At 38.3% G+C, this 72089-nt stretch overlaps 4 protein-coding genes across 4 annotated transcripts; 2 read left to right on the top strand and 2 right to left on the bottom strand.

Moving 5' to 3' along the window:
• The first annotated feature begins 4437 nt into the window (after positions 1-4437).
• On the top strand, positions 4438-5412 carry LOC145785305 (uncharacterized). Its single transcript, XM_082596973.1, has one exon. It carries the CDS (start codon positions 4438-4440, stop codon positions 5410-5412), a length of 975 nt encoding a protein of 324 aa, XP_082453099.1.
• A 2774-nt stretch (positions 5413-8186) lies between these two features.
• On the bottom strand, positions 8187-42393 carry LOC145785306 (uncharacterized). Its single transcript, XM_082596974.1, has 4 exons — positions 42216-42393; positions 41934-42033; positions 39685-39751; positions 8187-9037 (listed from the first exon to the last, which is right to left on the bottom strand). Exons 1-4 carry the CDS (start codon positions 42353-42355, stop codon positions 8187-8189), a joined length of 1158 nt encoding a protein of 385 aa, XP_082453100.1. The 5' UTR covers positions 42356-42393.
• On the top strand, positions 23273-33303 carry LOC145785790 (uncharacterized). The gene is made up of 6 exons (XM_082597501.1): positions 23273-23485; positions 27014-27110; positions 27469-27668; positions 27791-28011; positions 28102-28261; positions 32998-33303. The coding sequence occupies exons 1-6, from the start codon at positions 23299-23301 to the stop codon at positions 33153-33155; spliced, it is 1023 nt and encodes a 340-aa protein (XP_082453627.1). The 5' UTR covers positions 23273-23298; the 3' UTR covers positions 33156-33303.
• Positions 42394-64879: 22486 nt separating the features above from the next.
• On the bottom strand, positions 64880-66833 carry LOC145785808 (uncharacterized). The gene is made up of 2 exons (XM_082597519.1): positions 66684-66833; positions 64880-65874 (listed from the first exon to the last, which is right to left on the bottom strand). The coding sequence occupies exons 1-2, from the start codon at positions 66745-66747 to the stop codon at positions 65015-65017; spliced, it is 924 nt and encodes a 307-aa protein (XP_082453645.1). The 5' UTR covers positions 66748-66833; the 3' UTR covers positions 64880-65014.
• Between the last annotated feature and the right edge of the window lie 5256 nt (positions 66834-72089).

Genomic DNA, 72089 nt, shown 5'->3' on the forward strand with positions numbered 1-72089 from the left:
TGTAAAGAAATGCTTTTGGCCATTAGTGAAATTGCTTTCCTTTATAATGGCAAACCATACTGGAATATAAACATTCATAATATAGTCCACACGTTCCACCAATACAGCTGACGCGTTAGATGCAACATATAAAAGTAGAATTTTATTGGCTGTGTTCAACCATCTTAAGTGGTTCATCATACCTGGACTCCTATATGCGAAATGAATTGATATATCTCCACTTTTCACTGCTCTGTGCATGTGTAGAAGATATTTTTGGTCAGTGCTGAGGTCATTTTCATCAATTTCAATCTCTGGTGCCGGAACTGCTTTATATTTTACAACATCTAGTTGTGTGACAGTGGCTAGATGCTTTATAATGGGCCCAGTGAAGCTATCAGGTCTGCTAGTATTGCCATATCTTTTATAAGATGCCTAAGAGGCAATTCATTACTATGGAGTAGGCATATTAACCATTGAAGTGGCTTTTGGAAATGATCTTCCAGGAGCTTTATCACGACGCCTTTTTGACCTGTGTTTATTGCGCTTCCATCGCATCCAATTGCTATTACATTATCGTAGCTAATTTTATTGGATCCAAGATATATTCAAGAATCCCGGTAGCTATTGGCACACTAGATCAGTTGGCTGTAGTAAAATGACCAATGAAATGAGAACTTGGCTCCTCAAGTAAAGTAATGTGCTCTTCAACTGCGATACGTTTTCGAAGTTGCCCACCAGTTTCATCTTGTTTGATGGTTTAATCTTTTCGGCCATCAAAATATATGCTTTGCAAATTTATGCACATGATAGGCCTACTTTCCATTTGAGTTGTAAACCTCATTTCTTTTCTCGCTTTTCTCACTTTGCTTTTATCTATGACTGATTGACAACTCCCGCATCTTGTAGAAATGATGAAGCAATAAGTGCTGCGGACCTTTCTGAAATACCAGTACGGTCGCATGATTCAGCAAATATTACTAAACTGGAAGTAACCTTGCTTTTTCTGGGGTTTTCCGAGGCTAAACTGGGTTGATAATCAAAATCTTCGCAGCGTTCTTCATTGGATGACAAAGTTTCTGAGCTTGAATAAGAACTTCATGGTGTTTTAACCAAAGCGCTACTTGTGCCTGCTCCTGGGTCTTCATGTAAAGAACGGAATTGTTTTGATCTTGCGACTCTCCTCGGAAAACGTTTAAAATGAGATTTTGTGGCCGATTTATCATGTTTATCAATCACCATTATGCGAGTTGTTCTTTGATCAAAAAGGAACTGTTGTTCTGTAACAGGGACACGATTTTCCTGCGGGCAAGTACATTGCAGAAAATTGGAAGACTTAGGCTACAACAACCGATTTCAAATATTTTTACTTTGAAGATTCTTTCATTTGGTCCAAATATTGCTGAAATTTAGGCCCACCTCTAGAATTTGACTTCAAAAGCTTACCGTAGCCTATTCATTTTTTTTTGTAACTCTTTATCATAAATATGTACTGATGTTTGTACCTCATTCGTATCATCCTGCAAAGTTAATGAACAGAACATGAATGAGCGTATAGCGTTAACACCATCTCGCCCTTTTGCGACAAGTTTGTTTATTGAGCCATGACAAAATAGCATTTCAAATTGGTGAAAATTCAGCATTTTGGTCGTCGATGCGGGGCAGTAAACCTTAAGCTTCGAACACGCCTTTACATAGGAAAGTTCTGGGTACATCCCACTTACAATTTATAACTAGCCAGTAGAAAAATTATTAAAAAAATTATGTTAAAACGGAAAGTGACATTTCCCTTTTTTTTCCAAAAAATGAAAGTTTGACACCCCCCTGCGGGGGCAGAAGATGCACCCCCAAACTGATGAAATTTTGCACACGTGATTTTTTCATGCATGTGCCACTTTTTATGACTAGCCGTTTTTGAATTTCGAAAAAAAGTCAAAAACGGCCCACCCTAATGGTAGCGTCGCTGAGAAGTCACTTAGTCTTGACAGTTTTGATGCGCAGGAGATTGAAATCAGTCGTTTAAAACATGTAATAAAGGATTTAACTCAAACAGATGAAACGATAGAACTGTCCCGCAATGATGTCATAGCACAAAAATTTGTTGAGACACAACTGAAAGTTGAAGAAGGGAGATTTGAAATGCCCGTACCGTTAAAAACCGACTTTGAATTACCGGATAATCACTCTTTGGCTCTTGACCGTGTTCTGAGCTTACGACGAAAGGCTTTAAAGCAAGCTGATGTTCGAATATTCTTAGTAGACACGATGACTGAAATGCAGTCCAGTGAGTACGTTGAGCCGGTAAAAGACGACGACTCATCGGCATGTGTGTGGTACTTACCATATTTTGTGACATCCCAAGCAAAAAGCGAGTGGTATATGACGGCAAATCTGAGTTTAAGGGTAGGTGTGTTAATGATGTGATTTTGTCGGGCCCAGACATATTAAACCCTTTAACACAAGTTCTGGCTCGCTTTAGATTGGGAAAGTTTGGCCTAATGGCAGACCTAACCAAGTGCTTCTTCCAGATTCAATTACCAATGGAACAACGCGACTTGTTCCGCTTGCTATGGTTTGAAAATAATGATATCGAAAAGGGCAAAGTAATTCCGTTTAGATTTTGTGTACACCCTTGGGGAATTAAAAGCAGTCCATACATCGCCTGCTTAGCCATTCAAAAAATGATTGAACAAAACCGCACTGGAGCCAGTGACCTGACCCTGAGTACCATTCGAAAAAATATGTATATGGACGATCTGATATTCTCTGGAAATAGCCTTGATGAGGTCAGTGAGATTGCAAAAGAAGCCATTGACTTGTTCGATAGCCGAGGCTTTAGTTTGGTGAAATGGAGTTCCAACAAAGGGGCGTTGGATGTTTTGTCCAACTTCAAAAAGGAGATGTTAGCTTTTTCCTTTCGCGATGTCGACCTGGAAAAAGACGATACAAATTTACCAGTAGCAAAAACTCTAGGTTGTGTGTGGCAAACCGAGTCAGATTCATTCTTCATTAAGTGTTCTCTTCGACCTTTGGAGAAGTACACACGTCGCTCAATGTTAAGCCAACTTGGTCAAAATTTCGATCCACTAGGGTTCGGCGCGCCATTCTTCCTAAAAGCTAGGTTAATTCTGCAGCGTTCTACCTAATGAAGGTCTTGATTGGGACATCGAAGTGCCACCCGACTACATAAAAGAATGGAAGTCGTGGCTTCATTCTTTAGATTTGCTGAAAGAATTTTCTATACCTAGATGGTATTTTGTAAACACCGAGCCGTGTTGCGCAGATGATATCGTATATATCAGTTACATGGATTCAGTGTTGCTTCCAATCACTCCTTTGCTTCCGTGGTGTATATACGTAGGCTGTGTAACGGAGTCCCTTGTGTATCCTTCGTTTTTGGCAAAAGTAGGGTTGTCCTCAAACATCAAAGTGCATGGCCGATTGCCAGAAAGGAGCTTGTAGCCGCGCTTAATACTACGGAGCTGTTAAACCAGGCAGCTAATGCACTACACCTGCCTGATCTTAGAAAACATTTCTGGTGTGACTCGAATACTGTCCTTCAGTGGATCAGAAACCCTGATTTACGATTATGCAAGTTTATTACTCGTAGGTTAAATCGTATTTCACTCTTGTCAGAGGTGAGCGAATGGCATTACTGTCCGACACATCTCAACTCGACAGACGTTGGAACCAGACCTAACGCCATCACCAAAACAGGTTCCAGAGAGATGTGGTTGTGCGGTCCATCTTTTCTCATGCAGGAAGGCGAGGTCCCAACGGTGAATGGAGCAGATGCTGCTATTCGTAAAATGGAACTGTCGCTGGAGATGACGGTAAGAAAAAATGCAACTGGCTCCATTAGCAAGATGATCGAAACCGCACCTACTTTGTACGTGTTGAATAAGAGAGCCACCTATCTTGTAGCTTTCACGGAGTTCATTGTATCCAAATGCAAGAAACATAGGTATGTAAAACCAAAGTTAAATGCATCTTATCTTGAGGACGCTTCAAATAGGGTTGTTTCCTACGTACAGAAAGTGGTGTATAGAGATTTGTTAAGTTGTGACGGTCTGCCAGAGTCGATCGATGTGGTAACAAAACGTCTTGCTTCGAGCGAAGCTGGCGCTGATAAACAGTGCCTGAAGGAGTTGCACTCTCTAAAAAAGTATCGTCCTTGTGTTGACACACGGGGGAGACTTCGTATTGAAGGGCGTTTGAGTAAGTCTCCCGAAATAACTGTCGATGCGAAGCATCCTCTTATTTTGCCTTCGAGGCACGCATTAACACGGCTAAGTTGTCCTTGACGCTCATTGTGATAGCTATCACTGTGGTGTGCAACAGACACTGTTATCTACTCGCCAACGTTTTTGGATTGCAAATGGTAATTCCTCGGTGAAACATTATTTGCATGACTGCGCTCCATGTGCCTTAGAAAAAGCAAAGCCTATCAGGCAGCTTATGTCGGATCTACCATTACCACGAACCACGGCCTATAACAAACCCTTCTTCAACAGTGGCGTAGATTACTTTGGTCCAATGTCGTTCGTGGAAGGAAGAAGCCAAAAGAAAGCATGGGGATTGTTATTTACCTGCCTTGCGAGTAGAGCAATCCATGTGAAACTTGTGACGTCACTATCTTACAGTGAATTTGTTTTAGCATTTACCAGATTTGTAGACTTGCGTGGATCTATACGTAACATGTACTCAGATAACGGGACCACATTTCAAGCGGCAGCTAAAAGACTACCAGAAATTTTGGAGTCTCCTGAAATTCAAACTTCTTTGCGAAAAAAGGGAATTAACTGGGAGTTCATTCCTCCGTATGCCCCGGCCCAGGGAGGGGCCTGGGAAGCAATGGTCAAGCAATTCAAAATTGCCTTTTCCCACGTTATTGGGAACTCATCACGGAAACCCAACTTTGTTGAACTTCTTACATTTACGGGTAGTGCCACAAGAATAGTCAACGAAAGACCTTTAGTCCCTGTCTGTGATGACCCTAAGGATTCTACTGTTATCACCCCAGCCGCACTCCTTAACCCATTCTTGAGCCCATTTTCATCAGTAGGAAATCCTCATGACCGAGATGAGTTGCGGAGAGACTATAGGTACAACCTGGCTCTATCTCACAGTTTCTGGGAGAAATGGATCTCTTTCTATTTACTTTCCCTGCAGGGTAGAAAAAAGTGGGCCAGTTTAGGGAAAAACCTACAGCCTGGCCAACTAGTGGTGGTTGGTTCTCCAGAAGATATAACTAAGAGAGGGAGGTACCGTCTGGGAAGAGTCCATGAGATCATCCCCCAAATTAGGAATGGAAAACCGATTGTCAGGCGCGTCAGGGTGGCAGTCTCAGTGGTGGATGAGACATCGGGTGAGGTCAAAGTGGACCTGATCCTAAGGGATATATCGTGCGTTGCTCCTGTGGGGGGTGCTTGACTGCGTTCTGGACCCGGCCCCGCCCTGGTCTGTTGTTAGCGAGTGTCGTGGAGGCATCTGTACCACCTTTGCCTTTCATTTAAATTTGTAGTGTATTGTAGATATGTACCGCGCAAATCTGTTTTTAACCTGCGTATTTCTGTGTGTCATCCGCAGGGCCCCAATATGCGTAACTCAACAACATGTCCTAGTAACGTATGCTCTACAGCGATCTCGGTGATCGGCCTCATTATAAGTAGCTAGTTAGTTACTGTGTAATGCATTTGATTTGTTTTCTATTGTGTGTTTCATGAAAATGATGTAAATACTAATCGTGTAAGTATTAGCCAGCGATCTCAGTGATTTGCGTCATCATAAGTAGCTAGTTAGTTACTGTTTAGTGCCTTTGATTTGTTTGCTACTGTGTGTGTCTCATGAAACTAACGTAGATATTAATCGTTAATCGTGTAAGTATTCGCCAGGTCATTGTGGCCAGGGTATCCCAGTGCCTTGCACTGCTATAAAAAAATAGTCACCATTTTTTGTGTAGCTTGATGTAGCCTACACAGTGCCTACTTTCTGTGTATTGCATGTCGGGCATCGACCCTTCTACTTCAACTTTATTTTTAATTATGTGCCATAACTAGGGGCCGCAATGTTCCGGCGGGTCAATTGCCCTCTTGATTACAATTGAAATGGTGATGAATTATTGTTGACATTCAATTTGCGTTGTTTTTGTGTTCCGCTTGACGTGGCTTGCCTGGCTGCCAAGAGATTTCACACCTGATTGTCGCTTTTTGCTGCGTGCCGGGAGCCGTTGTTTCTGGACACAATTTTGCCTTTGTGTTGGGTTCAGTATGTAGTAAAGCAAGCTAGAGGAATGTGTGATTTTGGATTTAAGTTAAATCGTTTAGAATTAAGTGTGTACAAAATTTCAGCTTTTATCCCAACTCACTGAATCAAGTCATAGGCCTACGCAATAAATAAAAAGACCAGAAACGATTGCAAACATGGTTAAGGCAGGAAGAGGAGGGATTGTAGGAACGCATTGAGCCCCTACTCTCGTAACCACAAATATTTTTGCAAATCGGACCTTTTTGCTTAAGACGAGTGACGGGCAGTGCAGCCGGCCCCGCCGCTTAAAAAATGGTGTTCCGCAAGGATCATGCTTATCACCCCTACTATTTAACATCTACATTAGTGACATGCCGGAGACTACGTCACGCTAGTACGGCTATGCTGATGATCTGGCACTACCCAATTCTGACAAGTCCTGGCATGTGGTAGAGGAAGCACTGACAGATGACATGGCCCAAATCGCAGACTACCTGAAGCTGTGGATGCTGAAACTGAGCCTGGCAAAGACCACCGTCACACCTTTTCACCATTGCAACATGGAATCTACGCGCCAATTGTCAGTCTCTCTCAACGGAAACCCACTCCCACACAACCCGTGTCCCACCTACCTAGGAGTGAAGCTCGACCGACAATTAACCTACAAACACCATGCTGAAGCCCTCCATGCTGAGCTATCAGCACGCAACAACTTGCTGAGATGCCTAGCTGAAACATCCTGGGGTGCTAGTACATCCACACTCCGTACAAGTGCTCTTGCACTTGTTTACAGCACCTCCGAATATGCTTCCCCCACTTGGTGCCGCAGCGTATACATTTCCAAAATTGACACTGCCCTCAACACCACCATGAGAATAATCACCGGTTGCCTGCTTCCAACTCTCACTAACTTTCTGCCGGTACTATCAAGCATCGCCCCAAGTAGACTTCGTAGGGAAAACCACGTATACGTAGTCTGGTCCTACAAGCTATGTCAAGGGATAACCACCTCCTCAACCAGATTGTCCTAAACTCGCACTCCCAAAAGCCCCAGCGCTTGAAATCTCGACGCCCGTTCTCCCGACATGCTGCAGCTATCTGCAAATCGAACTTCCACATTTCCGAAGTTTGGAACCGTGAATGGAGAGAAGTTGCGAGACCAACCCAATTCACAGTCCTTCCCAATACCAACACCCCACCTGGAGTAGAACTACCCCGGAAGGAATGGGTGAAGCTCAATCGCCTGCGGAGTGGAGTGGGCCGTTTCAGCAGCAACATGTTCCAGTGGGGCCTCGCCGATTCACCATCTTGTACGTGTGGCTCAGATTTTCAAACTGCACACCACATTATCTATCAATGTCCTCTATACCGACCACAAGATAGACACTTGGACCTAACAGCGCTCGATGATTACACAATCCATTGGCTGCTGCGCCTGGATGTAACAACGTGATCTGTGGCGGGCTCAAACGCAAGAAGAAGAAGATCTCGAGTTAACTCAGTGGGTAAGTAATTTTTTACAACTCGAGTTAGTGTGCGCATTTGATTTAGCGACTCCCAGCATGTTTTGTCCCATGATTACTCTGTAGAGTATTGGAGAGTCCCCAGCTCACAGTGCAACAAGCTTTTGTTTTAATTTTCTTTTGTACTTCTTGCTTCATTTTTTCGTTTTGAATATTCCGGAAAAATCAATACTGGACTATTGTTTTCATGCCTAGCTATTAATAAAATTAAGTTAAATTATTTCTGAAATAATTTTATAAACGTGTGTTCTTATAGTCAACTATGGCGCAATCAATGTTATTTGTGAACCATAAACATTAAAAATAGTTTATTACGTCACAAGTCACGATAATCGATTCATCAGCAGCCGATCAAGTCAATGAATTTATTTTAAGACGAAAACTTTTATTGAGAATCATTTTAAACATTTTTTTTCCCAATTGCAATCCCAAAAAAAATTAATTTTGTGAAATTTTTTCTTCAAGTATTTCCAAACTGTTCTTAGATGTAGAAATATTTGACGATTTAAGTTCGTCACTCGGCCAATCACTGGCTGTGTTGTAGATTTCAACTGCTTTTGTGTAGGCGGCTTTAGCTTCAAAATGTTGCTTGGTGTTTTCAAGCGCAACTCCCATATTATGGTGGCACTTTCCTAATACGCAATACCGATTTGCTTCAACATTGAATGCTGTTTTCATCAATGCAATCGCCAATTCGTACTTTGCAATCGATTTCGACCAATCAGCTGCATAGTGGCAGCACAAACCAAAGTTAAACATAAACCAACTAATTTTTTTGCTTTTAATTTTTAGATCAACCTTATTCATATTTTGCATCAAGTTTAAAATTTCTTCCATAAATGAATATTGTTGTTTAATGTGTTCTTGTTTGTTTTGTTTTGACAATTCTTGGGATATTTCTTGCATCAACCAACCAACATCTCGAAGCTTATCTAACTTGCTTTCACCATCGTAGTAATTCTTAACAAATTGAAATCTACAAAGAGCCAATGAGATTGCGCAATCGCATTCTTTTACATTCACAAATTTCAAAACTAATTTCTTGATATTCTCATCATAAACGTCACGTGATTGATCGGTCAAGCGTGACGATTGATTTGCATCAACAATGGATGCAATCGAAACACAAACAACTTCTGCTTCTGGAATCTTTTTCAAACTCAACAAACATTCCGCTAAGTCGATGCTTGGTTGTAACTTGTCCCATCCTTCGACATGGTCGATGATTATTTCCAGGGTTTTCACAGCTTTTTGAAAGTTGTTTTGTTGCTGATAAGTTGCTGCTGAACCTGTCAAATCATGAAATTTTAAAAACGATCAGAGATGAGATTTGTGCACTGAAATTGAAATAAACTTTGTAATAATAATTTTTGAACTTTTAGTTATTTGGATTAATAAATCTTAAATGTGGTTTTAATTGATTAACCACTGCATGGATGTTACGGATTCAACCGAAGTGTATTTGGATCTTGCTGGATTTTCCGCTAGATAGCGGCAAACATTATAATGAAGTCGGTCGACTTTTCTGCGTCTCATTGTGGTCGATGCTTAAGACCGTGTTTGGTGTTTCTCTCCTCCCCCCCTTTTGCTCAGGTGTCTTTAGTGTTTTAAGCTTGGTTGTTTTTTAAAGAATTTATAAAAAAAAAGAATATTATGCCCTTTCGTTTTCTTTGACAATGTCATTTAGCAGTTGATAGATTAGTAAAGGGTGGTCCAAACCCTGGCACCCGGGCCGCATGCGGCCCGCGTGAAGCTTTTGTGCAGCCCGCGAACATTTTTTGCATGCGGAGTTATCAGTGCTAAATCCAAGGTTTAAAATACACCTACATTTTATTAATATTACATTCGCCACAACCCTAAATAAGTCGTGCATAATCGGGTCAATAGGTAACTATGAGAGAACAATGTCGGTTTGTGACGACACAAACGAGCGTTGATATTTTGCTTTTGTTGCTAGCACAGAGCACAGAAATAGAATAGAAGCGTCATTCCCATTCACGCTCCACACACCGCGATGGCACCACTCGAGTGCGCCCGCCGCCATTTTTGTTAGCACAACCAATTGTGAAAGCCTATTCAACCGGTACCTCTAAATACCCATTGTCAGGCATTGTCAGCTTTTTGGGGGGTTGTGGAGCATTTTCAGGGGTTGTCGAGCATTTTCAGGGGTTGTCAGGCATTGTAGAGTGGTAGCCACTTTAACAAGTCGAAATTCTGCCACTGAAATTGACTACAATGCAACCGCCAACCAATCAGAACGTGTTATAAGAGGCTACCGTCCAATTGTGACCCTTATAGCACTCATCCAGAGAGTTAATGCTAGTTTTGAACTTTATTTGGAAATTACAGAAGAAAAAGAGCAATAGCAGAGGTGAGAATCGAACACGCGTCAATGAAATGACTACTTTCTAGCCCTAACCTTAACCCCTAAGCCAACCAGCTGACAAAAAATCCATCACTTAATTTGCTTTCTATGATCTTCTTTTCGCCATTTTTTACGTCACTTAAACCGCAACTTATGATTGGTTGGCGGTTTCATTCTAGTCAATTTCAGTGGCAGAATTTCGACTTGTTAAAGTGGCTACCTTGTAGAGTAGCTACTTTCAGACATTGTTGGGAATTTCCAGGCATTGTCTAGGATTTCCAGGCATTGTCGATCATTATCAGTGGTTGACAGGCTTGTGAGGCATTGTCGAACATTTTCAGGCATTATCAAACATATACAGGGGTTGTCGAGCATTTTGAGGGGTTGTCAGGCATTGTAGAGTACCGTAGCTACTTTAAGGCATTGTTGGGAGTTTCCAGGCATTGTCTAGGATTTCCAGGCATTGTTGCTCAATATCAGTGGTTGGCAGGTTTGGTAGTCATTATGGAACATTTTCAGGCATTGTCGAACATTTTCAGGGATCGTCGAGCATTTTCAGGGGTTGTCAGGCATTGGAGAGTAGCTACTTTCAGGCATTGTTGGGAATTTCCAGGCATTGTCGATCATTATCAGTGGTTGACAAGCTTGTGAGGCATTGTCGAACATTTTCAGGCATTATCAAACATATTCAGGGGTTGTCGAGCATTTTGAGGGGTTGTCAGGCATTGTAGAGTACCGTAGCTACTTTAAGGCATTGTTGGGAGTTTCCAGGCATTGTCTAGGATTTCCAGGCATTGTTGCTCAATATCAGTGGTTGGCAGGTTTGGTAGTCATTATGGAACATTTTCAGGCATTGTCGAACATTTTCAGGGATCGTCGAGCATTTTCAGGGGTTGTCAGGCATTGGAGAGTAGCTACTTTCAGACATTGCTGGGAATTTCCAGGCATTGTCTAGGATTTCCAGGCACTGTCGATCATTATCAGTGGTTGACAGGCTTATTAGGCATTATAGAACATTTTCAGGCATTGTCAATCATTTTCAGGGGTTGTCAGTCATTGTGGAGTAGCTACTTTCAGGCATTGTTGGGAAATTCCATGCATTGTCGATCATTATCAGTGGTTGACAGATTTTTTAGTCATTATCCCAGCCAGCAAGCCCATATGGGCCCCATATACTATTTTAATGGGCTTGTGGGCATGTGGGTTCTATGTGGGTTTTTGTGTTTTTGCCATATGTGCCCCATATGGGCTTTCTTGCAGAATGTGTTGCTAAATGACAATGTGGAATATAAAACTTCCAATCTTCAAATGTGTGATCATATAACCTAAATGCATTTTAATAAATCTAGCCGCATAAAATTATTGACCATGGGCTAAGCATGAAATGTTGATGGGCTTCCCACTTTGTTTATGAGCAGACCATGGGCTGCCCACATTTTTTATGGGCAGACCATGGGCTGCCCACATTTTTTATGGGCAGACCAGGGCTGCCTACATTTTTATGGGCAGACCATGGGCTGCCCACATTTTTTATGGGCAGACCATGGGCTACCCACACAGTGATTCAAAGGTTTGTGGGCAACCCATACTAATATGATATACACCTCGATCAGCATTTGTCTAGAGTTTGAGATTGTTTGTTGCCTCAAACAACTTTTATTGATGTTTTAAACAAACACAAAATGAAATTGAACAAGCAAAAAATTGATTGAAGGCAATTAAGTATAGTTTTGATTGGGTATATATTGTGGCGTTCCCCTTCAAAATACTGCCTGCGTCTGAAGTGTGTACGTCCGCTAGAGGTCGCCAAGGCTGGAACGTGGCTTGGTTGGGAATGATCAATGAACTTAAGCAGTAAGCAGTACACTTTTGACAACGACTGGGCGGCGCACGTAAAGGAAGTCATCAAAGGAAGAAATGACATTTGGAACATGGCTGAAAGGTTAAACCTGGACTACTGTATTATTTGGGACATTGATTCTAGCTTTAATTAATAATAGGCTACTGTGTTACCCTGGTTTAACATGGTTCGATCTTAGCACTGGTCCTCTGGCCAATGTCTAGTGCAAGTTCCCCGCGGACCAGTACGAATCGTTTCGCACCGGTCCGACTGTCCAGTGCGAAAATATCATCGCATTATGTCGTTTAGAGTGCGTGGTTCTCGTTTGCGTTTCTTTTCAAACAAGAAAACACGTGATCCGTGCGTGTTGAACCGTAAAAAAATGGCAGCAACATCACGTGTTAAATCATAAGAAAAAAGCAATCGCAATTCGCAACATCACGTGACGATGTTAAATCGAAAGAAAAAGGAGAATCACAACAACACGTGAGCTCTGGTAGCCTAGTACAGTGACAGTGAGTACTCTCAAGAGATTTGATGCATAAAAATGTTAAGATTGTGCTAGAGTTTAGAGAGCATGTGAGTGATGAGGCATCAAATTAACTTAATTAATAGGTTAAATTAATAATGATTGTTGACTGTTATTATTGAATTAGGTACGGTATCATACTATTGAATAAGAATACCGTACTTAAGGTTTATGCAAGCAAGAATTGGCGTTCTGTTCAATAAAGTTCTCTTTATTACAAAATTTTGCTTTAGGCTACTGAACGAAGAAAATGGTTGATGTCGACCACGGGTAGTACAGTTCCGAAGCCAGACGCGAAGAGAAAGGGGTAGACTTGGAGCAAGACCCACAAAAGTTGTGATGGTTTTCCCTGGGTTGGCCTCGTGCTTCCCACGACAATCTTGATTTTATCAGTAAACGGGACGGACCAGTGCGATCTCGTGCGGACCAGTGCAAATGGTGAGCCACTGGTCCGGTTGGCCAGTGCGAAAAAAAGTTAAGGTTGACCCCTGTTTAAATTATATTATGCACCGGTAGCTTGTATTAAATTATATCTTGTGTGGAAGATTAAATGTTTACGTTGTGCTCATGATATCTTTTTTGAACAATCATTTTTTTTTATTATATTGTTATTGGCAATGACATCTTTCAATTTGAAGTATTTACGTTGTGATTTAGTTTATAGTTACACACCATTAATTGGATGGATGTATGTGAAAGAACAAAGCGCCGCCGTGTGCAACAAAGTGTAGATGAAATTCTTAATTCATGCAAACCTACAAATTCTGAAAAGAAAGAACTGAACTCATCTTCACCTGCTGCAAATTATGCATCATTTAAAAACCTTTCCAATGATGATCATGGTAGTTTGGAATTATCTAACGACGAAATTTTTTTTGAGAATATACCAGTTGCAAACAGTACAGGCATTTCAGATGCCAGTACTGAGTTGCAGTGTGGATCAGCTGGGGATACACTGCCTTTGCCCTTTGCTCAATACGAACAAAATCTTACCTTCTCAAATCCTGACTTTGTTTCCGATTCAAATGATAAAGAACCTGAATCTATTCAATATAGTCTTGCTTGTTGGGCCACGAAATTTCATATTTCTCAGAGTGCATTGTCAGCACTACTTTCTATTCTTAGAGTTTTTAAGTTAAACGTTCCAAAAGATGCAAGAACTTTGCTAAAGACACCTACCGAGCTTGATATTCAAGAGGTAGCAGGGGGCTTTTTGCATTACACAGGCATCGAGAATGCCATGAAATGGCACATAAATTCCAATCAAATTGTAATTCCTAAAACCGACACATTAACGCTTAGCGTTAATGTAGATGGCCTTCCATTGTTTAAATGCTCTAATATACAGCTTTGGCCAATCTTAGGAATGATCCAAGAAATTTCTGAAAGTGGCTCTTTTGCTATAGCTCTCTACTCAGGTGCTCATAAGCCTTCATCATTAAATGATTATTTGAAGGATTTTGTGAAAGATGTCAAGAACATTACTGAAAAAGGTATTGAACTTGACGGAAAGCAGTTCATTTTTAAACTTGATGCTTTCATTTGTGATGCTCCAGCACGTTCTTTTCTCAAAGGTACTAAAGGGCATTCAGGCTACAACTCATGTGAGCGCTGTGTTCAGCGAGGTGGGTGGGATGGACGGATTATTTTTGCTGAAACAGATGCAAGACTCAGAACAGATGCTAGCTTTAACGCTATGCTTGATGATGATCATCATGTTCGAGTTTCACCACTTACAGAGTTGAACATTGGACTTGTGAGCCATTTTGTATTGGATTATATGCACCTAATTTGCTTAGGTGTAGTTCGTTAAATAATTTTTGCTTGGCTAAGCGGCCCACTAAAAACAAGGCTCCCAAGTAATACTATTGCCTCAATCTCAAACTGCTTGCTTGCAATAAAGCAACATATACCAAGAGAATTTGCTAGGCGACCTCGTTCCATTTCTGAAGTAAAAATGTGGAAAGCCACAGAATTTAGGCAGTTTTTGCTCTACACAGGACCTGTTGTGTTAAAAGGGAGAATAAAGAATGTTGTGTATCGCAATTTTTTGCTTTTATCTGTTTGCTCTCGAATATTGCTCAGTCCGAAAATGGGTTCCATGACCCATGAATATATAGAAAGTTTATTGAAATGTTTTGTGAAAAACTTTAGTTCGATTTATGGAAAACAAATGCTCACTTACAATGTACATAGTTTGCTACATTTAGTTGATGATGTACGCAAGTATGGTCCATTAGACAATGTTTCTTGTTTTCCGTTTGAGAATTTACTTGGTACCTTTAAAAAGATGGTTAGAAAACCTCAAAATCCTGTAGCGCAAATCTGTCGACGAATTAATGAATATCGGTGCAGCAAAATCATGCAAACTAAAATAAAGCACAGCCAACAGCATTTTTGTGGACCCATTGTACAGAGTTACAAAAGTTGTCGTGAATTTAAACAATATCATGGTAATGACATGTTTCTTTTCATTTCTTCAGGAGATAACTGTGTATCAGTTAATGGCGATGCAATTGGTCTCATTCTCAATATTCTTCTTTCAAGTTCTGAAGAAACTTATTTAGTTTTTTCAGAATTTGAAAGCAAAAAGACTTTTTCACTTTACCCATTTGATTGGTGTCAAATACAAGTATACTCTGTGTCAAAACTTTGTAGCACTTTTACTATTAAACCTTTGCATGAAGTAATTAGAAAGTATGTTTTTTACCTCATGAAAATGACTGTTTTATAGCGATGCCACTTTTGCATCATTCTGACTGATTTTCCAAGTCTGCTGTATTTTTAGGTTTAAAACTTGTAAGTACATGCTGATTAACAGGCCTCAGGCTTCTATATTTTTTCGGCGACCAAGCATAGCTTACCAGAGCTTCTTGCCGATGTCACACTTGTTAAAACTTTGCGTCATCACTTTTTGCCGACACAATTCACATGTTCAAATTTTTCCTCATTTACCTTGACAATTGCTAACGCCAAACTCAAAGACTAAAGCTGGCAACCAAACATGGTCTACCGGCACTGTAGTTTCAAAGGCCATTTAACGATTTAGCAGGCCACCTTAAAAGCTTGTATTTAAACTGAGATGTTGTTAGCGATTTTAGGAAAGAATGGCACAATAGGCAATAGGGTGTATGGTTTTTTACAACCTATAGTGAAACCATTGTTTTTTGTCGGGAAATAAGTAGTTATGGCCACATGTGAAATATTTTTTCTCAACTTCATGGTTTCGAGGTCCCAACTGCCACTTTTCTACATTTGAACAAACCTTATCTACAGTGTGTAACAAAAAAATAAACGCATCTCTTGATTTTCGTTAACTGATATATTTTTTGCTTCTGCTTCAAAGGCACCAAGCCCAATATGTTAGCAAGTGCAACAATAACTTCTGTCCATTTTTATTATTACGAGAACATGTAAGTTGAGTACTGAGCACACAAAAAAAGTAGATACATTTTTGGTACACACTGTATGAAACCATCAACACTACTACAATGTCCAATGTACTCCTTTGATGCTTGTCTACACCGAAATTTTGAAATATCAGGCAAAAGACAAACATTTTAAACACTACCATAACACAAAAAGCACATAATCACATCAAAAACGAACAACAAAATTGAAATTTATTGCAGCAACATTCAGGGCTGTGGAGCCAGCATTTTCTCTGGAGCTGGAGCCTTTTTTTAAATGTCTGTGGAGCCAGAGCTACAAACATTTTACCTGCTCCAGCTTCAGGGTTAGGTACTGGCACAATGCAGGCCTCGAAATTCACGGCGGACACGGCGGTCATGTCCGCCGTCACAGCATGTGATGTCCGCGGGAAGTACGATCTAGATCGGTCATATTTGTCCGCCGAGAAATATTGATAAAAATCGTCATTGCATAGCACGAACAATTGATGCGAATATATAATTTCCCGTGCATTCTAGCGCGCATCTAGAAAATGTGAATACTGTATCCCTTGGCTTCCATTCAAGCAGGAAAACTTTCGATATTTACGATTGGTGACGTTGAATCAGCGTAACAAAGGTGAATTCTTCGCCGATGGGAGTACCGGTACTTTTACACTAATCACGCGCAACTTAGTTCAAGTCATACGTCACAATGTCTGGCTTTGATCTCCGAGTAATATTGATAAGGCAAGCTTGGTTACAAAATTAGATTATACGAGTCGGCTATTACAGCAAGATGCAGCAAAATTTGTTTACGGTAGTTTTGGTATTACAGTAAGAAAGAAAAGGCCCAGGGAAAATTCACTTTCGCTCACATGACGCGCAAAAATAAACCTAAAGAAAAATAGCCTAGTGAAACTTTGCACAACAGAAAATAGTAGCGTTTCAGTGTAGAAGTTTTCCGACTAGTGCCCAGAGCATTGTGACGCAAGAAGCCACACGACCTCGTTCGGTTGAAGTTAATTAGTTATGCGGCGTATTGAACAGCTACGCGGCGCTTTGACTCTTCAAGCGCATGTCGTTGTTCTGATGAAAGCTTTTTAGAGTCAGTGACTTCGCTGAAATTTTAAACAGCCTTCTAATCCGTAGCTATAGTTCTCAAATGGCGAAGAATTATCAAGATAAAGTGATTAAGCAATTAAGCATGACGATCGATGCTAAAACTGGTATGTACGCCGTGAGACTTAATTTGTCCGCCGAGATAGCTGCTCAGACCGGACACGTTTGTCCGCCGTCAACAAAAACGAATTTCGAGGCCTGCAATGACATTTTTTCAATAAACAACTGCGCAACTTGATAATGATAACACATTGCTTTGTGACAATGGCACACACAGTTCATCCAACGTGTACTACTCTGTACATGGTACAATGAAAATGTTTTTGAAAAAAAAGTCTCAAAGCAAGGGTCCACGTCTTTTAGGCGCTGACAGTTAGGCGCTGGTCTGATAGGCGCGCACACTGTGGCGTTTGGATATTTAGGTGCGGAGCACTGTGGCGCCCGTTCATTTAGGTGCTATTCCTAGTAAAGTCTGTAGATTGTATCAGCTTGGCAGGTAGGGGCGTAGGGCAATGCTTTTCACACAAAATATTATATTGAACAGGAAAATACATTGTTTTGTTAATGCGTGTGCGTTGTTGGTCATGGCTTCAGTGAGTGAAGTTGCTTAAACTGGCAATGCTTTTTCACACAAAATGTTATATTACACAGAAAAATATATGGGTGAAGCTGCTTGAACCGGAAATGCTTTTCACACAAAATGTTATATTGAACAGAAAAATATGTTATGGCTTCCGTAAGTGAAGCTGCTTAAACCGGCAATGATTTTCTCATAAAATGTTATATTGAACAGAAAAATATGTTGTTTTTTTTTAATGCGCTTGTTCAGCATTTATTTGTTGTTAGTCCAGGTTTGCGCCGGCGAAAGCTTTATCAATAAATCGTTCAAGTTTCCGAAAATGTATGAGATTGAGTTCACTTTTAGTTAGGTCAAATAATAACTAAACATCAGTAAAAAATGTACCGTAGGCTGTACTCAAGCGGGCGGTAGGCTTGAATGAAGAGTAACTTAGTTTTCCGTCAAAACCCGGACTAGGTTTAATAACGAGCGAAGTCTCACCATTATGCTTGCAACTTGTAGCCAAGGTGTAGCCTATATGCCCTGTAGAAATGTATTCATGTGAACAGTAGTAGAGCGTCTTACACGTTCTCGTCACATGGCCAATCCATCCCGAACAGAAGTAATTTATATTTAATCTAAATTACCAGACATTTTTACACAAATCTGTTGTATTTACGCGGTAAAAACATGTCATGTGATCGACGTAGACGCACAATCTTGACATCGAATGAAAGCATATATCTTCAGCTATCCGAAGATGCAAAGCTTTGCAATAAAATTTAAAACATTCTATGTAGCCTACAACTAGCAACTTTCCAAAAGGTATTTTTTCTAATTTCTAAAAAAATTAAAAATTGGCAGAAAAGTGTACTTCATTATAATTTTTATTACCCAAGCATGATACAATAATATGAAAATATATGTAGTTTAATCGAATGTCAAAACAATTCTGCACATGAAAAAAAATTTACTTCGTTTCTGCGCGCAATGCTTTAGGAGGTACAGCAGAATGATTATGGAGAAATTTGGAAAATTTTAAGCAAAAAGTTTACGTAATTTAGCCTACAGTCTTTTTGATCGAGAAATTCCAAAGTAAGGGGTTGCCTAGCCAGTTTTGACTGCCAATTCCAATGAGTAAAAGAAAAAAAATCCACTGTGTCCCCATCTTTAAGAAGTCCTCATCTGATAACTGCACAGCCAAAATATTTTTTTTTAATTAGCCAAAAGAGGACAAGCAAAGACTATGGATCTGCCATCATTTACATTATTTTTTTGTTTGAAATAGGCTACCTTTTAACCTTGGACGTAGGGATACTTCCTTGGTCATCATGGCAAAAATCCCAAGACGTGTGTATACGTCCGTGGTCGCGAAAGAGTTAACTAAAAATGAACTCAATGATGTTCGGAAGCTTCAATAATTTATTGATAAAGCTTTCACCAACGCAAACCTGGACTAACAACAAATAAAACGATAATAAATCAATAAAACAACAATATATTTTTCTGTTCAATGTAACATTTTGTGTGAAAAGTATTGCCGGTTTTAGCAGCTTCACTCACTGAAGCCATGATATAATTTTCTGGCAAGCTGCCAAGCTGATACAATCTACAGACTTTACTAGGAATAGCACCTAAATGACCGGGCGCCACAGTGCTCCGCACCTAAATATCCAGACGCCACAGTGTGCGCGCATATTAGACCAGCGCCTAACTGTCAGCGCCTAAAAGACTTGCTCCCCAAAGCAATGTGTTATGTCATCAAGGTGCAAAATTTTGTGTTGCATAGTTTGCTTATTGCTTAAGTCATTTTCTTCGATTATGGTCACAAACCAATGAAGTGTCTCCATGAACTCCAAATTCATTGAGGAAATGTCAGTGTGCCATTTTGTCTTTTTTGCAGTTGTGCCATTTTTTCCGCTCTACGTTATTACCACGTGAAAGCGCTACTTTTTGTACAATTTATGGCTGTTAAAATAACGAGATTGCTTTCTGTTTTTGAATGATAACGTACTCGTTTACTCTGTAGGGTCCACGTCTTTTAGGTGCAGACAGTTAGGCGGCTGTCAAATGGGCGTGCACACTGTGGCATCTGGATATTGAGGTGCGGAGCACTGTGGCGCCTGTTCATTTAGGTGCTATTCCTAGTAAAGTCTGCAGATTGTATCAGCTTGGCAGGTAGGGCAATGCTTTTCACACAAAATGTTATATATATTGAACAGAAAAATATGTTGTTTTGTTAATGTGCGTGTGGAGATGAGGTGCGAGACAACGCTCTACTACTCTTGATATTAGCACATCTCCACAGGACATTTGCTATGCATCCTGAACACAGGTTGCAGCCAAATGGAACTTTACTTAATCTGTTTTCTTTTGCAATTACTTCTACTCGGGATGGATTTGACATGTGGTGAGCATAGGCGCCGACTCCGGGGGGGCGGAGGGGCGGCGCCCCCCCGTGAATTTAGCTCGGGGTGGCTGCCCCCCCGCAAATTATTTAAAAAAATCCTAAATCGAATGATTCTAAGTTCAGATTTGCGTTAGTTTGACCTTCATTGCGGATCGATCTCAATTAAAAGATCTACTTGTTGCAACAAGAGCACTGCTCCTAAGATAACAAAAGAAACAGAAGTACCGTAGCTGATGAACGCCAGCATGGTGCCGTTGAAGCATAGTAACAATGATTGAAAAACGTTTTTCTTGATTTCTTCCGCTTTGTTTTTTCTTAGGAGTGACAATAACGAGGTGCGGTTTGCTGTTTGCTCAGTTTAGTATCGACGCGTATTAAGAGCTAAAGTTTAAAGTGACCAGCATATAATTCGAAGTAGCCTAGAGGCCTCGAAATTCGTTTTTGTTGACGGCGGACAAACGTGTCCGGTCTGAGCAGCTATCTCGGCGGACAAATCAAGTCTCACGGCGAACACACCAGTTTTAGCCGTCGATCGTCATGCTTAATCACTTTATCTTGATAATAATTCTTTGCCATTTCAGAACTATAACTACGGTTTTAGAAGGCTTTTTAAAAAATCAGTAAAGTCACTCTGAAAGGCTTTCATCGGACCAACGACTTGTGCTTGAAGAGTCAAAGCGCCGTGTAGCTGGTCAATACGTCACATAACTGATCAACTTCCACCGAACGATGTCGTGTGGTTTATTGCGTCACAATGTTCTGGGCAGGAGTCGGAAAATTTCTACACCAACGCTACTATTTTCTGCTGTGCAAAGTTTCACAGGCTTTTTTCTTTAAGTTTATTTTTGCGTGTCATGTGAGCGAAAGTGAATTTTCCTTGGGTCTTTTCTTTCTCACTGTAGGCTAATACCAAAACTTAACAAATTTTGTTGCATCTTGCTGTAATAGCCTACTCGTATAATCTAATTTAGTTACCAACCTTGCCGTATCAACATTACTCGGAGATCAAAGCCAGACATTGTGACGTAAAACTTGAACTAAATTGCGTGTGATTGGTGTAGAACAGGGGTTCCCAACCTTTTTAAAGTCTCGTACCACTTGGACACTCTGAACTGCCAAGCGTACCACTTCTTGCAGAACAACTAATTTGATCGAATCATATTTTATTCAGAAGAATAATATTGGCGTACTAAAATAACACTAAAGCACCACAACTAAATTTAATGAGATTTAAGTTTTTGTTTACTGTCAACCAATTGGTCGGTGCGCGGTGTAAATTTGCTAACAGCGCAGCGAAAGTCATTTCCGGGCGCATCTAGTCGGTTTCGATTGTTTGACTTGATGTTCATCATGACAGAAAATCCCTGCTCGCATTCAGGCATTTCCATGTGGAATGGAAAATCAGTAGCTGTGGAACAGCATTGGAAGCTAACGTTGAATATTATGAGACCATACTGAGCCAGAAGTTTATTGGAGAACATTCCTTGTAGGCCTAACTGTTGTTGAACATTTCATTCCGATTTATTTTTAGCTTACAACTAGCATTATTCAACGCTATTTGTAGCTTAAGCTATAAAACAGTAGATGATATCTATCAACAGCAATCATTTGACTCAATGGCTTCTTCCTCCTCCTGTGAATGTGGTGCCGAGGAACAGACCGCAGACCACATCATCAATGACTGTACCATCTTCAAGCCACCTAACGGAGTGGAAGGTCTGCGCGTCATGGATGACGAAACCAAAGACTGGCTGCTTGCTAGCAGCCTTCCAGTTTAGTCCGGGAACATCGTGAATCTGGGGTGGTAAAAGGATAGACCCTCGGCCCCAGAAGCTCAGACGACGACGACGATTTGACATAATTAACGCCCACTGCCCCACAGCGTTGTACGGCTTTTCAAAGCATCTGTGCTTCTTGTTGATAATTGACATGACCTGTATTTTAAAGATCGTAATGTTACGAAACAACAGGAATAGTTACGTAACAATAAGAATAGGCTTCTGGGAATTTTTATTTTGTAAACAAATTAACCAGATAAACAAAATATAAAGTAGTGAATCCAGGTTTTTGTGAAAAAACGGAAGCTACCCGCGTACCACCGGAAAAACCTTTGCGTACCACTAGTGGTACGCGTACTACAGGTTGGGAACCCCTGGTGTAGAAGTACCTGCACTCCTACCGATTCTTAGCGAAGAATTCACCTTTGTTACGCTGATTCAATGTCATCAATCGTTAAAGCAACGTAAAAATCGAAAGTTTTCCTCCTTGAATGGAAGCTAAGGAATACAGTATTCACATTTTCTAGATGCGCGCTAGAATGCGCTGGAAAATATCTATGCAATGACGATTTGTATCGCTAGTTCCTGTGTTATTTCTCGGCGGACAAGTATGACCGATCTAGATGGTACTTTCCGCGGACATCACATGCTGTGACAGCGGACATGTCCGCCGTGAATTTCGAGGCCTGAGCCTACATTATAAAGCTTGGCGATGTACAATGGCAGATAGACGCAAACAAACATCAATGCTGACAAACAACCATCAGCATTTTGAATGTAAGCCATTGGTCGGCTAGAAAGTTTGCCCCCCCCCCAGCAATTTTCAAAACCCGGCGCCTATGGTGGTGAGTACGTATGAGACAACACTCTACTACATGAATACATTTCTATAGGGCATATGAACCCTGGCTGCAAGCATAATGGTGTGACTTTGCTTGTTATTCAACCTAGTCCGGGTTTTGATGGAAAACTAGCCTACCACCTACTTGAATATAGGCTACGGTATATTTTTTATTAATGTTTAGTGTAGTTATTATTTTACTCACTAAAAGTGAACTCAATCATGGACTAACAACAAATAAATGTCGAACACTCACATTAAAATACAATATATTTTTCTGTTCAATATAACATTTTGTATGAAAAGCATTGCCGGTTTAAGCAGCTTCACTCACGGAAGCTATGACATATTTTTCTGTTCAATTCAACATTTTGTGTGAAAAGCATCGCCCTAGCTGCCAAGCTGATACAATTTGTAGACTTTACTAGGAATAGCACCTAAATGAACGGGCGCCACAGTGCTCTGCACCTAAATATCCAGACTCCACAGTGTGCGCGCCTATTTGACTGGCGCCTAACTGTCTGCGCCTAAAAGACTTGCTCCCACTCTGTATGCTTGGAAACTTCAAATATTGAGCATTTTCAAGGATTTGTATTGTGTGTGCATTCCCCTGACGCTGGTGATAAGCGTAACATCTTGCTGTGATCTTTAATCGGTTTTGCAGGAAGGTACGGGAATATCCATTTTTAAGTTGAAAATAAGGATACTTTTTGAAAAATGGCATTTGCTAGTGTTGAGTTTATTGATGAAAGTCAAGTTGCTGTTGTACCTGCATCCTGGCTAAATGTGGAGGAAGATATGTGCTACTGGCTGAAGACAAAAAAGTTGACATCATTAATGAAAACTTTAGAAAGTCCACAACCTCAATGGCAAAAATTTAAAGTGCGAGTTCTAGGAAAAGCGGGTTAGTTTTTTTTTGAGCTCATAACATTACTTGTGAATATTATAATATATGGTATGTATAACACAAATATATTAGGCTGCTATTATTTTTATACCTTAATGTTTCGTTTCACCCTTGGTGAGATCTTTAGAAGGTTATTATATATCTCTATGTCAACAGAGTTGGGCAGTAGCACGTTATTTCTTTCTCAATTTAGCAAAGAGGTGCTACATTTGCTTCAGTCGTACTTTCGCTACCTGCTCTTTTCCAATTTAAAGTGGCAAAAATGAATAAGTTTTGAATAGATGTACTGGTAGCCTATATATTGCAGTGATACTTTCAATATAGCGGATGCCCACCTCTATGTAAAAATAAATGAGTATACACTAGGGTGCATCATCTCCCCCTTATTTTGGAAATTGAATTTGTTCCATTGATAAATGGTGTCCATTTAAGGTAAAATGACACCAAAAAAATTTTGGTGGTCAGGGGACCCTCCCTACCACCACCTCCTGACCCCCCTAGATCGGCTTTTCAAAAATCGCCATAACTCAAAAACCCAACAAGATAGACATATGTTGTTTGGTACCAAATTTGTTGTAACTACTTGATTTAATGCAAATCTGCAGAAAAAAAACTATATACATTTAAAGAGTCTCACCCATTAGTTTCTTAGGAGGCTACCAGCACAGATGTGTAAATAATTGTAGTGTACAAGAAAACTCACATGCAACAAGCAGTTGATAACTTGTGCTATTTACTTTGAGGTTTGTGCTAATTTACAGCAGACACAGTTACCATAATTACTGACATAATTTCTCCATAGTGCAATTTCCATTGATGTGATTAATTAGCTAAGTGATAGGGCAGTGATATCATTTCAGTCCTCCCACATTTTAGTTGGAATTATTTCTTCACTTTGTATTTTGTTCTCCCAGCAGTAAGCCATGTTGCTAACATAAAGTTAAATTCCAGTCAGTTAGATTTTCATGTTAATCAGTGATGTTTGGGTATATACCAGTGCTAGTTATTTAGAAAGTGTTATAACAATACAGTATAATATAACGTTTTTTCATTAACAGAACTAGTTGCTATAAAGTATCTTATTATCTAATTGCTATAAAGTATTCTATTTCTAGTGATTAGTTCAGTACAGACTTGAGTGTTTGCGTAGTTAAGCTGTGCATCACGGCTTCTACGAGAGCATCGGCTGTTGATATGAATGCACGCAGTGGGACGATTGGGAGCTCTTTATAGTCTTCTCTAGGTATGTCATTGTTATCTTTTTTTGTAACCAGCTGAGTAGCAAGATCTGTGGCATGTTTTTTTAATACATTTACAAAATTTATTCCATCAGGTGAAATGCAGTCAGGTTCATTTAAGCAAGGAGGAAGTCACAAACTGTCTTGAGACACATGACTAATTGACCAAAGTAAGTTCGAAAGTTTTTAAGCATTGTAATTTCTGGAGACCTGGAGGTTTTGATTCACAATACGTCAAACACACTGCCAACAATCAGCTTTCCAATGTGCTTTCTGCAGGCACATCACAGCAGTGGCTTGTCTAATCTATTTTGCAGCTCCACACAGCCTCCTGACCACAGACCAGTGTTTGTAGATGTGGTATCGAAAACCATACTTACAGCCCCATCTAAAGAACAGTTCCGGTCACTTAGTAAGTCAGAAGTGAAGTCCCCAACAATACTCCCAACTGACCGCTCATCGTCGGGGCTAAACGTTGGCACACCAAGCCGTTTGATCTCAAGATCTGTTAATATCAAAACTGGCATTATTTCATCCTTCTTATACTTGTCTTGAAATTGTAGAAGCAGTTTGGAATCCCAATGTATGTTATACAACAACGGTGGTGTCCAGTCTTCTTTGATGATTTTCGACATGCTATAATTCTTTTGTCTTTTGTATCAATCACATGCCGTGTATGACAATGCAAATTTTGATAACAACTGTGAATCAGTGAGCTCTTCTGTTCCTGAGTATGTGCATTCTATTCATGAAGCTTTGTAGAAAAGCTGATCCAGCTGCTGGTGAAATCCCGCATCTCGTCATAACTTTAACAACTGAATTTCTTGCCAGGATATTATAAGGCACATCCAGAAGCACACCAGTTTTCAATGTTCTCCTGTGTGCATCTGATTTTGTGCTATAGCTTTGCACATTATCATGCCCTGATGTTGCACTGTCAGACGTTTATGATGACCAGGAAAAAATGTCTGAAGGCACCTTTTCAAACTGACTTCTCAGTGCATTAACTGCAGCATTCCTTCTTTGATTCAGTTAGTCTTTTTGTACTGTTTTTGCTTACTTTTTAGAAAATTTGATCGGTCATAACTTCCAATAGTTGCTGAATACTTTCTAAATAACTAGCACTGGTATATACCTAAACATCACTGATTAACATGAAAATCTAACTGACTGGAATTTAACTTTATGTTAGCAACATGGCTTACTGCTGGGAGAACAAAATACAAAGTGAAGAAATAATTCCAACTAAAATGTGGGAGGACTGAAATGATATCACTGCCCTATCACTTAGCTAATCACATCAATGGAAATTGCATTATGGAGAAATTATGTCAGTAATTATGGTAACTGTGTCTGCTGTAAATTAGCACAAACCTCAAAGTAAATAGCACAAGTTATCAACTGCTTGTTGCATGTGAGTTTTCTTGTACACTACAATTATTTACACATCTGTGCTGGTAGCCTCCTAAGAAACTAATGGGTGAGACTCTTTAAATGTAGTTTTTTTCTGCAAATTTGCATTAAATCAAGTAGTTACAACAAATTTGGTACCAAACAACATATGTCTATCTTGTTGGGTTTTTGAGTTATGGCGATTTTTGAAAAGCCGATCTAGGGGGGTCAGGAGGTGGTGGTAGGGAGGGTCCCCTGACCACCAAAATTTTTTTGGTGTCATTTTACCTTAAATGGACACCATTTATCAATGGAACAAATTCAATTTCCAAAATAAGGGGGAGATGATGCACCCTAGTATACACCCATGTATAATTCCATGTTCAGATGATCACATTAACAGTGAAATGTAATATTGAGGTTTATAGAAAAATAGGAGCTTTAATTATTTGTAAAAGTATAGATGAAAAGTCCCTTTCGATTAAATTGTATAGTTTTCAGCAAATTTTGGGCTGTTTGCCTGGAACACGATACGGTAGTGTTAGTTTTGAGCTACATATTACAATTAGCATTTACACCAGCGCTCTTCAGCTTTTTGTGGTCGCAGAACCCCTGTTTATTTTTGTGTTTGCTGCGGAACTCCACATACAAAAATAATAACTATACTGGAAGGCTACTGGAGAGCAGTCAGTCTTTGTTTTCATAATCCAAGACACGCAGATCTTCCACTCCGTTAGGTGAGGATCAATTCCTCTAAAAAGCGAGGACAAAAACTGTCAAACACTGCAACAATTGTTTTGCCTGCATTCCTCATCCTGAACTTTCTTGAACTGGTTACATTACATATCTCCTAATTTATGAAAAAGTGTAGGCAAATGCCTGTTTTTTTTTTCAGTTACATATCAAAGAGCACTCCAAAAACAAAAATCAGCAGAAATGACATCCGATATAAACACGGAAGGTGAAACAACAGGTTTACCATCGAAGCGCAGGTATGTCACTATTTGGCAATATATTTCTTTTATGCATGTTGAAGTAGCTACTAATTATGAGGCAAACTGTATGCATACGATTACTTTAAAAAATGTGCATGCAAATGAAGACATTCTAACCAGCGATTTATGAGGATATGAAAACAACAATTTTTTAAAAAAAATACCACAGGTTTCTTTTTTTGGGCTTGACGTGCATTACTGCGTTATCAGACATATTTTTGAAAAATGTCTCATTTGGCTCCATGATGAAGCAACTGGTAGGACAATTTTCTTAGCTTTTATGTACAAAAAGCTAAGCATTGTGATGTTGGGATATATGTGTTTGAAATGAGTTAAGTTATGTTTAATATTGCAGGAAAGTAAAGCCAAAGCGAATTGAAGTTTCGTCAGATGATTCTTCATCTGCCGAAACACACATATCAGAAGAGTGGCCTGCGTCACCTCCTCTACTCAATAGCAATGTTTCTTCTGCAGTTTCTACTCTTATTGATAATTTGCAAATTCCATCACTGGAATGCATAGAACTACCATCGTTGAATTCGCAATCTCAAAAAGGTACATAGAAGGCCTATCCATTTTTTACACCGACTTTTTTTTTAATTTGACAACATTTATATAACTTGACAAATCTCATAGTGCATATAGCTTTTGACATATTCTACATTGTTTAATTCCAGGAGAGCAATGTGTTGGAGAAGTACTACAGAAGGTCCTAAAGATCGCACTCGAAAACCAGCAACAGTTAAAAGTTTTAACTACCCTTGTTCAAACAGCTCTGGGCAGCACTGCTGGTGTGGTTGAAGCACTGCCAGAAAGTTTGAATGTTCCCATGCGCTCAATGGAAGACATAGACGAATTGGAGGAGCGTTTAAACGAACCCTCTTTCCAACACTTCATGGTGAGACAACTGAGACATAGTCTTATAAACATTATAAAGTTAGTTTTTGAGAGATGATTTATTTGTCTGCTACAAGTATTTTGTTTATAGGCAAAGGTGCTTCGTGATATTGGAGGGCGGTCGATAGAGGAGATGGTGAGGCGCGTCATGAAGTTTTTGTTCCAAGATAGTCTGGCAATACAATGCAACATGTCAGGCAGAAATGGAAAGAGAGGCTTGGGAAGCACTAATATCTTTAATGTGGTTTTTTGTAAGTTTTTCTTAATAGGTTCATAAATATTCTTGGTTTTCCACATCGCACTCGGTTTCAACCTTTGCGATCTATATACACAGGCCTTTCCAACTTGAGGCTGATGTAATTTCGGTTTTATATTTTAAACTAAACAAAATTTACTTTATATCTCATTGAAATGAAAGTAAAAATTGAAATCCTTGAAAGTGTGATGACTGATTCTCATTATGATAACATATCTTTCCCTATTACCAGTGTTGCCAGACCCTTTTTTTGTTTCCAGCACAAGTGCCAAAATGAAATACATAATTTGTGTGGTACAGTAACTATAGCACAAAATCACACAAAATACTGTATACAGAAAATATATATTTACTCAAACTATCACTTACACAAGCGATTTTGGCTGCTCACAGATTAGCTTCCAGTCAAATTTGAAGTTGCATATTGATGATATTGGCATGGCCTGTGTGTAAAGGTTTTCATGGTTTCAACCTTGTGCTAGTTTGGGAGGAAATTTGTTGTGTTCATTCATTCAAACCATTTGTTTTGCTTGTAAAACAACTGGCCAAAGTCTTTCGAATTAATTTGGGTTGTAATATAGTACTGCACATTCACTTCATGAAGTCCACTACAGTAGAACTTGGATAACTCGTCACTCTAGGGCAGGGGTTCTTAACCTTTTTTCTTTCATTACCCACTTCCGCTACTTAATAAACCTATATTCCCCACATACTTTTAAAACTGACTGAAAAATCAAAATGAATCCTAGTAACCTGTGTGACATATCCCAAAGCACAATGGTATTTAACAAAAAGAACAATTTCAATGAGAAGAATAACATTAAAGATTGTCCATTAATGTCAATGCGATTTTTGTTCTTGGTTGTCAGCGACGATCGAGTCAATGTCAGGCTCTATTTTTGAGATTGCACAACGCAAATCTGATTCCAGATGAATTGTAAAACAATGCACTAGGACTCGGTGTTTGTTAAAAAATATTACTTTTGTGACTAACTAATCAGATTTACTTCCTTGGATATTCGAGTAAAACTTAAAACAATTTCCCACTTCCAGACCAGAAAGAATTTCCCACTGCATGGATATTCAGTAATTTCCCACTGGTGGAAAATTTCCCACCGTTTAAGAACCACTGGAGTACACATAGAACAACAAACCCAACTTCAAATTACCCACTTGAAATCCTCAAATTCCCCACTAGTGGGTAATTACCCACAGGTTAAGAACCCCTGCTCTAGGGGGAACAGAAAAAGTGACGACTTACGCGAACTGACGACCAATGCAAACAGCCAAATTTTGCCATTTTTTCGTGTCGTATTAATTTCATGGTGCTCCGCGACCTAACTAAATGCGATAGTGGTAAAGTGAGACGAAGTGGAAAGCGAGAAAAGAATTTAATTACGCTACACAATAAAGTACAGTACAGTAATAACGCACTTAACAGCTTAACTGAAGAACACAGATATTTTTGACTGCATTTTGCTTGCAAGTGTCTTGTCAACCAAGTAGTCACGCATTTTTGATAGTGAGCTTGCGAATTCACCACTGTCTTCTTTTCACCACTTTTTGAATTTCGTTACAATTTCATACTTAGCTTGTAAGTTTAAGCACTTTACCTTTCTCTTCGTCATCCTGCGTTGCTGCAACTTTTGTTTACACGAAACGGTATTGTCGCAAATGAATCATGCACGTGGTGAACAGCGCTTCTCTTATCGGCAACAGAGCACGTGCGCGGTGCTCGCACACCCGCAATCGACCAGGCCTACATACTCCACGCATGTGCGTCTGGCCCGATAGAGTGTGTGCGTGCACACGTCTTAGCGCAGTAATTTCTTCTCGAAAGAGTCTGTAAATGCCACGCCAGCATTTGGGTGGATGACAACTTAGACGAATTTTACGTCCCAGGCAGGGCCGGATTAAGGCGGGGGCTGATGGGGCTGCAGCCCCAGGCCCACCAAGAAAATAGGCCCACCGATAACAACTTACTAAGAGTAACTGACATGCTTATTGTCATGATCTAAAGAATAAAGGACGAGAATCATACAACGAATATGCTAACTGTGTAAACCAGTGGTTCTTAGCCAGGGGCATGCCTCCCCAGGGCGCGTCAGCTAATTTCCAAGGGAGGTGCGAGACCTAACCGTTAATTTAATTGAGTTATGGTCGTGCATAATAGAACGGTTTCATAAAACTAGTCGGGCACTGCAGGATGGCAAAACTACTTTGAATAAGGCAACAAATTTTCTGAAGACACATCACTTGATCCATCGAGCAGATTCATAGTTAACTCACATTTGCCAAACATTGCCCAAATTATTTTGTGTATGAAATCCCGAATTGCAGCATACGATCGTCTTAAAATAATATTGTCGTTTCTGGCGGAATTAAACACCATGTCTAACTGAAACATTGAAGAGAGTGCAAAAACATTGCTTCACAATTATCCAGATGATCTAAATTCTAGAATAATCACTGCTTGGAGAGATGATTCATTTTTCTTCACTGCTAAAACAACACCATTTTAACAGCGAATGCAGGAAAGACACTCCAATGTTTAGATTTATCAATGAAAATGAGTTTATGTATGCATTTCCTAACGTATCTGTTGTAGCCTACTAAGAATGTATCTGTGTCTGATGATTTCTAATTGTTCAGGTGAGCGCTTATTTTCAGTGCTTAAAAGAGTAAAGAATTAACTGCGTTCATCCATTGGGCCAGAAAAGGTTGCATTCCTTAGCTCTACTCTGCATTGAAAACAAAATTTTGGAAAAAAATAGACACCCATGATGTTATTACCAGCTTTGCTTTGTTTAAATCCAGAAAACATGTCATTTGAATGTGTTCAATAAGTAAATACTGTAGTTCGGGTATAGTTTTTGTTATTTCATTTTAATTGTGATTGGTACAATAAGGAGAATGAACAGTGTTGTACGCGTCAATGAAATAAATTGACGGCGTCAGCGCGAATTGCCTAAAAACTTTACGCGTAAAGTATTGCGTAAGCTCTTAAAGAAATTGACGGCGTCAGCGCTAATTTCTAGCGCTATTTTAGCCAGGGTCTCACAAAACGGAAGTATTGCAACCAAGTTTAAGCTAACAATGGCTGTAAATAAAGAGCAGGTTTTATGTTTTGAGACTGTATTGTAATTAGCTGCTTAGCTTATTAGTTATTTACTTGTAGAAACACAAGCATTTCAAAACGTTTGTCTGACAATCTGCTGCGTTTGGGATGCATGATGTCCTTTCCAAGTGAAAACATGCGTTCCACAGTAGCGCTTAATGGTATTGTACGTGTGTTGTATTTCAAGAACAAGTCTTGAAAGCGTTTACTCGGAAAGGGATCACTGTTCCAAGCGTGCTGTGATGGTTTAGCACAGGGGTGGGGAACCTGCGGCCCGCGGGCCGAATGCGGCCAGCGTGACTGTTTCATGTGGCCCGCGTCAAAATTTCTTTACCCAAAATATATTGAAACAACAGCTCAAAAAAGAGTAGGCTCTACATTCTCGGTATATTGCGAATGGCCTGTGACTAGTTAATCCATCGGCTTCGCTCCAGACTGACTGATAAAAACGTGGAGATGCAGATAAGAGTTGCAACATCTTCTGTGTCAGCAGACATCACACGACTCACCAAAAATAAAAACTTTCAGCCATCCCACTGGCTGTGAAAGTGAAATAAATCATTGTCTACTTCGCTGCATTTTTTATCTGTAAATAAAATTTCGAATTTTTTAGTGGCCCGCCTGTATTATTTCTCATTTTATGTGGCCCGCAATACTAAAAAGGTTTCCCACCCCTGGTTTAGCATATATAAATCTTTTAACGCGGTCCACTGCACCAACATCGCTGTTTTCAAGGGTATAGAGCTCTTAAAATAATGTATCTTCAACCTCCGCGATGACATTCATTGATTTTCCTCTTTCTCTCTTTGATCCCTCGTTCTCGATACTGCTCACGATATGAGTGATCACTATTTGGGGAACTTCTTCCGCTTGTATATTCCAGGTAGCCATTCCAACCAACGCGAAAACGGGTAATTCGGATGAGTCGCAATGGCCAAAATACATCGTGAAACTCTGATTGTGAAATGATATTTTCCACGAAAACAAAAAATGACACATAGCGCTTGACGCTTAAAATCGGCCAAATAGTTGACGACGCTATCACTTCCGTCAACTAAAAAATAAATTGACGGCGCTAGCCTCAGCGTCAACAAACAGTTGACGCCGTCAACGTACAACACTGGGAATGAAATATAATATAGGCCTCAGATTACCATATAGCCCCAGGTCCATCAAAACCTTAATCCGGCCCTGGTCCCAGGGGAAGAAAAACAGTGACGACTTAATCGAATTGACGAATTATGCGATGACCACTTAACCGAACTTGATTGTGTACAAAAGATAGGCTTTCTGCCGGGACCTGGCAATTATTGACGACTTGGGCAAACTGACGAGTTTTCCGAAGACGAGTTATCCAAGTTCTACTGTATTTTCTAACTTGTAATTCAAAAAAAAAAAAATTTCGTATTTTGTATTTATTTGAAATATCCTGAACCATGAAACTTATTTCTGCCTATTAACATTGGTATATCTTGAATTATAATTCTACTTATTTTTAAAAACATTTGCTTTTACTCTTCCCGAAACCTACTTATGCAGAATTTGAGTCACTTGCTTCGACTTTATTGTCAGTTATAAGTTATTTTGTATTGATTGATGCAATATTTCTTCAGGTTCAATAAAATTGAACGTAACTACAGCAACGATCAACAAGAAGAAGTTGGAAGAGGCCATGAGCAAGTGGTTGGTCGGCTCTCGAGATCGAGGAGGCAACAGGGTGAAAAGAGCCAACAGCACCAAGAGGAAACATGCAACCGCAGAACTCGATTGAGAACTTTTATTTAAAAAAATAAAGAGCCCATGATGTAGATATTAAACTCATGTTCAACTAACAAACGTTTTGACAGCTATACTGTCTTCATCTTCAGTCCTATAAATGTTTTATAGCACTGAAGATGATGACAGTATAGTTTTCAAAACGTTTGTTTGCTGAACATTGAGTTTAGTATCAGCTTTTATTTCATTACCTGTTATTCTGGGTTACTGAACACAAAATAAATGCAAAACAAAAGCACTACTTTGCCAGTAACTTTGCTTTGACATCAGGCAGGCTGAATTGAAAGTGGGTTGCAAGTAACCTCGGAATGTGCATGGGTTTCGTACGCCCACATTTGTACGTAAGTCTGTGGGCTTCGTATGAGCAGCCCATAAGCGTTACCCAAGAATAAGTATGGGCAGCCCATATTAGATTTATGGGTTACATATGGGCAGCCCATACTAGATTTATGGTTTACAGATGGGCAGCCCATATTAGATTTATGGGTTGCATATGGGCAGCCCATATTTGGTTTATGGGTTCCATATGGGCAGCCCATACTAGATTTATGGGTTACATATGGGCAGCCCATATTAATTTGTGGGTTGAGTGTGAGCAACCCACATGAAACCCATAAATGAATATGGGCAGCCTATATAGGCGCAATGTGATGCCCGCGGACACAATGTGTATGGGCCCCATATGGGCAGCTCACATGGGGCCCGTACATCAGCTCATATGGGTCCCCATGTGGGGCTCATATGGGCTTGCTGGCTGGGATAGAACATTTTCAGGCATTGTCGAACATTTTCAGGGATGGTCGAGCATTTTCAGGGGAGGGGCGGACCGCTTCGGCGGCACGTCTGGGGACGGCACTTTTAGACTACGATTTTTGATTATAATCTGATAAAAAAACGCATTTCATTTTCACACAGGGCCGGATTTAGCTGATGGAGGGCCCGGGGCGCTTTTAGATCGGGGGGCCCCCGTGCAAAAAAAATTTTTGTGCCTACGGCGCGAAACACTCCTCGACGTCTACAGTAGCATTAATCCACCACTGCACAGCATTTTTCAGAAACTACAAATCTAAAAGAAAAAAAAAATAACACAAAATCACATTTTTTTCACGTATGGAGGCCCTTTAAAAGTCGGGGGGTCCGGGGCACCTGCACCCTCTTCCCTCCTAAATCCGGGCTGGTTTTGCATGCTTTTTCTTGAAGGGGCGGCAAAACCTGAATCCGCCCCGGGCGGCACATTCCCTAGCTACGACAATGCCTGCCAGAAAGAATCTAAGGTACTTTACAATGTCTGAGAACCCCTGACACCTAAACATGTTCGACAATGCTTGAAAATTTCTGACAATGCCTAACAACAAGCCTGTCAACCATTCATAATGATGGACAATACCTGGAAATTCCCAACAATGCCTGAAAGTAGCTACTCTACAATGCCTGACAACCCCTAAAAATGCTCGACAACTCCTGAAAATGTTCGACAATGCCTGAAAATGTTCTATAATGCCTAACAAACCTGTCAACCACTGATAATGATCGACAATGCCTGGAAGTAGCTACTCTACAATGCCTTACAACCCCTGAAAATGTTCGACAATGCCTGATAAGCCTGTCAACCACTGATAATGATCGACAATGCCTGGAAATCCTAGACAATGCCTGACAACCCCTGAAAATGCTCGACATCCCCTGAAAATGTTCGACAATGCCTGAAAATGTTCCATAATGACTACGGTACCAAACCTGTCAACCACTGATAATGATCGACAATGCCTGGAAATCCTAGACAATGTCTGGAAATTCCCAACAATGCCTGAAAGTAGCTACTCTACAATGCCTGACAACCCCTGAAAATGTTCGACAACCCCTGAAAATGCTCGACCATCCCTGAAGAAGTTTCCCCTGAGCCCTTTTTGAGGCGATTTGTGCAGTTCATAACTGCACAATAAGGCATTTTGTAAACAATTTGTAGCACGTATATCAACTTGAGAAAGCTCCAGAGGTGAATACCATGTGCTAACAAAGATGGCGGCTAGCAATTTGCGACGGTGCCATATAAAACGCTCTATGGCGCTTCTATTCTATTCTATTTCTATGGCACAGAGTAGCCTACACTCTCGAATTTGGTTGTAAATTAGAGTTTCCACGATTAAACGACTTCGCACTGAGGATATGCTCCATGTTTGGTAGCACATGGCCTACATTATGTGAAAGCACTTTCTCCGTTATAAAGCGATTAAAAAGCAACACACGGAACAGAATGGCTGATGAAACCCTGGATGCCTGCTTACGTCTGTCGACCACTGAATTTAAACCAGAGATCGACACTATATGCAAAAGCAAAAAACAATAAATTGTTATCGTATCTTTTTTACTTGCTGAAAATCACTTTTTGAGTGGCAAGCAGAGATAAGAAAGTGAGTTAGGCGTGCAGCAAAATATTAGGTCGATCAGAACAGCAAACTCAGTCCTTTCACTGCAACCAGGGCTGTAGCCAGACCGCAGAGCAAGGGGGGCCAACTTTTTTCTAGGGGGCCAACTTTTTAGAGGGGGCCGAAAAAATTTAAATGGGCAAAATCTTTATAATTGTAGCCGTTGCTCGAGAATGTTGGGATTTTGCCAGGGGGGGGAGGCGAGGCCTCCTGGCCCCCGGCTGGCTACGGGCCTGATTGCAACTGTATTTTGTCAGCAACAAGATTTTTAATGTAATGTCTGATTCTTTTCATCTTTGTGGCTTGGATTGAATGTCAAAGTAGGCTTAGTGTCGAACAGCTATTATGTTGTTCTGTCATAAAAATCACGGGCTCTGTATGGGCCAAAGCAGATTACAGACAACATTTGTGAGATTTGAGCTGATGTGTGTCAGCAGAACATGGTTTTCCATAGGGATGGTGAGCAATAGGTTTTGGCAATCAATATTTGTTTTGGTCTTGATTCTGTAAGTTCAAAGTTAGTCATTCGATATTTACATAAATTCACAATCCTTATATTGCCGTAAAACTATTTTTGACTGTCTTAATTCAAGTAGTTTGTCAAAGTCTATTGCTTTGCATCACTGTGTTTGTTGTTTCCGATGGTGAGCCAAACGTGCAATCAGCATTGTCAAAAACCTGAACCACTGACAAAATATGATCGTACCCTACACATGAAAAATAAGTTAAAATATTTCCAATAGATTCGTGGTTCACATTCAATTGCTAGGAACGCTGAACGCTAATAGAAATAGGAACTCTATCAAGTTTAACTTGCAGAAAAAATATTCCAAATTTTTCATATTCGCAAGAAGTCATATAACGTTGCATTAAAATTTATTTTAAATTTAAAAAAAGAATGATCACCGCAAAGCTACTGATACTATACATTAATTATCTCTATTTTGTGATGTGAACAAATTTTAGATGGTGAAACAATCCACCCTTTCCTTCATTCCACCCTTGCTGCGAGAAATAACCACTCTCAATAATTTCCAACTCAGCCTTTCCACCCTCGTTGTTAAAAATGTGTGTATTTCCACAGTTTAGGGTGGATTAAATACTAAACGGTGGAAATATCCACCATTCTTTTCGCTTTCCACCCTTGCCGCGAGAGATTTCCACCCATGGAAATTTCCACCCCAAGGTTTCCACCCTTTTGATTAACAGTGTAGTTAAGTTTTTATTTAACAACGTTTCTACTTTCAGCAACGCGTTATCATTTCTCACTATGCGGCCCGTGAAGTTTTTCTCAGACCCTAATGTGGCCCTTCATGTTCGCAGTCTTGGGCCACCCTAGATTAGTACTTGAAATTGCGATGATGTCGGCAGCCAGTAGCGTTGATAGGGTTGGTATGGGGTAAGCTATTGTACCCGAGATGGCTTTATTGCAAGGGCGCGGGAAGTAGGAGTGCTCACGGGGCTTCAGCCCCCCTAGAGCTAACTTAGCCCCCCCTGGAATTTTGGATAATTGCTTCAGCCCCCCCTAGAAAATTCTGATAATTTAAGGTACATAACATATTTTCAGAAAATTATTCGAGCAATAATTGCTACGATGAATCGAGTTCCTATTACGTGTGATTGCGCTCATCATTCGCAATAAAGAGTCGTCCATCACAGGGAGCTATACCTCGCAGTAGCGGTACCAGCCACCCTCCCTACTAACACGGCGTTCCATCGTTTATTGGACATCATTCTGCAATATTCACTTTACACTTACAGCATAGAACAGCAAGAGATCTGGTTGTTATAACGGATTGCAGGCCAAACTTAAAGCATTATGCGCTGGATCGTTATACAATACATTCACTGCAGTAATCATGCTCTCGATTTGATTTTGCAAGACGTTGTAAAGGAGGTGAAGTTTATTGCGGAGGCCTTAAACTTTGTTCAAGGTGTTGCAGTTGCAATTCGTGAATCGTCTAAACGTAAATCTTTATTCATGTCGCTTTTTGGTTCCGATGAAGTTTCCTGCAATTTCCTGGGTTTGTGTCCTACTCGTTGGAGCGTTCGTGCTTCTGCCCTCTCTCGTGTTGGTAAGTGCTACCCTATACCCTGTTGCAATGTCTGACCGACATGACAGAAGATAGTGCAATGGAAGGAGAGGCAACTGCAAAGATAGCCTATTCAGCTTGGTAAAATAAGCACACACGATGCGGCTTTATTTTGCGATTACCTGCAGCGGTGAAGTTTTCCAGTTTGCAGAAGCCGTCGCAAGACAACTCCAAAACAAGATCTCCGCTCATTCAGCTTTGAATCCATCAGCATTTTCCGCGAACGGATCAAAAATCTCAGAAAAGATGAATCCGTTTCCAAGCTTGTGGAAGCAGCGAACGTCCCAGCGTCTGCCAATAACCTAAAGATGCCAAAGGATCTCCGAGTGAGCAAAACTCCAGCAAAAGTTTGAAACACAGAGGAATCGGATGCTTTGTCGTCTGCGGGAGAAGGAGCGTGGAAACGTCAATACATCCAAGCCCTTGATTTGGTTCAAGCTGACCTTGATCGAAGATTCGACCAGGTAGATCTGCTTACAGCAGCCAACAGAGAAAAGGCCCTTCTGAGCTGTGCAAACAGTGAGGAAGGATCTGATACTGAGATCAGCTTACCCGATGCCATCAGAAAAGATCGCCTAAAAACGGAACTTACCTTGCTCAGCGATGCTGTATAAGTGGAAAAACCGCAAACTCCGTTCAAAAGGTTGCTGAGATACTATCGCAACTAAACCCTTGAACACTAGATCTTTTCAAAGAAACGTGAAAATTCCTGGAGCTCTGCTTTTGCCTCCCGGTTTCAGCTGCATCATCAGAAAGTTCTTTTTCTGCTCTAAGACGCCTGAAAACCTGGTTGAGAAGCTCAAAGACACATAACAGACATACTCATCTCGCGTTGATGTATGTTCATCAAAACTTTTTGAACACTGTCGATGTCAAAAAGCTCATGACACAGTAGGCTACATATAGAGAAAAACCTGAGCGAAAAGCAATCTTCGGAAGAGTGTGAGAACTTATTTCCAGAAACTGTCGTTTTCACATCACTTTCTAATTTGTTCGTTTTCTTTTTAATTTCCTGAACAGCTGCTTTGTTGTTGCCTGCTGCCGTTATTCGTTTTTTACAACTTACAATGTGTGTGTTTTGGCGTCGTTTTACACACAGGAGGGACCTATAAAAATTGCTACCAGTTTTTAACGTCCTCCTACACAAGGGGGGTCTGGGGGGCGAAGTCCCCAGAAGCTCATAACACTAATGGCAGCTTCAGCCACCCCTAGAGAAAAATAGTTCCCGCGCCACTGCTTTATTGTCTCAAAATCTTTTCCGGGGACTTGCATTTGGAAGGAAGTTTCAAAACGCCAATTTTTTTTTTATCTATCTTGTTATGTTGAAATATTTTGCATTCAATCCAGCATCTTATTTTTAATTTTTGTTATTCAAAAGTGATGCGTTTTGATGACAGTCTTTTTGTTGGTTTTAATGAAAGACCAAGCCCAAAGTATCCTCTGAAAACTTTCTTGTTGTTATTGACAGAGCGGTGAAAAACCAGCCAAAAAAGTAATTGACTGTTTGATGGATAAGCTTCTTCAGCTCAGTTCAGTTTGTTTTTATTTCTGACCATCACAACGAAAAACAAAATATGCCAAACATAGAAGAGGTTTAGAAAAAGATAGAAGTGACAAAACGAAAAAAAATCTTCTTCGTTATGTAAGTTTCTGGGGCCGAGGGCCAATCCTTGAATCACGCCAGATTAACGATGTTTACGGAAAAATAAATCGTCAAAAAAATAGTAGGTTTGTTAAGGACAGTAGGCTAGACTATTATGCGTTGGCTATAGCATTGGAATATCCGTTTTCATGTCGAGAGATTTCATTTTTTTCAAGTTAATAAAGTTTGTGATATATACGATATCCTCAACCATTTGCGTAATCCAAATATTTTTTTCATCAGTGCCGGTTCGTTTACTCCGGTTTCACCAGTACCGGTTTGTGCAGCATTCATTCTGCTGAAAGTAAGGACAACTCCATTCCAATTACGTAGCATTCCATGACAAGTATTTGTGTTACTTACTTTGTAATTGTTTGGTGGTTGCAGGAGTGAAAACTTCTTTCGTGACAGTCTTCGAAATAACTTTCATCTAAAAATAAAATGTTTATTCAATTTGAAAACTTCATGTCTCAAAATTAAACGAAGCCTCAAATATGAGTTGAAAGATTGTGTTACGGCCAATCTCTCTACAAATCAAACGTCATATAAAACCGTTCAGGTCTACTGAATCTTACGTCTTGGAATTTTTCCTAAAAATGAGCCAAGATTGCACCATCATTCGTAAGACCTGGTGAAACATTGCATCACCACTTTTGAACACCTGTTGAGGATGGCTTCATAATGATTATCATTATTTCGTCACAGTATGAAAGTTATGCGTTTGAGATATTGAAATCTATTCTCGTCATTTTAAAATTGTTGATTCGAAGGTTGGTTGCATATTTAACTGTTTGATTGGTGCTTGCCAGCTTGACAAAATATCCGTCTTTATCTAAGTAGTTGTATTGTAGTGACAAGTTTTTAGTGGTATACGGCGTTGCACTCCATTTTCGAAACCCGCGGGCTAATTTTACAGGAATACACTTTTTGAATACACTTTTTGAATACACGTTTCAAAAGAGTGTTTCTTTTTCGGTCATTACATACAGACGAACAAATCCGGAAATCTTACGTTACAATTTTCCCACGAAGAGATTATGGTTTACCGCTGTGACCAGATTGATTCAATAATTATTGCAGCGTTTCCCAAATTAAATGCCAGTGCGGCTGCAAGGGTAGCAATTGAATTCGAAAATAGAAATACAACATTTATAGGCTAGGCTATTCATTGACTATTTGGACTATTTATTATTTCTTCAACGACTATTTGGACTTGTTTAAAATCATTCTTTCAAAGTTTATTATTATTTTAAAACTACTTTTTCACTCTGTTTCGTTTTAGTCACAAATTTAGTTTGATTTAGATCAGGGGTGCCCAAAATTTTGTAGCCACAAGCCGCATTTCGCTATTCGCAAGTCTTGGCGAGCCGCATTAAATTTTTCACTCATTCTTGTCCTTGAAATCTTTGAGATTGTATATTGTTGGGTAACCAATCACGAAACGTGTTTGGTTGTACAGTTAACCCCGCAATTGACTCACGTTTATCGGATCATCCCCTTATTTAGACCGTTTTTCTTTATTCGGGCCGATTTTGATTGATCCCAAATGCAAATCAATTTTCCCACTTAATCCTACTACTAAAACGGAGAGCCACTTCATCTGGTTCAGATCTGGTATAGCCTACATCTGGTCAGATCCATACTCGACCTGGTATAGATCTGAACCAGATAAATTGGTTGTTTGGAAGCTAGCTTGTTTGAACGGACCACACTCCTACCAGGAATAAGTTTCATAGTCGACATTTTTAGGCTTTTTTCAAGTCATGAGTTGATGTTGGCATTCTGCCATGTTCTCGCAAAGTTATTAGTGGCAAGGTTGCCAGATAGTTTTTATATTTCCAGCCCAATTGCAACTGCATTGTGGCCCAAAAGTAGCCTAATTCATTTACAAGTTGAAACAAGCCCAAAAGTAGCAAAAGAAAAGTGCAACTTCCTCATCATTTTGTTCCTTCCTCGTATGGAGGGTTGGATACAATGCGCGATTGTTCTCGACCATGAGCTTTGCAACTGCCTAACAAATTAAAAAAAGATTTAAGTTTCATTTGGTGTACCGTAGCCGTATTTTACTTTAATTTGTGTAGATAAGCGTCACGGAGAAGCGTGGTACTGGAGTTCAAGGTGCACTATACTGAGGAATGATCGCGAAACGAAGACGTTATAACACACAAAATAGTAAAATTTGTTCTTCCCGCCTCACTGGACCAACTTAGCTTTGTCCAGTTTAAAAGGGGTTTGACTGAACTGTATGTGCAACTCCAACTGCTTAATAAATGATAAGTTATATGATTATTGCGTAACAGAATGATTACCTACCAAAGTCAAGCACTTAGGCTTGTCTGCGTTATTCTGACGTGTTGGTCTTGCAGGTTAAAAAGTACTGAGGCTACAAGATTTTGAACTTACGCCACTTCAACTACAAAAAATTCAAAAAGTCCTGGAAATATGTTAAGTTTCTTTCATCATATGATATATAGCTATGGACTCACTTAAGTAAAATACCATATGATATAACAGACGGCCGCAGATTTCTACTTTGAAATATTCAGCTTTGAAATTTCTACTTTGAAATATTCAGCTTTGAAATTTCTACTTTGAAATATTCAGCCACCAACCTTTCCCACCCTTTCAATGACATTTTCCAAAGTGATATTTCGGGACATTCCCTCCACTCCGTTGCCTGGCAACGCAATTGGTCTTCTACACGTTGGACATCTGCAATGGTGGAAATGATCCTTTAACTTTTGTGTTTTGACATATTAGATCTATTTGCATTAACCTCAAGCTGCATAAAGATGGATGATGATGATTTGAAAGGTGCGAGAAAACCCATTAAACATCTTTTGCATTGATATGGTAACTAAAAAAAATAAATTTATCAACAAATTTCGATTTACCTTTTATCTTGATTGTTCTGACAGAATCTAGTTAGACATCCGTTGCAGAAATTATGTCCACACGCCAAAATACGAATGGGCCTCTGCAAAGTCTCGATGCATATCGGACATTGGAATTCGTCTGTGAGGTTTTCAGACATTTTACGTTATTCTTGCAAAATATTCAGTTATCGTTTGCTTAAATCTCTGAAAAACAATGAAATTAATTTTCACAAAATATCATATTATTATTCTATTCAATTCTTTTCACAGCGTTGTGAGTGTTAGCCAGTGCTGTTGACCGTGTTGTTGAGTTATTACATCAACTTGTGATACAAAAAACTTTGCTTTCGTATTTGTGATTTGAATTTTTCACTTTTTCAATGACGCATTTCTTCTTGATAGGACTACAACTTCTGACGTCAATGTCACTTCTTGCAATTGCAGTTTGACACTAACCATGGTCAACCTCATGGCATTGATCTCTTGAGGCGATAATTATTCTGCTTATGACATCCTAGTTTTGTTAGGTATGCAGTTGAGAATGGAAGTCTATCTCTATAGTTGCATCTTGATATTCTCGCTGGGTTACATATTGCCACTTTCCAGAAAGGAAATCTGTATTTATACATTGATTTAACGTCTTACAACGACAATGATCAATAGATTAATACAAATTGTTCTAACCCTTTTAGCTTCGCTTGCCATTTCCCTACTGTTCAAAAATAAATAAATCAAACCATATTAAATACTTACAGATATGACTGTTGGCAGTTTTCATGTAATTTGCTCTTTTATAAATTCATCCTTGGTCACCACATTCTTGGCTTGGGTGACGCAATCAAAACTGACGCATAAATAAATTGTCCAGGCAATAGACTGAGTTTCGCTTTTAGAAGGATGATCGTTGCTTAGAAAAGTTTTATTAGAATGCGAACAGTTCAGGATTATCTAACTTCATTCAACAGATGACTAATTCTGGTTAAGTGGCAGAGATTGGTGCATTTTGATTGATTTAATTATAAGAAAAGAATTGTCATTTTATTTTTGTTTGGATGCGAAACGTAGCCTAGTCTACATAAAACAAAAACGTACAATGTACATGCAATGGGAGAGTGGGAAAGACCGTAGCCCTGAAGGTGTAGAAGGTCGTAGAGTCTGCATTTTCTGCACAAAAATGATAAAAATAAAATGATCTTCTTTCATTTGAGATAGATTTTCTTCTGGGAACAGATGTTGACATGTCATGCCCTGGTAGCTTCATTCAATGATGCCTTAGCCTTCTAGAAACTGGCTTGGTGGTTGTACGCAAGTTTTATCTGTCTGGGGTTGATATTCGTATAATACTCGTTTCCTTACTTCCGTAGTCTTGAAGAAAATAAATCAATAGTTTTTTTTTCAAGTCTAAACCTTAAATCATTTGACCAGGTTAACACTTACAATAGTATTTTTAAAAAAAAATTAATATAATTTATGTTGTGGAACCGGTTTTGAACATTCAGTAACTTTTCTTTATTTAACATGTAAATTTTGCGTTTTTTCGGTCTAGTTGTGCTGATAGTAGCCTAATCTTCTGTAATTTTTTTATTTCGATCCAGTTGTGCTGACGACTCCCCATGGAAGAAAACCGGTTCCACAACATAAATTATATAAAAAATTTGTTTGAAATACTATTGTGAGTGTTAACCTGGTCAAATGATTTAATGTTTAGACTTGAAAAAAAACTATTGATTTATTTTCTTAATGATTGCTTTCTGTGTTAGGTAGATCGCCCATTTGAGGATGTGTCATATTACCAGATCACCTTTCCTGTTAGTTTTTCTCACTTTTTTCAGTAGTCTTGATTATGATTTACAAATATTGTTTTTATCGCTAAAACTGTCATCACTCATGGATTGTACCATCAGAGTGGTACCATTGTTATAAACTAACAGTTTCACTTCTACAGTTATACGCTGCACATTCATTTGATATAATCACTGACTACATGACGTCTTCTTGAAGTTGTAACAAGATCAGAACAGAACGTTGCTTTATCCCTGACTACTGAAAGTTTCATAAAACCTAATCCAGCACATAAGAAACTTGTAATGTTTACGAGGACAAACATGGGCAAAAGAAAGTGACCCTCAGAAGACAATCACCTTCAGAATAATGCAGACAAAGCATCAAATATCGAGTTACAGGTTTGAAGGTGAATTGGCGCTTCTTTCAATAGAGAATAAATACATAGAGTTTTGTACCCGAAATCACTTATCTCAGCGCAGTTAAATTACTGGGTAGATTTATTATTATTATTTGATAAAACAACAATATCTTTATTTAAACAATAGTTGTGTTGAGAGATTTGATTGTTCCGTACATTCCAGTATACTGTATTTCAAAATATGGAGATGAATGGAGATTAGCAATTCTAAACCAAAGTTGACCTAAAGTTACTTCCGGTACGCAACTTTTGAAAAGGTACCATAAAAAAATCCCCTATACCGAGATTCAACATAGTTTGACCAATCGGAGCGGTACTGATCAGTGAAGCGTGATATGTTGTTCTCAACAGTCAGTGGAGCGTGAGATTGCATTTTTCACAACTCAAGGCTTAGTAATGCAGATTAGTCAGTTAGTCCCAGTGGTCAGCCGTTTTTGAATGTCAGTTGAAAGTATGAAGCAAATCGGTATACCAACAACTAGACTTCACACTTAGGCTAAATTCGACATTTCAAAAATTACCTAGATGATATACTTTTACCATCGCTAAATGAGTCGAATGTGAACAGAACACTTATTAGGCCAAGATGCCTCATGATATAGGATAGGACAATACCACCATGGACTTTATAACTGCAATAATCTTAGTAAGGGATTTGTGCTTTGCATACATACAAAATGTAATTGCAGATTCCTTTTTACTATTTTGTCTCTCAGTCACATGTTTCAATGAACATAACCTAGCTTGAAACTGCATTCATTAAAAACCCTGTTGGTTACAAATTTTTCTGTGAGGACTTGTTGGACTCATGATGACTATTTTGCTGTTTAAATGTAATGCCTGAACCTCCCTCAACATGAAATGGCTCATGACGAATTAAGTATTTGAACTACAACATACCTGTTCGTACATAAACCATCACTAGGCTCTATCATCAAATTATGGTACCGTACTTATGTTTTTATAGAATGGGGTTCAGTGGTAGAAAAAGGTACCTAGCCTACATTGTTTGTTCATAGCAATGACAAAAAGCGTTATATTTGCTGATAAATTATTTGGTAGAAACGTAAGCTGGACCGGTATTCACAAATTTGCTCGAAATGATATGTGGTGTAATATGTGAGCCAGGTAGCCTACTAAGCAGCCCTTTTGTCAGGTGCCCATAAAACACCTTTTTAAAGTGCTCCCTGGTTTTAACTACTGAAGTTGGTGTGCCGTAACTTTCACTACATTGCAGAAGCAGCCTGAAATCAGCTGAATTTAGCAGATGCATTTAGGCTACAAGGTTGTTCATCAGAAATTTGAAAGTGAATCTTAGGTGTTATGACAGTCTAATATCAACAAACCATTCTCATGCTTTTTAAGAAGTTGTGAAAGGGCATTTCAAGTGTCACGGTTGTACAAGGTCGCTTTGCTTTTCAAAGCTTTGGGGGCCCGGATTTTTGCTTGGTAGCGGGCCCGAAATGTTCTCTCAATGGCCCTGATAGAAACCGTCGCATTTTGAAAGAGGTTTATCTTGTTTTTGACCATTTTGTGCTCGAAATACTCAGAATGAACTAAATTTAATGTAATTTTTTCAAAATTCTCTGAGGGAGGCCTCCACCTGTTACTGGGGTTGCCTAAGTCAACACACTGGAGGGGGTCCATCTGCATGGATTGACTCCTTGCTGTTTAAACTCCTGGCAATGCCACTACAAGACTACAGGGTGCTAAACTGTCCAGACCAGTTTACAGTAGTGCTCAGGCTTTGTTAAAAACAACATGTTTTATTTTACGCCCATTGCGACAACATACAGTACACTGCGATTACACATGCAACACAACAGATGACTGGAAGCAGCGAAGGAACCATACAGTTATCAAGCAGACGCTCTCACCACTCAGGCGGCTAGATGTTAAGGTGGAGGTAATGGAATGCTTTTCATCAAGACACAACTGCCAACTGGAAATTTATTTTCATAAACATTGGGCTAATGTAAATTTTTCTGAAATGATTTGACTACATTATTTTACTGTTTTGTATTTCAGTGTAGAACAAATATTTCAAATTTTTTTCTTGACTGTTAAATTTAATTCATTTATAAAATGTCAAAACAACGATCGCAAAAGTTTTCTCCACACGAAAAAGATCTGTTTCTCACTTGCATTGCAACATATCACAATATTATTGAATGCAAGAAGACTGATGGTGTGACTACACACAACAAAAATGATGCCTGGCGGGAACTCACCAAAGATTTTAATGGTGCCTCAACCTTCGCAGTTAGAGAAGAGGGTACGCTTCGAAGGTTATGGACAAACATGAAGGCCCAAGCAAAAAAAAGGGTCTCTTTGGCCCGCCAAGAACGCTTCACCACTGGCGGTGGTCCACCCCAAAAGAGTAATGACACCGAAAAAGAAAATTTGAATTAGCTGAACAACTGATACAGGCACAAATCGAGCAATGTAAAAAATAACAAATTTGAGCTTTGCTACTCTGTTTAAGTATTTGTGTGATAACTAGGGCGATTTTTTGTAACCAAAGTTACTTTTCTATAGTTGTACCAATTAACAAAAGAAATGTATTACCAAAATTTCATGGTTGTGTGGGGTCAATGTTTAAGATTATAAAGTTACCAAAAGTCACTTTTTGTGTTTTTAGATTACTTTTCATTTGTTAGGTCACTTTATTTTGCATACTTTTTTGCCTAATTCCCCTATTTGTATCATATATCTTTTATTGCTACTGGAGAGATGAATTTACATTTTATGTAATGCCAAGACTTTTAATATATCTTCTACTATGGTATGGATTTTAGATATGCACGAACCCATGCTTGTTCGTATCACGTGTATTACCGAAAACTCGAATCTTTGCGATCAAACAAATTGTGTTAACTATATTTAACCAATTGTTTTCCCTGCAACAGCTAGAGTGTTTGTTTTTTCCTGCTGTTTTCCCTGCAACAGCTAAGTTGTATAAAGTGTTCGATTGACAGAAACTTCTTCCCAGAGAATGTAAAACATTACATTGTGTAATTTGAATGTGTAATTCTGATTTGAGTACAAATTGAAACCAATTTAGATGCTTTTTTATGTGGAATTGCTGCCATTTCTTTCGCTTTCTTGTTTTCGAATAAAGTTACTTTTTGGTGACTTTTTCGCAAAATTGAAGTCATTTTGGTTACAAAAAATCGCCCTAGTGATAACATTTTGTATATGTACAATTGAATGGTTGTAACTTTTCACTGATTCGTAATTGTTATCCATACAGAACAAAGCTAAAACCTCAATTGCTAAGGTAACAGGGATCAGTTGTCAGTAGATGTTACAGAAAATATATTTCGCACTTATTCAGTGCATCGTCAGTTCTGATAAAGGGCAGTTAAAACCTACAAGTAATGTTTTAAACAACATTACAGTGACGCAATAATGCCAAAACATGAGCGTAAAAAATTGAAAAAGCAAAAGCGTAAATATTGAAAAAATGCTGAATGAAAACTAAACCAAGCCGGCAGTAAAGTAAATTACGTATCAAATATAAATTATAAACTAAAAATGATGAAAGAGCGTAATTTATATTTATAATTTTAATTTATAATGAAAATTTTACGATGAAAATTTATAATTTATATTTGATACGTAATTTACTTTACTGCCGGCTTGGTTTAGTTTTCATTCAGCATTTTTTCAATATTTACGCTTTTGCTTTTTCAATTTTTTACGCTCATGTTTTGGCATTATTGCGTCACTGTAATGTTGTTTAAAACATTACTTGTAGGTTTTAACTGCCCTTTATCAGAACTGACGATGCACTGAATAAGTGCGAAATATATTTTCTGTAACATCTACTGACAACTGATCCCTGTTACCTTAGCAATTGAGGTTTTAGCTTTCTAGATATGGAACAGGGATCGTTTCAGAATAAGACTAGGTCAGAAAGCGAGGCAGACTCCGACGAAGCTCAGCATCAGCCAAGAGCAGTTAGCTACATACAGAACAATTTAGAAATAAACACACCAGGTAGCTGTAGCCATGGTTTCATAACTTCATTAAAACAGACAGAAAAAACTAGTACCTCAGGATACTACCCTGCCAGCAAATCAACCACTATTTACATTGATTCAACGTCTGTAAATGTTGAATCAATGTAAAAAAAATGATTTGCTGGCTGAGTATTTACTCACAGATCCCTCATCAGGTGTACAATGAAAGAAAACAGCAACCGGCTCATTTACAGCACTGGGTGAAAATCAATCGATTACGTTAAAAATATTACTTTAGTTTAAAAATATTGACAACCCATGTCCTCCTGGTGATAAGATTGGTGTATGAGTTCCAAGACCGGATTACTTGAGAAGTATTGACTGATAATTTGCCATCTCATTGCGTTTCCACCAACTGTGGGCATGGGTTGCTGTTGGCTCCTTATGCAGAAGTTGGTGTGAGATGAAGATTCTTCAAAACCCACCACGGCGAACAGCAAAATTATGCAAACAAGCAGTTGCGACTATATAATAATGGGAAGGGTGTTGTCCTGTTTAGTTCGGAGAGGAATTCGCAAGCACCGAAACCTTTGCTTCCAAACTTCGCTTTGTGAGGTCTTCAGCATCAAGTTCAGCACAATCCACTACATTCACTGCATCAACCATGTTGTTATTACTATTTTGTATCTAATTGTACACACTGGTATTCATGAATTCCATACATGTAATGAAAATACAAAGTGATAGGTGTGCATGGTCACTGTGATTAGGTAAACATTGATGACAAGCAAAAGGGTTAGGAATGGACAATGTAGTATGAGTATAACATATTATTGAATGCTAAAATATGGACAGTCACATGTATATAATATATCAAATATAGTTATTACGGTATCATACTCTCTAAAACCTCTACAGCCTGTTTCATCCTAAAAGAAGGATCAGCAGAAGGTCCTTATTCGAAAACAGCTTGTTAAACAATTTTTTATAGGCCTGGGACAATGTATTACCGGTATAAAGCCACAACAAGCCATCAGTAACAGCGCATATGCTACAATCAGGGGCGCCGGCAAGCTACTGCACATATTGCAATATAACAGTTTCTGCTATTCGCTTTTAGCCTAATTATAATCTTTCATTTTTGCCTCAAAATAATATTCATGGCACAAAATTCTGCAACACAGTAGGTTACATCATTATAACAAAGCATGATGCCTTTCTTTGTATACCGGACACTTGTTCATTACTCGATAGTGAGCTGATAGATGAGCATTATCGCTATATCTTAAAACTTTTAAAAGAATTGGCCTTTCAGCAACAAAAATGCCCTTTTTTCATAATCCTACACTCCCCGGTCAAAAATTGTTCCGGCACCCCTGGCTACAGTAGCCAAATTTTGGTAAGCAACCCATAACCTCAACTATTTTATATACAATTATAAATCAGTTGCTGTCCATGAAAAGTGAAGAACCTTTACAATTACATTTTGGTCATTCTAATCCTATCACACCTTCCATAGTTCAAAAGGTGCAGCCTGATGTTGCAATTATCAAGAACTAATACAATACCAGTACTAGAAACCTTTGCTGGAAAGTTAATCAAGCTTTAAACCTACTCTAGAGCTGTATTAACTCTGTTACTTAACTTGCAAACCATTGCTGAAAGGGGATTTTTTTATGGTACCTTTTCAAAAGTTGCTTCCGGTACGCTTTTGATTTCAAATTCACGGTTGAGCTTTATTTCTCGTCGAGTGATGCAACAAGTGGTACAACAACACCACCTTGTGATTAATAAAACATACGTAACAATCGAACTTTTATGATATTGGTTGTAAATATTTCCCTTGTCGATATTTAGCTACATTCACCCTTTGGCTACATCCACACTGAGGTTATTCAGCATTTCCTAGTTAAACACAATTAAACTTTTACTTAAAAGCAAATGATGAGGGAGAAACGTTTGTTATTTGGTTTATAGTTCAAGTACTTTCATAGCTTGTAAAAATATTCCATTATGGAAATATGGAGCCACTTAGGAATTGCTTGGCCTGCGCAAATTGATGTTTCGATTTCAATTGCCGGGTTTGATCGATTGCAGAGTCATAGTGGCTTGAAGTAGCAAGTGGCTGAGATTTATGGCTCGTCGAGGAAAATACAGGATGGTTTCTTCACAAAGAAGTTTAGCCGGTTAGATGCCTGCAACAACGAGGAGGTTGTCCAATGGTGCAAATCACAGGCATCCAGTCACAATGCACATGACGTCATTAATGGCAGTGTCAATGTTGTGGCAGTGGACACAGCGACTCCAGACAAGTGCACAACATTCTGCTGGAACGTAGTCTAAAGTTGGCCACTTCTTTGGCGTTGTACAAATAAAGCATAGTTGTTGTTCGATGTTCAGTTATCTTTTGAAATTTAACAGTTTGCTTCTCAAAAGGGGGCAGATTTGGAACCCCTCATATCTTTTTTGATTACTAGAAGCACTGTAACGTCATGCGCGTAATTTTTCTTAACTTTTTCAAAAAATTTCAAGGCAGATCTGATGATATTAAATTTGATACTAAACGTTGTGTAGTTTTCTTGTAAATTCAATATTTTGGTGATTTTTGCTGTTTCCAGCTAACTTCCAGCAAATCGTGAAATGGGTTACATTGCGCTTACAAGCCATAAGCTCATGATGGCTTCGTGCATCAACACGCGCAAGAAGAGTGGCGCATCGCCTAGTTTTCCTTTGTTTGGTTTGACCTCAATGACTCAAAACGCGTTATTTCTTGTGCTACAATAGAAAAGCTATTAAACACAAAGTTCTTAACATTATTCCAATTTATTATTATTAAGTGCTACAAAAAAACAGTTTATTTCAACCCATGGCATAGTAGTGCTACCAGGGCCGTGTTTGTTTCCCCCTGTACCCCCGGCCGGGAGGGGGCACGGTTGTTTAAGGCCCACAAATTGTAATCGGTTTAATGCTTTTCGAAAAATAAAAAAACTTCTACAGAAGATCGATATTAAATAGCTTCATCCATGCAAGTCCGTATTTACTTCTTTCCAAACCCCCAGCTGGGAGCCCACTTCTGCCTAGGGGCCCACGCATATCTAGTCGTTCACCTCTAATTTTACATGTATCGGTAATATTATTTTATTAGGTGATTTGTTTTCAATTTTTGTAGAATTTCTCGCTCGCTGCTCCACGTTTCTTTCACCTAGCCGGCAATGTTGGGCATGCATAGACAAAATGATGCAATATTCCGAAGTAAAAACTAATCACTCAAATAGTCGAGTTAATTAACAAATGAATTGATTCTTCGTCGTATGAGCTGTTCTTCTGGACTATATGTTTGGGCATGATGTCATCAGCCACTCGACTGTCTCGTCATCCAGGGCCTTCAGTCCAAGCGCTCCATGTGGTGGTTGATGGATTGGGCAGTCATGGACGACATGATCTACTGTCTGGTCTTTGGCGCCACACTCGCATCCCGGTGAGGGAGCCAGGCCTCATTTGCACATATCTGAAGTGACCGACGCCGGTTCGTAGGCGGTTAAGCCGGACCCACGCAAGTCTTGCGAGGGACATTCCCGGAGGGTGGGGATCGACGTCGGGGAGGAAATCACGGAGTCGGGAGGTGTTGTTTTGCCACTCCATGTTCCATGTGTAGTTCGTCCAGTGTACCGCACTTATTCCAAGATCTTTAACGTTGTTCAGAAGCTGTCGTGCGGCGGGCACAAATGGGCGTCTTGATTTCAGTCGCTGTTGTCATTGAATCAATGTAAAAATAACGGATTTTGCTGCCTGGGTAGAGAATGGAATTTTAGTGCTGTGGAGTTATAACTGACAGACACAAAATGAAACCGCACGCTAATAGTAAACTGTCAATCAAGCTATTGAATATCAGGAAATTTCTTGCATTTTATAACTGGCTGTGACAAAAGGTTTATTGTGAACTTCACGATTATCCGATACCAACATAATCGGGATTAAAAGTTGGGGCAAGAAAAAACAGTAAAAGTCAAGAAATCTCAGGTTTCTAGCGTCACTGCTTCTATGTGAAATTGCTGAATTAGCAGAGGGCGAGACCATAAGGTCTACGCCAGTAGGTTAAACACAAAGAACGTGGAAAATCGCCAAGTCAGGTTTTTCCTTTAGTACCCCTTTAAGATCACGCAGCGCTGGTTCGATTCTCGGGGTGTGCGCTTGAGCAACGCACTTTCAGGACTGTTCTTCATTCAGCGGCACCTAGTGAATGGAATATGTTCCCAGGCAACAATCGGAAACTTCACTGTGTCAATCTCGATAATCGGCCCTGCGTCAAAAGCCTCTTCAAATATGCGAAACTACCAGGAATAACCTATCAAGGCTTTGTCAGTCCGAGGATGAAGATTCAAAACCAAACCAACTTGTTAAGTGCGTAATGGATTTTTTTGCCACTCGAGTTACTGTACGCATTTAATTTAAAGACTCCCAGTATGTTTTGTCGCATTGTTACTTTGGAGAATATTGGGAGATCCCCAGCCCACAGCGCAACAAGCATTTGTTTTAATTTTCTTTTGTACTTTTTGTTTCATTTTGTCGTTTTGACCATTCCGGAGAAGTTAATTCTGGACTATTGTTTTTTTTTGTGTAATCGCATTATCACTCTCAGAACCACTATTTTAGAGAGGGCAGGACAATGCTTGAATAGACCTTTCCCGCAGCCATCCAATGAAGCGTGACGTTGAAAACAAACCACTTCAAGAGCTGGAATCGTAGTAGTGAAGCACAGTTTTTGAACGTTTTAATCGAACAATCGCTCATTTTAGTCGTACATTTTGTACTAAAAGTACTTTTTTGACTGAATATTACAATTGAGTTATTTATTTTTAGAAAAAAATTTGAATTTACTACTGGGCCGTAGCCCATGGGTCTAACTACCGCCGGCACAGCGCTATAGCCAACTGCAAGGGACCACTGAACGAAAGGACCTCGCATTGATAATTTTTTTTTTAATATTTCAGTAACAACTAAAGTAGGTAGCCTAAGCGTGTTAACATTTCATTTAGAATCTACGGGTATAATTTTTCCATGCAGCTTTTCCGTTTATTACTTGATGTTTTTGTCCTAGCTTACCCTATGCTTTTGGTCACTCCAGGTTTCTAGCCACTTAATGTTTGTGTTTGGTTCGGCTTCTTTTGTTTTTATGGAATTAATTTATTGAGACAGCATAGGCCTATGTATTTTTGGCAATTATTACTTTCTGTCAAAATAGAAATAATCACATCACAAGTTTGCAACACACACGCATTCATTTTAAATTGGACTACAGCGCAAGTGGAATCCCCAATACCATACTTTTTGGTTAGGCTGATACAATTTCATTAAATTATTAGCGTAGCCTACTAACTGTTGTCTAAAATTTTAGCAAACTTTTTAACATTATAAAACTCTAATTAAATACAAACAATTTATAGTAATGTGTAGCAACTGCATGGTTGAGTTATGAAAATGTTTGCGCAACGTTCGCAAAGGACGTCGGTTCGACACCACTCCAGAGTTTGCGGCTGTGTCTCGGCAAAGACACTAAACAAACAAATAATTGAAATCCTTCTGTGGTCGAAAAAAAAGATTAAAACGTAGCTTCGATTTCATATTTAAAGTAATCACCAAACTTCTGCGGAAATCCAGTTTTTATTGGATGAGTTTGGGCGAATGCGAAGTGTGTGCCTTACGTCTTTATTAATAGGTTGACCCGTTGGGCAATTGAGCCAAAAAGCGGCCAAAACAAGGCATAAGCGTATAGTAACAATTAATGTTTGTCAGAAGCTGATTGTAGCAAGAATTGACAATGATAGACACCGGTGTTTTGTGGTGTGCAGCTCATGAGAGCTTTACATGCGTCATTTCTACGTTCTATAATAGCCTAAGCACAGAAACAAATGGAGGCCTCATAATTGTATCGGAGCCCCAATAGACGAAGTTAGGCTACGCCTACGGCCCTGATTGAATGGCAGTCCAGCTTATTAGCCTACTTCAGTTGGTTCATATTCAATGCAAGTAGGCCATAGGCTAAGTGATAGGCTGCATTGCTTTCACAAGTAAAGAAGCAAAAAAAGGCTACAAACTGAAAACCACTTAGCCTACTTATTGTAGCAAATAAGACAGTAATTCTCACTTATTATTATAAGACATATATAGTAGCTAAAGCAGAAAGAAATTTCAAGTCTATCAGAATTGCAGACCAACAGCGTTTTGCTTAAACATTAACACACTACCAGCAGTTCTTTCAAGCGCCATAGCTTATGCGCAGTTACTATAGAGCCCATTAAATAAGTGGCTTATCATTGTATCACTTGGCTTGTTTTTCATACAAAAGTAACTTGAATAAAATTTAACAGTCAGGTCCTTGTTTTTTAACGTTGATTCCATGTTTTTACGAAGATTCTACTAACTACTCAACAAGTTATCAAGTATTCACAAGCAATTTGGTGCTTGCCAATGAAGCAGCCAGCGTGATTGTTTTCAACGTCACGCTTCATTGCACAGAGCTGCGGGAAAGGTCTATTGAAAACTTCTCGTCAAATTTCAACACCTTTCAGAACTGCTTTACAAGCTCTTGCTTTGTGCAACCTACGTCTTTGACAATTAAATACAGTATTTTCTCTCTGAACCAAAACTTGTTTGTACCAGGTGTTACTTTGTTTTGTAGAGACCACTCAATTTTTTATGTAGGGCAGAGAAAGCACAATGACGTCATTCTATCTGGCTTTTCAGATTTTACTTTTACAAGCTTCGTTGATATCTACATCTCTGTTAAGTTAGATGTTCTGTAGAGGCACTAGACCAGTGGTTCCCAAACATTGGTACGCGTATCACTAGTGGTACGCGAAGGTCTTTCAGATGGTACGCGAGAAAGTAACTTAAGGGAACACCGCTAATAAAAAAAAAATTTTTGAAGAAAAGTATATTTTGGGCTGAAAAGATAGAGAATTTCATCAGGATTCTGAATATATGGAAGTTTCTCCACAATTCCAATTCTTTCTCTGTTAAATTTTAGAACTATTGGAGCTACCACGCGACCCAAAAGTCTAATATGCCAGAACGATGATATGATAATTATGTTGAAAATATACTAATAGTAGCAACAAAAAAGCCCGTTCTGGTTTTATATATTTGTGGTATTTGTAGCTGTTGTTTTGGTCATGCTTCAGCATAAACAGACTTCATTATTTACAGATTCTATTTGAATAAGGCACTAATGATGCTCTAAGAGTCTACAGTCTACACTAGTAGAGAGAAATGCATATGCCATAAAAGAGCTCTGCTGAGTCTCCATTCATTTTTAATAAAAAATATTGAACTCTGAAGCGATACTTGATGGAGAAACGCTGGCCTGCTGCGTCATAGTCAGGAAATCCCCTATCCTTAATGGAACTCAATAAATGTATTTACATTCTTTTGATAACATACTAACTGTGCAGGCTGAAAATGCACGATTTGCCTTGTATTTGCAAACCATAACTTTAAATGCGTTTTGCTCAAAATGACATTTTTTTGCAGTAAATGTTAACTCATTTGTTTATTTTTTGTCCCAATTGGCTAAAAATTGGAATGCATGCTGGTACAATGGTATTGCATCAAATCATGAGAGCTTTTTTTAAATTTTATTTTTTGACCATTTTATTGAAAAAAATGTGTATAAATATTTTCGCACACAAGTAATTTAAAAAAAAAAAATTTTTTTTTTGGAAAGTGACATTTCAGAGAAAAAGCTCTCATAGGTATTTGCATATAAGGTACTAGATCTAGCACTTCATAACATTTCTTGTTGCTATGTGGTGCTGGTAGTGAGAAACAGTGTTTTGTATTAGCATTTCAAAAAATAATTATTGAAATATTGTCTGTGTTTGAAGGAAACTCATTGCATCAAATTAAACTTTTATTTCATGAGACTTGGATATTCAGATGCGTCTTTTTATGCCCTTTTCAGAAATATATGGTATGTGGGGGTTCCCACAATAGCTAGCTTAACTAAGGCAAGCTTCTCAGCCATCAGCGAATATTGGGATTTCATTAAAGGTGTCCCCTTAAGTTGACGTCCAAGGTTGACAGAAGTTAAAAGATAAAGGAATACAATTTGTGCAAACTTTCAGATTACACAATGTGCATTATTGTATCATAATTAATTTTATTCGTAGGTGATTCAAGCGTCTATGACGCAACATCTAGGTTAGTGGTTCTAAACTTGTTTCGTTGCGATGTTTTTGAACAATTTTGTTGGACTTGCAACGCACTCAGCGATAAGAATTTCAGTAATTTTTATTTATTTGTGTCTCTAGCCTTTATTTGTCTCGCGACGAAATGAATTTAAAGTTGCGCCATGTGATTGTTAAACCATGAGCAATTCCTACAATTTCGCAATGATGAGTTCTCATGCCCATGTCAGGGTACAACAATATCTGTGAGCGCTTTATTATGCAATTAGCTTAGATACGAAGCGGAATCATTGAGTGACGCTCTTGAAAAATTGAAACTACGCACCAAGATCGTGGCGACGCACAATTTGAGAACCTCAGACCATACGGCCAAATATGTTGCTTGCTATTTGAGGAAATTTCTAAGAGTCTGAATTGTTACAATCATAGCTATGACAAACCTGTCATCTTTCTATTTCCAGAAGTAAGTAAACTAGGCAATATTTGCACCTAGACATATGTTTGACTAGTTTAATCGGAGATTAGGTGTGTAGGTTGAGCACAGTTTACACAATAATAATGTAGCCTAATATGTAGGCTAAGACTTTTCAACTGCACCCTGGAGGTAGTATCGTTTGGTGCAATTGAATGTTCCATTAAAATATCAAGAATTTTTTGTGGATTCTATGTTGTAAGCTGTTCATTTGATGTGCTAATTTAAATTTTAGTTTGTTTTGTTTTTCGCCAAGTTTAATTTGTAAGTAAAATATGCCTTTTGGCAAAAGATCATGCTACACAAAAAACCTAACGACTGTATAATGAGATTACCTCCAGGATGCAGTTGGAAAGTCTTACACATTTTACATTTTTATTGCATAAATTGTGCTTCACATACATATCTAATCTCCGGGAAGCAAGCCAAAAATGTGTCTAGATGCAAATATTACTTATTTTACGAACTTCTGTAAGTGGGAAAATGACAGGTTTGTCATGGCTAATTGGCTATGATTGTAACAATTCAGACTCTTAGAAATTTTTCCAAATAGCAACATATTTGGCCGTATTCAGGTAGGCCGTGTTCTAGTAGGCCGTGCTCTGACCTAGGTTGTTTAACAGAAAAGCCCAAACTTTTCAGTTTTCAATGTTGCTACTGATAATAGCAGTAGCAGTGCACCCTATTTATTGGTCCTCTACTAATCCGACAGCTCAACAGCTTACTGTAATTATATTTAGTCTAATATTAAAGTGTTTTAGTCTTGAAGGGCTGTGCTAAAATTTGTTAAACTTTTATGCCATTTATTGTGTATTTCTGACATTTTCTGGTTGTAGCGTAGGACTTAGGTGGTACGCGAGCACTGTATGAAACTGCTAAATGGTACGCGAATAGAAAAAGTTTTGGAACCACTGGTTTGCACAAGATGATGACTCTAACATAGATAGCGCAGACACGGGCAAATCTTCATAATGTGGAACTGAAGCAATTGTAGAGTGGATGGTGAAACATACAATTACTTTTTCTTTTCTTATTCTATGATGGGACACATCTGCGTTTCCGACACAAAAATAGCAACCAATTTCGTGGTCGCCATGTTCCACGATACTATAGGACTCAATGCGTGAAAAATTGTCGGAAAATCTGTTTTATGCTTTTCATGCAATTCTTTTACAGGCATGACTAATTATACACATTTAGATAAAAACTGATGATAAAATTATCACTTTCTAAATCCTAATTAAACCCCAGCATTAACACTTGTTGTATTTAGTTGTCTTGTTTAAACAAGCAAATTCTGAAAAACCTAAAATTGCAAATATCTCAAAAACTACTGACAGTATAAAAAACTGACTCCAAATTCTGAGTCAACGGCCAAAAGTAGCTCAACATAACTTCAAACTCAAAAAGTTGTTTGTTTTTGCATAGTGTAATCAAATCGTTTTCTCTCCGTTTGAAATTGCCCACATGCTGACATCAGGCAACATTTCTGTACAGATGCAAGTAAACAATACTCTACGACTCTATGTTCCTGTCATAAACGGGGCTCTGGATTTGAGCCATGTTGTAATTATCGGTAGCGGCTGCTGTTATTTTATAAACGTGTGTTCTTAGTCAAATATGACACAATCAATATTATTTGTGAACCATCAACATTAAAAGTATTTTATTGCGTCACAAGTCACGATAATCAATTCATCAGGAACCGATCAAGTCCATGAATTTATTTTAAAGTTAAAACCGTAAATAGTTTTCTTTCAAAGTTGAATAAATAGCCACTTATCTCAGTGCAAGTACCAGGATTGCTTTGTTAATTATTACCAGCGCGGCTTATTTGATATAGCAACAACATGTTTGTGCCCTTTCCTAGTTATAATAAAGTGTATTGGTCTGTAAACAAAGAAAAACACGAATTTACGTAGCTTTTATGTAAGGAGATGTTAATTTCAATTTGAACTTTAGACCCAATTTTAAAACACAACAACATGTTTCTAATTAGCCGCCAACAGTTTTTTTGTCTCACTTTATCGTGATATGTGTTAAAGTTGTGACGCAAATGCAGAGAATTTATATCTGGAGTACCCAACCATCGGGTTGTGACCCAGTATCGGATCGCTAAAAGGTTGTTACTGGGTCGCGAGAACACACGTCAAAAATGGCCGTCAAGAGTTCGAGAAAGTTGAAAGTATGTCCTTGGTCATAGAATAAGCATACGAAGCCGAGCAACGTGATCAAGTTTAGCATCTTCAAGTTTATTACATTTACATAAACATAAAACTACGCAACAAATTAAGTATCGAACGTTTTCGACATCACAAGATGTCCTCTTCAGGAATAACATACATACAAATTAACTACATCTGGAAAAAATATACAATGGTTAACTAAATCTATAAACAGAAAAAGACAAAAAACTGCACAGTACTTCTGACTAGCTCAAACTCAACGATATTAGGCTCCACGAGAATCAAAGGTAACTGCATCAAAAGGTGTTAAACAGGTCACATGATATGGTAAAAAAAAGAAAAAAAAAAAATATGCTACATTTAAATGGATACCCGTCATACTTTTTTGATAAAATATTAAAAACTTTTTTGGATACGAAACCGAAAGATAAACCCGAAGAAGACGATTTTAGCAACTTTTTTGATATACCATTCTTGGGAAAAGATTCGGTAAGATTTTCAAAAAATCTAGCTAAAATTGTCAAAAAGAAATTTGATTGTGACATTTACCCTGTTTATAGAACGTTCAAAGTAGGCAGATATTTTCAGCTGAAGTCGCCTACGCCCTTTGCTTTATGTTCTAATGTCGTTTATAAATTCAGTTGTTTGCGTGATGCAAGCCTGACATACATCGGTATGTCAACACGACATTTATCGACTAGAGCTGGGGAACACCTGAATTTGAATTCTACACAGAAAAGCGCAATTAAAGATCACATTTTTTCATGTACAGAATGCCAAAATAAAGTTTCTATCAAGCAGTTTGAGATCATGTCTAGAGGCAGGTCTGAGTATCAAACTAAGATCTTGGAAGCCCTGTACAAAAACGTCACAATCCACTTTTAAACAGACAATTGTATGCTTGCGGCTCGTCTTTCTTGCTCTCTGTATTTTAAAATTAGTTTTTTCGCACCTTGCCTTTTTACCATATCATGTGACCTGTTTAACACCTTTTGATGCAGTTACCTTTGATTCTCGTGGAGCCTAATATCGTTGAGTTTGAGCTAGTCAGAAGTACTGTGCAGTTTTTTGTCTTTTTCTGTTTATAGATTTAGTTAACCATTGTATATTTTTTCCAGATGTAGTTAATTTGTATGTATGTTATTCCTGAAGAGGACATCTTGTGATGTCGAAAACGTTCGATACTTAATTTGTTGCGTAGTTTTATGTTTATGTAAATGTAATAAACTTGAAGATGCTAAACTTGATCACGTTGCTCGGCTTCGTATGCCTATGGTTCAACAAGACAAACTCTCTACCGAAGCTCTGTCATCATAGCCGTAGGAGATGGGGGGGCAGGGGGGGCGGTCGCTCCCCCGCTGAAAAAAAAAACGCTGCAAATTTGGGCAAAAATCTGCACTTATTTGGGCAAATCAATCTTATCGTGATGTTTTGACATTTTTCCAGTTTAGAAAGTTTACGTAATTGTTATAATTTATGAGATATATACATTAATATTTCCAATCAATTATGTAAAATGCATTTTCATCTATTTTGAAAATTGCTGCATGTGATACGTATTGCAATTTGGGCAGAATGATAAGTTTCAATTCAACACCTGCAAAAAGTAAAGTGCAAAAGAACATAATTGGCAAGCAAAGTTAAGCTTATTAGTACTGATATTCACCAGCATGTACGTAGGCTGTATTTTTTCACAGGTGAGATTTGTAAGCTTGCTAGGTAGCCTACTAATAACCTACTAATAACCTTAAATGGTTTTTGCTTTTTACTTTATGTCTTACTAATGTAGTTATTTCTAAAATTATATTTGGGCAAAAATGTCCAGTTATTGGGAAAATCAATCTTACCATGAGTTTTCAAAATCTTTCTAGTTTACAAATTTGTTTATAATGTTGCATTTTGTATGAAATACATTAACATTTTTCTTTAAATGTTAAATGTAGTGTCATCAAATTTGGAACTTTTGTATTTGGTACAGTATATTGCAGTTTGGGCAGAATGTTAAGCTTTTGATTCAGTACATATCTGCAAAATGTAAATGTAAGAAAATGCAATTAGCAAGCAGAGGTACCGGTAAGCTTATTACTGATGTTCACTAGGATATACACTACATTTCTTCATTGGTGGAATTTTGAAACCTTGCTGGGTAGCCTACTGGTAATCTTATGAGGTTTTTTGCTTCTTTCTCTATATTCTACTATTGTATTTATTTGTAAAAATATTTGGGCAAAAATGTCCAGTTATTGGGAAAATCAATCTTACCATGAGTTTTCAAAATCTTTCTAGTTTAGAAACTTGTTTATAGTGTTGCATTTTGTATGAAATACATTAACATTTTTTCTTTAAATGTTAAATGTAGTGTCATCAGTTTTGGAACTTTTGTATTTAGTGTATTGCAATTTGGGCAGAATGTTAAGCTTCCATTCAGTATATACCTGCAAAATCAATCTTAGGCAACTATGAGTTTTCAACATCTTACCAGTTTAAAAACTTTGTATATTTGTTATAGTGTAGCCCAATATTTTGTATGAAATACATTAAGATTTTCCTATGAATGTAAACTGTGCCATCTTCAATTTTGGAAACTATTGTTGCAATTTGTAGAGAATGTTACGCTTCGTTTTAGTATCTGTGAATTTTCCAGTGTTTGATTTCATGTTTTTGTGAACTGAACTTGTGGGCTACACTACAGTTGAAATGTTTTCTATACGGTATACATAAAAATTATTTTTTGTATTAACTGCTGTTTGTCTTTGCCAGTCCTAGGGTTGATATGCTCAGCTATTTACCATATATGACACAGTACATATTATAGTAATCAATGATCAAAATAACATATAGGCAAGTGTTAATGTTATGTTGCTTTGACATCCAATTCATGCAGTTGATATCAGACAATGTAGACACTAGACAGTATTGATGATGTTGTCTGTATTTTCTGGCAAGGATTAAGTTTGAAGTTATTACCTATATGAGTTATTTTGGTTCAGTGCCTGCGATTTCAGTAGTTGCTTCATCATGAACTTAGAATATCTTGGTACAGTAATGATGTTAATGAAAAAACATTGGCTATAACTTCACTGTAATATGAAATCAATATTCATACTAATAGCAACTTAGTTTTGTTCAAAGGTGCAAAATTTGATGTGCATAGTATGATAAACTGTAGAATTCTTTTCTGGTTGTAAGGTTTTAAGTAGCATGGATTAAGTAATGTTACTAGTTTGATAAGTAAATAGGTTGTCATTTGAGATTTTTTTAATGCAAATTTACGAATCTTGACTCTTGATTTTTTGAACTACACTATCTTTGTAATGAAAAGATTCAGCTACTTTTGGTTTGGCTTTTTATTGCAATTGAGCTAGAGATTTTGAAATGATCTGACGACTTGGATATTTAGCCACTGTTGTCCAGTTATTGTTGAATTCTCGGTTTAAATTGTTGTTGAATCCAGGTAGGCCTAATATGTATACATATTTTTGTGCCACAAGAAAATTATTTCAATTTGATGGTTTATTTAGTTTAAAGTTAATTCAACCTTGTTTTGCTAAGTTGAACGTTTTGCTGCCTGTGTTTTTGTACACCGCCGGGTTGATGATTATGGAGTTCTTAGACTGCACTATCTCAGAGGTTGTGAGTAATTTTATGTTTTTGAAAATATATACGCAAAGACACAATTTGGGCAAAATTTGGAAAATTTGGGCAAATTTTGTTCGCCCCCCCAAAATGTTTTACTCTCCTACGGCTATGTCTGTCATAGAATAAGTTGATCACAATGAAAACAATAGCAGCCTTGCACTAAATACGTATAAATGAATATTACTTATAACTATTACCTGTTGTATATTTATCGCAGTAACGGATCTAAGGAGGAGGCACAATGTAGCGTACCTTCTTTCAAAATAGGAAAAAAAACACCTACATTTTTTACATTTCGCTAGCTCAATCAGATGCCTAAGGAGTGGCATTGGGATGACATGTTTTCAGCAGAGAAACTCAAGAATATACCGCGTAAGTTTTAAGGACCCCTCAAAATCTAAGATACTAATGAACTATTAAAGAAAACTACTTCCTCACTAACAGTTAAAATGACCCATTTCAGGTATGAGGTGAAATGTGCCTTGTAATCCTTGCGTAGTCGTGAAAAACACTGTACTCATAAAGTTACTTAATTTGTACAACAAAACTTGTTGTTCAAACTTCTAAAGAAATCCTTGAAAATGTTTAAAGAAAATATTGATCAAAATATCATCATTGGGCCTAAAAGTCCAAAAAAAAAAAATAATAATAAAAAACGACCAAAACAACGTCAAAACAAATTTCTGGAAAGCAATCTTCTCAGACTCCCTGCAAACTAGCTTCTTATCTGACCTTGAGTTTGACATGATCTGTTTTATTTTATACGAGTCTAGTGTGTTTAAACCGCTATAAAAAATTAGACCGATAGCGATAAGCTGAGTAGCCTAAATGTCAAACTTCGTTTTGTTTTTTTATATTACCGGTCCGCCAGGCTATTTTAATTTTAAAATCGTGAGAGAAAAAAGGTTGGGAACCGCTGCTTTATGTTGAATACGTCACGAGTAGCCTACCACACTAAATTGAAAAACTCAAGTTTTTTGTAAAGTTTTCGTCACATACGTATGGTATAATATATGCATGATGGACATGATGGTGATAAATCATACCATTCTTAGCAAAGTAAGATATTCAAAGTTCTTCTTTGATGAGAATGATATGTAGCCACTGCCGAAGCCATACTTGTGAGGCCAAAGCTCTACGATTCTTAAGCAACAAGTGTGGTGAGTGATTGGATTGTTACGCAACTGCCAGCATTTCGAACTGTTGTAGCGAATAGAAATTAGCAATTTACAAGCAAACTAAACCAGCTCAGTGGCCGAGTGGTTTCGCCTTCGGCTCTGGTGCTGGTAGATCTGAGATCGATTCCAGGTCGGGTCAAACCGAAGACTTTAAAAACGGTACCGATTGTGTTCTATCCTGCATAGCGCAGTGAGAATGAGTCGGGTAATAATGTGATAACATCGTAAACCTGATATAAATTAAAAATGAGCCCTGTCGCTAAAAGACCTTAGCTGTTGTAGAGCGACAATAAATAAAACCATAACATTATTATTATTACAAGCAAACTTGTCATAAAGCGACTTCAAATTCCTCATTTCAAATCCACGATCAAACTTTCCTTCGGATGATATGACAAGTTAGTGACCACTAACACCACCTTGCGGCTAATCAAACATGTGTAATGTTGCTTGTAAATTGTTGGACAAAGAATGTCGAGATGTCGGCCACCAACTAATAGCAGCCTACAGTAGTAAAGTGTCATCGCCAAGCTATATTCTCTCGCACCACCTAAATATGTTTTTAGTGCTTCCCTGTACGTGTATTTTTCCTTTCTTTTTCTTTTTATGAAACTGAATGCATATCTTAAACAAGTGAATAATTTTTGACGTCATACCAGGTAGGGTTGTAGACAAACTGGCTAAGTGACGTAAGCATTATCAGCATAAATATCAATACCATCACTTGTAGAATTAACTGACACTAAACAGTGGATCGGATTATTGTAATGTGTCGCTTAGATATACCGGTTTTGGGACCTCCAACAAGACAGAGAGACAAGCCAGGTAAGTTGAACTGAACACGATCTTGAATTCTGTTAGTTTATTGTAGCAGAAAGTTCACAAGTTCACAAGGTCACAAAATCAAAAGGTCACAAGGTCACAAAATCAAAAGGTCACAAGATCACAAAGTCACAAGTCATTCAACAAATTTAGCGTGCAGATATACTTAAAAAGGATTGTGCAAAATAATTTTTCTTTTAACCATCTCCAGACTTGTTAAAGAATTATAAATATTTGACAATTTATCTTCCTCGTTTGACCAATCATTAGCTGTCTTGTAAATTTCAATGGCTTGTATGTAGGCGGATTTTGCTTCTACAAGTTGGTTGGTATTTTCAAGCGCAACTCCCATATTATGGTGGCAATATCCAAACATCGCATGTCGATTTGCTTCACTATATAATAGTTTCCTTATTAATTTAATTGCAGATACATTTTTTTCTATTGATTTGTACCAATCAGCTGCTTCGATGCAGCATAAACCAAAGCGACATAAAAAAAAAGTAATTTTTAGGCATTTAACTTTTAGATCAACGTTATTTATATTTTGCATAAAGTTTAAAATTTCATCCATAAATGTATATTGTTGTTTAATTTGTTCTTTTTTGTCTTTTATTGATAATTGTTTGGATATTTGCGCCATCAACCAACCAAAACCTTGAAGCTTATCTAAGCTGCTTTCACCGTCGTAGTGATTCTTAACAAATTGAAATCTATAACCAGTCAAAAAGATTGCCCGATCGCTTTCTCCCACATTCACCAAGTTAAAAACTAATTTCATAATATTCTCATCACAAACGTCGCGTATATGATCGATCAAGCGTGACGATTGATTTGCATCAATGATAGATGCAATTAAAACACAAACATTTTCCACTTCTGGAATGCTTCGCAAACTCAACAAATATTCAGCTAGGTCGATGCTTGGTTGTAACTTGTTCCATCCTTCGACATGGTTAATGATTATTTCCAGGGTTTCCACCGCTTTTTGAAAGTTATTTTGTTGGTGATGGATCGCTGCGGAATCTGTCAAAAACCATAAAATGAAAAAAATAAAGTCATAGCAACTATCAGAGATTCGGTTTGTGCACTTGAATAAAAGCAAAGTTTTAATTACATTTCGAATGTATTCAATTGAATTACGAAACCTCAATCAGTCAATCCCGATAGCTCAGTTGGTTAGCGCGTGACTTAGTGAACGAAGAAGCTTTAAGATCAAACGGCGCTGGTTCGAATCTCAGGGTGTGCGCTTGAGCAACGCATTCTAAGGACTGCTCTCCATTCAGCGGCACTTAGTGGATAGAATAGTTTCTTGGTATCAACATATTAATAATAGAAAACCTCACTCTGTTCATCTCGGTGACTTAGCCTGTGTCAGTGTTTCAAAGCCTCTACAAATATGCAACAAAATAACACAATGCAACGTTCATCAAAGCATAAGTTAATACACATTTCATATTTTGTATCACAATGGAGCAAGCATAACAGTGTACATTATCACTAATAAATCGGAGAGTTTTGTTGCCCTTGACTTTTGAAATCAATAAAAATACTTTAGCTTTTCACTGGCGTCACATAAATTATTGCATAATTAAATTGTTGTGAAATGCTTTTAGGCTACAAACTTCAGTTTAAGAAGTATCTGCTATGCAGAACATGTGTTGAGTATATACAATGTTTACACAGTAATACGTTTGTGTTATCTGGAACTTTTCATCCCCTGGAGCAGGTACTGAAGTAAGAGCAGAGTTTATTTCACAACTACAGCGTTTACAATAAAGTGTTCATGTATTCCAATCACGCAGCATTCCATAAGAAGTGTTTTTGTTGCTTACCTTGTAAGTGTTTAATATTTAAAAGAGTTAAAACTTTTTTCGCAACCGTAACGCTGGACGCCATTTTATCTTATTCTAGCGCAGCAACAAATCTGGAATAATTCCTTATAAAGAAAAGTATAGAAAATATTGAAAACCACATTTTTTTTTATTTCTGTAAAACAGATTGATTAATTTTTATAGAAATTTCACAATCAACAATTTCTAATTTCAGTAATCAGACAATCAATACTGGCTTAGTTGCAGAGAGTTTTGTATTTTCATTGGTTTTATTATAATAAGGGATAGAAAAGAAATGAATCAAGCCACAGATGTTGACAAGTCATACCCTGGTAGCTTCATTCAATGCTGCTGTAGCCTCCTAGCAACTTGTTTGGTAGTTAACAAATTTTATAAAAAAAAAATTATTCAATGACCACAGACGTTGAATCAATGTACAAAGTGGTTAGTTTAATGTTTGAGTTGATACTAAAATGCTAGCTTCTTAACTTTGTAATCTTGATTGTGACTTACAAACATTTTTCTTAGCGCTTCTACTGTCACCTCTCACACATTAACAAATGGAGGTTATTTAACAAGTAGGATTTTCATCTGTAGCCTGATTAATACAAGTTATGATTACTGTCTCATCTGTTGTGGAACAGTTGATGATCTTATCTTGTACCCTTAATTGTTAAGCTATTAATAAGAACATTGTTTCTCGATTGGGCGCCTGGGATCTCATTATGTTGTCAAAAACTAACATTGCCACTTTTATAGCTATATTCTGTACATCCATTTCACAATCGCAGAATGTATGATCTTTCATTCAAAAGTTATAAAAGACTAGAGCAACAAGTTTTCCCATCCCTGACTGACGAAAGAGTTATGAAATCTGATCCAGCACAGAAGGAACTTGTATTGTTGACAAGGACAAACATCGGTAAAGAAAAGAAAGTGGCGCTCACAGCACAATCACCTTCATGACAATGCACACAAAGCATCCAATATGGAGTTACAGGCTTGAAAGGAGAATTTCTTTTAATAGAGAACATTTCGAAAGAGAACTAGAACTTTTCGAAAAGAATGAATTTATTGAACTAAGTAAATGTAAAAGTTTGAAAGTTCGATGTAAAGTTTTTTAATAAAGAAATATGATTGAGTGTGTTTTGAAACCCTCTCTCTTACCACACAAATGTTAAACTTTTTTACAAGCCGATAAAATGGCAAAACTGTTCAATTAGCAAAGGAATTGACGAGGAAAGTTTCATGCAGGTATTTGTCAAATTCTGCTTCATGCGGCAACTTTTAAGTTATCGCATTAACGAATATTGAACGTTAACTTAACATTGCCTAAAACGACACGACCTTACATTTTTACCGTCACGATTTGTTGGAAGGAAAGATTTTGCAGAAACATAATATCCATCCATGACGACATGCTTGTGCAACTGAATGACATATTTACAATATTTAATTTGGGTAAACTACTTGAAAGCAAAACAAGTGGAGAGGGTGCGCATTTTAGATTTTTCCTGGGGTTTTTCATCTTTTGTCAACAAAGTATCAAGGCAAGTGCGTATATATATATCATCAAATGGAATTGTATAATAAAACATATTCATCATAAAATAAGTGTAAGTATTAAGTATTATAAATACATCATAATGACATTGAACAAGGCAGGCAGCATCATATTTGATTATTTATTTGTAAGCAATTACCTACTTCGTGATTCACATGAAGGAATGGGGTAACATTAATGTTAGGGTTTCTCATCGGTACCATTTTCTGGTTAGGCTACATCTAGCTTTGTATTTGAAAACCAATTGTTCTTGGGAATGTGAGTAAATAGGACTTATGGGACTCAGTCAGTCCGAGTTCCTTTGTTTGATAACAATCTTATATTTACGCATCACAACAAATCTATCTGATAACAGGGGAAGATATACTGTACATCAGGGGTCCACAACCATTGAGTCGCAAAACAGTTGCTGCCGGACCAAGAGAACACACATCCAAAATGGCCGTCAAGAACGTGAGTTGGTTGAAAGTATGTCATAGATCATAGAATAATTTGATTACAGTACAAACAATTGCAGCCTTGCAATAAATACGTAAAAACAAATATTACCTATAACTATTACCTGTAGTAGGCTATATGATATACTGTATATCTATCGCAGGAACGGATCTAAAGAGGAGGAACAAGGTCATGTTCCTCCTTCCAAAATAGAAAAAAACACGTAATTTTTTTACATTTTACTTGCTCAACCCCATGTCTAACGAGTGACATTGGGAATTGTAATGGAAATCCAGATACTTTATATCAGTGGTACCCAACTACCGCGTCGTGACCCAGTACCGGATCGCTAAAAGGTTGCTACCGGGTCGCAAGAACACACGCCCAAAATGGCCGTCAAGAATGTGAGTTGGTTGAAAGTATGTTCTTGGTCATAGAATAAATTGATCACAGTAAAAACAATTGCAGCCTTGCACTACACATGTACAAATAAATATTACCTATAACTATGGTCACGTACCTCTCCCAAAAATAGGAAAAATCACGTAAATTTTGTAAAGAATATGCAACATTTTCTATCTAGTTTTGCTCGCTCCATCCTATGTCTAACGGGTGGAATTGGGAACGCATGGAATATCTCTAAAGCAAAAGCAGTGAACTTGAATGATAGTACCGGTAAAGTTTTAAGGGCCCCTCAAAAACCAAGATACTAATAAAATATTCTAAACATAAACACTTTACTCACTAATAATTAATGAGACATGTTTCAGGATGAAGTGAAATGTGCTTTTGCAAAAGATGGGAGCACTTCAGATTGATTTTCGAAATTGTCAATCTATAGATTTGAAAATATTCTACTAAACCTTTAAAACTGAAAAAATTTCGAAAAATGAAAACTCCGCCCAAGAGATATAGGCTAAAGCTATAATTCAGACCCGGGAGGCTATAATTCAGATCCGGGAGTTATCACAAGTGTTATTATTGCTCTGGAACTTCTAACAAATGGCGGCTATTTAACAAGTAGGATTTTCATCTGTAATTAATACAAGTTATGATTACTGTCTCGACTGTTATGGAACAGTTGAAGATCTTAGCTTATACCCTTCATTGTTATGCTATTACCAAGAACTTTGTTCCCTGATTTGGGGCCTGGGATCTCATCGGTACTCATCGTACGGGTTTAGCTTTACAAAATAACAAACATCTATTTATGTTTCATAGAAGCTCTAGAAAACATTGGTTTATCTTCGACATGTTGAAATGTAACAAACAAAAGATGGAATAGCTCCAGAAAGCTGACCGCTAGTTGGCTCCATTAGACACTTAGACAGTTTCGTGATTTCATTGAGAACTTTCCAGTCAGTGACGGCAGCGCTGAGAGGAATATTGGAATGCTCTAAGATTTTGTGAAAAGTAGTCAAGATGAAAGCTGAAGGGAGAACCTGTTTCTGGCGATTGCATTTCATCGAATTCACATTAACAAAAAAAAATTCAAGGCGTTAAAAAATAAACTGTAAACACTTGTTTTTTTCTTGTTAACTCTTGTTTTTAGATTTGTTAACATGATTCATATTCATTGTTAAGTCTTACTAAAAAAACAGTTCTTTTCCTCGTAGCATAGTGGTACTACTAGTACCTACTTGTGCGAGTAGGAATTGTGTACGTCTTCGCCAAAGACGACACCCAGCGGCGGGGGGTCTGGGGGGCCTCCCCTAGAAAATTTTGAAAAATTACTTTGGATTTGGTGCATTCTGAGAACATTTTCAACAAAACTGTGGGTATAAATCCCCTGGTATAAATATTTCTGTAAAATGGTGCTGTCCGGTGGCATAGCAAAAGGATAAGATCATGTTTTCTTGGGCATTTTTCGGTAACTTAATAAAGCTAAGTCTCTATGTTTTCTTGTTGCTAATTCCTGGCTGAGATATTTGAATGTTTGGTATTGGCAAAACTCGCTCTTTTAATGGAGTTTCGTTTAAAATTAGGCAAACTTTGTTTTAGAAACATAGAGACTGAAAGCATCATTCTCAATATCGTGACGTCACACGCGTGCCAAAGGGGGGCTGTAACCTCCACCCCCCCCCCTCCCCTGGCTACGCCACTGTTTTGAACGTTGCCATTCTGTTTGCTTTTATTTTTCGTGTACTTTTGCATTATCAACAAAAAAAAGTCCTGTCTGAAAGTGCCGCCACCCCCCCCCCCTAGCTATGCTACTGTGTAGAGACCATGTAGCAATTGTAGACTGTAGAGTGGCTGGTGGGACATGCAACTGCTTTTTCTTTTCTTATTCTATAATGGAACACATCTGCGTTTCCCACGCAAAACTAGCAACCAATTACGTGGTCGCCATGTTCCACGATGCTAGGTCTTAATGCTTGAAAAATTCCCGAAAAATTGTTTTATGTTTTCCATGCAATTCTTTTACAGGCATGACCGCAAGACACATTTAGATAAAAACTGATGATAAAACTATCACTTTCTAAATCCTAATTAAACCCCAGCATTAACACTTGACGTATTTAGTTGTTTTGTTAATACAGGTAAATTGTAAAAAACGTAATATTGCAAATATCTCAAAAACTACCAACAGTATAAAAATTGAATCAAAATTCGGATCCAGCGGCCAAAAGTTGCACAAGATAAGCTCCAAACTAGAGAAGAAAAAATGTTTTGTTCCATGATGCAGAGGTCCACACAAATAGTTGTTGGCATGACCCAAAAAACAATAGTTTTAAATCTTCGTGACCCAAACGCTTCGGAAGAATATAAGTTTGCGCAAAATACTTTGCAATTTAATATCAATTTCAATACGGTCTTCCCCGCTTATTAAACCCACAGCGGGACCAGACGATTTTGGGCTTAAGCGGGTGGGCCTGATAAGCGAGGAACTATTCTCTGCTACTCCCATTCCTTCAGTGATTCAGAAATGAACAATTGGGCTAAGCGGATCGATCTATTAACCGTGGGCTTAATAAGTGGAGACTAGTGTACTACCATAGAAAGCATCAATTTTCTTGTACAAAATTGCATGAAGCTTGGCATCATCGAATCTTATGTATTTGATTTTGCCCAAACAAATTATATTGATTGTAAAATTGAACTGTTTTTCGACCTACAGTGGATGGTCTCGAGAACCAAATTTGGGTCGCGACCCACATTTGCGGACCCCTGGATAGTGCACGGTAATCAATTCGTTTCTTTCAGTCTGAAATTGCCCATGGTAACATGAGGCAACACCAGGCCTGTAGCCAGGGGGGGTTCTCGGGGTTCCCGGGAACCCCCCCTTGAGCCGAAAAGGTCCACATTTTGGAGAAGGTGTAGTGTACATACGATCACAGGATCAGCTACCTATGATCAGCTGAAACCTTCCAGATAGTTCTGAATAAACATGTTAATATATTGTT

The sequence above is a fragment of the Aplidium turbinatum genome, chromosome 16, assembly GCF_918807975.1.
Source record: "Aplidium turbinatum chromosome 16, kaAplTurb1.1, whole genome shotgun sequence".
In the NCBI taxonomy this organism is placed as follows: domain Eukaryota; kingdom Metazoa; phylum Chordata; class Ascidiacea; order Aplousobranchia; family Polyclinidae; genus Aplidium; species Aplidium turbinatum.

What these genes read in the sequence shown, in the direction of transcription:
- LOC145785305 (XM_082596973.1), top strand. Translation starts at nt 4,438, where the DNA reads ATGTCGGATCTACCATTACCACGAACCACGGCCTATAACAAACCCTTC.
- LOC145785790 (XM_082597501.1), top strand. Translation starts at nt 23,299, where the DNA reads ATGGCATTTGCTAGTGTTGAGTTTATTGATGAAAGTCAAGTTGCTGTT. An exon ending in GCGAGTTCTAGGAAAAGCGG is followed by an intron (nt 23,486 to 27,013) that starts GTTAGTTTTTTT and finishes TTTTTTTTTCAG; the next exon opens with TTACATATCAAAGAGCACTC. An exon ending in GGTTTACCATCGAAGCGCAG is followed by an intron (nt 27,111 to 27,468) that starts GTATGTCACTAT and finishes TTAATATTGCAG; the next exon opens with GAAAGTAAAGCCAAAGCGAA.
- LOC145785306 (XM_082596974.1), bottom strand. Translation starts at nt 42,355, where the DNA reads ATGTCTGAAAACCTCACAGACGAATTCCAATGTCCGATATGCATCGAG. An exon ending in TCATTGAAAGGGTGGGAAAG is followed by an intron (nt 39,752 to 41,933) that starts GTTGGTGGCTGA and finishes TTTTATTTTTAG; the next exon opens with ATGAAAGTTATTTCGAAGAC. An exon ending in AACCACCAAACAATTACAAA is followed by an intron (nt 9,038 to 39,684) that starts GTAAGTAACACA and finishes ATGATTTGACAG; the next exon opens with GTTCAGCAGCAACTTATCAG.
- LOC145785808 (XM_082597519.1), bottom strand. Translation starts at nt 66,747, where the DNA reads ATGGCGTCCAGCGTTACGGTTGCGAAAAAAGTTTTAACTCTTTTAAAT. An exon ending in AAATATTAAACACTTACAAG is followed by an intron (nt 65,875 to 66,683) that starts GTAAGCAACAAA and finishes GGTTTTTGACAG; the next exon opens with ATTCCGCAGCGATCCATCAC.